At 31.5% G+C, this 72,089-nt stretch overlaps 4 protein-coding genes across 4 annotated transcripts; 2 read left to right on the forward strand and 2 right to left on the reverse strand.

Moving 5' to 3' along the window:
* Nucleotides 1–1,190: 1,190 nt before the first annotated feature.
* Nucleotides 1,191–7,512, forward strand: LOC7485738 (probable phospholipid-transporting ATPase 4). Its single transcript, XM_024586671.2, has 11 exons — nt 1,191–1,532; nt 2,067–4,022; nt 4,125–4,235; nt 4,394–4,670; nt 4,755–4,843; nt 4,936–5,023; nt 5,115–5,324; nt 5,463–5,588; nt 6,005–6,103; nt 6,237–6,428; nt 6,526–7,512. The coding sequence occupies exons 2-11, from the start codon at nt 2,194–2,196 to the stop codon at nt 7,198–7,200; spliced, it is 3,696 nt and encodes a 1,231-aa protein (XP_024442439.2). The 5' UTR covers nt 1,191–1,532; nt 2,067–2,193; the 3' UTR covers nt 7,201–7,512.
* Nucleotides 7,513–23,766: 16,254 nt separating this feature from the next.
* Nucleotides 23,767–27,934, forward strand: LOC7485740 (casein kinase 1-like protein 2). The gene is made up of 14 exons (XM_002299862.4): nt 23,767–24,166; nt 24,279–24,319; nt 24,487–24,556; nt 24,739–24,887; nt 24,973–25,068; nt 25,161–25,231; nt 25,451–25,512; nt 25,635–25,698; nt 25,785–25,869; nt 25,960–26,086; nt 26,216–26,298; nt 26,404–26,470; nt 26,982–27,121; nt 27,567–27,934. The coding sequence occupies exons 1-14, from the start codon at nt 24,091–24,093 to the stop codon at nt 27,846–27,848; spliced, it is 1,413 nt and encodes a 470-aa protein (XP_002299898.4). The 5' UTR covers nt 23,767–24,090; the 3' UTR covers nt 27,849–27,934.
* Nucleotides 27,935–29,423: 1,489 nt separating this feature from the next.
* On the reverse strand, nt 29,424–30,168 carry LOC127905121 (uncharacterized). The gene has a single exon (XM_052451625.1). It carries the CDS (start codon nt 29,994–29,996, stop codon nt 29,646–29,648), a length of 351 nt encoding a protein of 116 aa, XP_052307585.1. The 5' UTR covers nt 29,997–30,168; the 3' UTR covers nt 29,424–29,645.
* A 10,924-nt stretch (nt 30,169–41,092) lies between these two features.
* Nucleotides 41,093–45,163, reverse strand: LOC18094831 (eukaryotic initiation factor 4A-8). Its single transcript, XM_006369202.3, has 5 exons — nt 44,995–45,163; nt 42,981–43,050; nt 42,780–42,886; nt 42,067–42,497; nt 41,093–41,943 (listed from the first exon to the last, which is right to left on the reverse strand). The coding sequence occupies exons 2-5, from the start codon at nt 43,046–43,048 to the stop codon at nt 41,308–41,310; spliced, it is 1,242 nt and encodes a 413-aa protein (XP_006369264.1). The 5' UTR covers nt 43,049–43,050; nt 44,995–45,163; the 3' UTR covers nt 41,093–41,307.
* Nucleotides 45,164–72,089: the final 26,926 nt, after the last annotated feature.

The raw sequence follows: 72,089 nt of genomic DNA on the forward strand, positions 1-72,089 counted from the left end.
GATCCATATCATTAAATGTATTTGAAATATATAATATGTCCTTGGTGTTTGTGAGTTGATCCATATCATTAAATGTAGCATCCGGTAATATGTCATGATATTTTAAATATTAAAAAAATTATATGTGATTTAACTTAATCTTTAATAATTAGTTTCTTAATATAACTAGTATTTTTTTATTTGAAATGTTATGATTTAAATATTTTAGTATATTTTATCAAATTATATTTGCTTAACATGATAATTTTTAGCAATCCACTAAATGACGCACTGTTGTTGTTTTTTCACAGGGACGAGGCAGACAATTTTAAAAGGAAGGAGATGACACCAATATTTTGTGGCACTATAATGCCATCATAAAACGGCAAATATAATTTTAATAAGCTGATAAAGAAAAAAATAATATATTTTTTATAATATTTTTTTAAAAAGTTTTAATTCATGTGCAAATTGTATAAAATTTGGGTGTGTCCGGAGAAGATGCAGTATTATTATTATTATTATGGAAGCATGAAATTAAAATCAGTAATAATCTCTTAAAAATCTCTTCACTAAACTGCTAGTTGAGATAAATGTACAGAACCGAATAGTATCAATTCTCATGACAATAACAATAAAAAGAAAATACTTCAGGGTAGCTTTACTAATCAGATTTTAAGTTTGTTTTTCAATGTTTATAAATTTAAGTTTTTTTATAATTATTAAAGGCTTACATAATTATTAATTTTAGAGTTTATAAGATTAGTCAATGTGTGTATAAGTTGATCCAAATAATCATATTAAAAATAAAAAAATAAAGAGAAAGAATGGTGGATAAAAAAGGATGAAAATTGCTTATAATAAACTTGAAATTAAAATTGCCGGTTCATTTTAATAAAGAAGTTTGTCCATTTGTCAAAAATCAACGAAACATTTCTAGTTTTTTTTTTTTTTACTGCCATTTGACCCCTGCTCTACCGCCAAGGAAGAAGAAGACGGCTACAATTTTGAGGACATGCCACCTTGGAAATTGTGGGTCCCCAGGTTCAAAAGACTCTCTCTCTCTCTCCCTCTCCCTCTCCCTCTCCCTCTCTCTCCCCCGCGTTTGCATTGCCAGGTCATTTTTTAATACCCTATAATAATAATAATAAACCAAACATTAATTTCTGTCCCTCCCTAAAATAAATAAACCAGCGATTAAAAACCAGAGAAAATTAAATTAATACAAGTGATTACTGATTCGTTTCCTGAGAAAAAACAAAGAAAAAAGAGAGAAGAGAGAGAAGTAGCTGCTCTGTCCCTGAATTTATTGGTTTGTTCTTCCTGATTTTCCAAAGGAGAGCCTATTTTCCTTTCCTTTTCTCTCTTTCTTATTTGATAGAAACAACAAATTATTGTTCCTCTCTCTTAAACAACTTTTCTTTTCTCTACCTCTTAACACTCTCTCCCCTTCTTTCTTGATCTGCAACTATTTAGCTCCAGGTTTGCTTATGCACCTGCTCAAATGGGTCATTGTCATTTTTGCTAAAGATGGACCTGCCTCCTGATTCCAGGTACCCTTTTTTTATTTTCCTCTTGGGGTTCTTGATTTCCTTGTTTCTTGTTTATTGGCCTTTTCTTTCTGTAACGTTCTCGAAGATCATTGGCTTCTCTTTTTTGTTTTTGGTTTTCGTTTCTTGTGGAGTTTAAGGTTGTGCCTGTGTCAAAGATTGTTCTTTTTTAACTGGAAGATTTCCTAATAATTGTTCTCTTTTTTGAGTGTTTGTGGTCAATTTTTTAGATCTTCTGTAAATTTCCTAGCTTTAAATGAATGTGGATTAGTTCTTATGTGTATCCTTATGTTTGTGTGAATATTCATTCATTTCCTTTGGGGTTTCAAATTTGCAAAGTCTGGGGATAAAATATTTGACGAATCCATATTTGAATATGAATGCCCTTTATGGGATGTGGTGTTTTTGAATTCTAACGAATGAAGTATGATTCTTTTATATTGGAGCTGAGTTACAACAATGATGTTATGTACTGTTGCAAGTTGTCCAATGCATCTGCTTTGCAGCTGATTTCCTACACTTTTTTTGTTAAATTAGGCCTTAGAAGAAGGAATTGCCTATAAGCAAAGACCAATTGGTATCTGCATTTAATAAAGATTTTGGGGGTTGTTCTTTTTGGTATATTGAATCAACTTTAAGTGTTTTTGAGATCAAGTTTTGAGAGATGACACGGGGAAGGATAAGAGCAAGGCTCCGGCGGAGCCATCTCCACCCATTCTCTTGCTTAAGGCCAAATGCCAACAACAACGAGGGGCCACATCCATTGTCAGGGCCTGGGTTCTCCAGAATTGTTCATTGCAACCGACCTGATAGGCACCTGAAAAAACCCTTGAAATATTGTTCAAATTATATATCTACCACCAAGTATAATATAGTCACATTCTTGCCCAAGGCTCTGTTTGAGCAGTTCCATCGGGTTGCTAATTTCTACTTCCTAGTGGCCGCAGGTCTTTCACTTACAGCTGTTGCCCCATTCTCTCCTGTGAGCATGATTGCACCATTGGCTTTTGTTGTCGGTATTAGTATGTTAAAAGAAGCTCTAGAAGATTGGCATAGGTTTGCGCAGGATATGAAGGTTAATAGTCGGAAAGCTAGTGTTCATAAAGGGGATGGGGTTTTTGGTTATAAGCCATGGCAGAAGATTCAGGTTGGTGATGTGGTGAAAGTGGAAAAAGACCAGTTTTTCCCAGCAGATTTGCTTCTATTGTCAGCAAGTTATGATGATGGGGTATCCTATGTGGAGACTATGAACTTAGATGGTGAGACAAACTTGAAGGTTAAGAGATCGTTGGAGGTAACCTTGCCTTTGGAGGATGATGAGGCTTTCAAGAACTTTACAGGAATAATAAAGTGTGAAGATCCAAACCCCAGTCTTTACACGTTTATTGGTAATTTTGAGTATGAACGACAGGTTTATCCTCTTGATCCTAGTCAGATTCTTCTTAGAGATTCAAAGCTCAGGAATACAGCTTATGTATATGGAGTTGTGATATTCACTGGTTTTGATAGCAAAGTCATGCAGAACTCAACAAAGTCTCCTTCAAAAAGGAGCAAAATAGAGAAAAAAATGGACAAAATTATATACATCCTTCTCAGCCTTCTTTTACTGATTTCATCCATTAGCTCAATTGGCTTTGCTGTGAAGATAAAGCTTCAAATGCCAGACTGGTGGTACATGCAACCCAAGAATCCTGATAATGATAGTCTCTATAACCCTGATCAGCCCAGCAAGTCAGGACTAGCTCATCTCGTCACTGCCCTCATCCTTTATGGGTATTTAATACCCATTTCTCTCTATGTCTCAATTGAGATTGTGAAGGTGTTTCAAGCAAGGTTCATTAACCAAGACATACAGATGTATGATGAAGAATCCGGCAATACTGCTCAAGCACGAACATCAAACTTAAACGAGGAGTTAGGTCAGGTTGACACGATCCTCTCTGATAAGACTGGCACCTTGACCTGTAATCAGATGGATTTTCTGAAATGTTCGATTGCTGGTACTGCATATGGTGTACGTTCAAGTGAAGTTGAACTTGCTGCAGCAAAACAGATGGCTATGGATCTTGAGGAGCAGGATACACAAATAACTAATGGTTCGAGGTATAGAAAAAGTGCACATAATTCATGGGAGGATAGCAGAGGAGGTCCAGAAATTGAACTTGAGAGTGTTATTACTTCTAAAGGTGAAAATGATCAGAAGCCAGCAATAAAGGGATTTAGTTTTGAGGACAACAAGCTCATGAATGGAAATTGGTTGAAAGAGCCCAATACAGAGGTCATTTTGCTATTTTTCAGGATACTAGCAATTTGTCAGACAGCTGTTCCTGAGCTGAATGAAGAGACTGGTATGTTTACATATGAAGCAGAGTCACCTGATGAAGCGGCCTTTCTTGCTGCGGCAAGAGAATTTGGTTTTGAATTTTGTAAACGAACTCAATCAAGTGTGTTTATTCGTGAAAAATATGCACACCCAGGACAATTGATTGAAAGGTGAGGTTGCAAATTGACAATTCCCTGTTTATATATGCCTTTTTTCCATCACTTTAATAAAAGGTATCTTAACATCTTAAATGTATCCTGGGAATCTTGCAGAGAGTTCAAAATTCTCAATTTGTTGGAATTTACAAGCCAAAGGAAGCGAATGTCTGTCATCGTGCGGGATGAGGATGGTCAAATTCTACTCCTGTGCAAAGGTGCTGATAGGTTAGGCCTGCAACTGTCTCTTACTTGGTCTTTTCTAATCTTTAGCAATCGATTGTTAAAGCATCCAGAACCTTCTCCTGTGGCCTTAATAGGAAATTTAGGGGAAAAAAGAAGTAATTTATTGCATTGTAATGCTTTCTCCTGCTTGAATTATGCAGTATAATATTTGATAGATTATCAAAGAATGGAAGAATGTATGAAACAACCACTGCTAAGCATTTGAATGACTACGGAGAAGTTGGGTTGCGGACATTGGCACTTGCTTATAAAAAGCTTGATGAGTCCGAGTATTCAGCATGGAACAATGAGTTTGTCAAAGCCAAAACTTCTATTAGTGCTGACAGAGATGCAATGCTTGAGCGAGTTGCAGATATGATGGAAAAGGATCTGATTCTTGTTGGTGCTACTGCAGTGGAAGACAAATTGCAAAAAGGGGTACATGATAAGATTGTCTTAGAGACATAATTAAGATGTTCCTTTTTGTTTTGTTTCTGCTTATTTCCATTTTTTCCTCTCAAGGTGCCCCAGTGCATAGACAAACTTGCACAAGCTGGTCTCAAGATTTGGGTTTTGACAGGGGATAAGATGGAAACTGCAATAAACATAGGGTTTGCCTCTTAAGATTCTACATACAAGTTTCTTTGTAATCTATGTTTACTTTATTTCAGAAGCTATAAATTTCTGCTTGTGCATGATGCAGATTTTCATGTAGTTTACTCCGTCAGGGCATGAAGCAGATCTTCATAACTGTAATGAACTCAGATGCAGTAGCCCAGGAATCAAAGCAGGTGAAATACTAGGTGAAAGAGTACAGCATTTTCCTTTTAGGGACTTGATTTCCTTTCATGCCTGAGATTTTTGCAATTCATCATCACACAGGCTGTGAAAGAGAACATTTTGATGCAAATCACCAATGCCTCTCAAATGGTCAAGCTGGAAAAGGATCCGCATGCTGCATTTGCATTAATTATTGATGGAAAAACCCTATCCTATGCTCTAGAGGATGATATGAAGCATCAGTTCTTAGCGTTGGCTGTTGTCTGTGCATCTGTCATATGCTGTCGTGTATCTCCCAAGCAGAAGGCACTAGTATGGATTTTTTACCTTAATCAGTGGACTTTCTTCCAGATTGTATTTTCTTGTCTTGAATCATCAAACTGACAATGCCTTTACAAAGAAATACACATCTCTTTGTTGTGTTTTAATTTATTCAATCTGCTGATATAGGTAACAAGATTAGTAAAGGAAGGAACTGGAAAAACCACGTTAGCGATAGGTGATGGTGCAAACGATGTTGGGATGATTCAAGAAGCTGACATTGGAGTTGGTATCAGTGGGGTGGAAGGCATGCAGGTTGGTAACATGTCTAACTGATTCCTTCGGCATGCAGCATCTACATAATGATATTGCCTTTTTCTCTGAGAAGAAAACTTGGAGACATTCTATGTTTGCTTGCTGTTATTTCCAGCTGTTTCTGGGCAGTATCTGTAACTTTTGTTTTTGCAGTTTCCAAATTTCATGTCTTGCAGATTTTGAAATTGGGTTGGACACGTGTGACATAATACTTGTCTTCCATCTTTGGTCTTAAATTGGAACTGAGATCAAAATATTATGCTGAGCTTTTATTTTATTTTCTGCCTTCCAATTTCACCACTTTCTCATAACTTCTTGTGGTTGTCTAGTGAAGAAACAGAGCATCAAGTTTTACTTATACATGCAAGCTTCTTAATATTCCAGTTAAGCTTATGAGTTTTCTAATGGATTTACAGGCTGTGATGGCAAGTGATTTTTCTATTTCCCAGTTTCGTTTTCTTGAAAGACTTTTAGTAGTCCATGGACACTGGTGCTACAAGAGAATTGCTCAGATGGTAATAATCAAGAGACTATCTCATATTTCCCTTTATCATTCGTATTTTTGTATCCACTGCACTGACATGTGTGCGCCACATGCTTAGTTGATCTCTTTTTGTTGTTTCATTAAATGGGTTCTTTTGCTTTCAGATTTGCTATTTTTTCTACAAAAATATAGCATTCGGCCTTACCCTTTTCTACTTTGAGGCATTCACAGCCTTTTCTGGGCAATCAGTTTACAATGACTGGTACATGCTATTGTTCAATGTCATTCTTACCTCATTGCCTGTCATATCACTTGGAGTTTTCGAACAAGATGTGTCTTCTGAGGTCTGCTTACAGGTTTGTCCCATTAATCACTTGGCTATTTTTATGCAACTTTCCCCATTTACCAGTTATCTCTCTGCCATGATAATAATGTTATTTCTTCATTCTGCAGTTCCCAGCATTGTATCAGCAAGGGCCTAAAAATTTGTTTTTTGATTGGTATAGAATACTTGGGTGGATGGGTAACGGTCTCTATACCTCTCTCGTCATTTTCATCCTCAATATCATGATCTTTTATAACCAAGCATTCCGCGCTGAAGGCCAAACTGCTGATATGGCTGCCATGGGTGCTACTATGTTCTCTTGCATAATCTGTGCTGTAAACTGCCAGATTGCGCTCACAATGAGCCACTTTACATGGATACAACACCTCTTTGTCTGGGGAAGCGTCGCCACTTGGTACTTGTTTCTATTACTTTTTGGGATGTTGCCTCCATATTATTCAGAGGATGCCCACAAAATTTTAGTTGAAGCTCTTGGTCCAGCACCTATCTACTGGTGTACCACCCTCTTGGTAACAGTCGCATGTATTCTGCCCTACCTTGCTCACATATCATTCCAAAGATGTTTCAATCCGATGGATCATCATATCATCCAAGAAATCAAGTACTATAAGAAGGATGTTAAGGATCAACACATGTGGAGAAGGGAACGATCCAAGGCAAGACAAGAAACCAAGATTGGGTTCACAGCAAGGGTAGATGCAAAGATCAGACAACTGAAAGGGAAGCTGCAGAAGAAGTCTTCAACCGTGATCTTGCCAAATCGTATGCCTTCCCCGTGTTAATGAAGTCCATTATTTTTTCTGCTTGCTTTTGGAAAATTTGTAGGGTTTTTTGGCCTTCTGCAGTTGCTTCCATAGCCTTTTTTATTAGTTTCTTAGTAATTCTTTATCCAGTTATAGTGGGTTCGTGCAAGTCCCCAGTTCATTACACAAAAAGCAATCTGAGTATTGTATGTACACTAACTGTATGATTTGAGAAGTTAAACTGCTTGTGACAATAGTTGAGAGATTTAACGCTTTTGCTTCCTCGTCTTCACCCTGTAACTTCCGATATAAAGAATATACCAGTAATTATGCTCTGTGAGTTGATTAAAATATTTGAATCTGCTATTTACTTTATATTTTCTTGACATTCTTTCAACTTATAGTAGTTTAGCAATGGAGATGGCTCTTCGTCATGCTGGTTAATAAATTTGTAATTACCACTGACAAATAAGGGAGCAAGAACACGGGGACCATTAATACAGGTGCTCCTTGCAGGCGAAGAAACTGATGAATAAAATTGATTTAAAGACGCGAAAATCTCTTTTTTAAAAGTGTTTGTTTATCCCATAATTCCCATTAAAAAAAAAAAAAAACACCGCCTTTGGATACAATCAAAGGTCATAGACATTCTTTACTACTCGAAAGAAAAGACTGGAACATTTCACTCCTTTACTCACTCTCATACCCTAAAAAGCATGTGGACTGGACTCTCTTGATGACAAAACTTGGGGTTAATGGTTCATGAAGGCATTCCTGTTTGTTTTTGTTTGTTTTTGCGTTTTTGTAAGAAAGAAAACCTCCACACATTGTCTCTCCCCGTCTATGGTCGGTCCATGAAGGCAGATGAAGAGTTAAAATCAAAGAGTCCCACTACGTTGCCATGACAACCTAACTTTTGATAATCAAGTTAAATTTTGAAAAATAAATAAAAATATATTGATCTGGACAAAGCTAAGTTAACACGCGAAATTAATGACTTGAACATGAGATATGTCAAGATTTTATATTTATCGTGCATCTCAAATCATGAGGTCAAGATATTTTGATAGAAAAATAATGACAAAAAATAAAAATAAAATTGCATAAATTAAGAGATAAATATAATTCAAGATATTTAATAACGCAATACAAGTCATTTAACTGATTGTGTTTAATGAATTTGTTTATTAAAATCAATTTGTAATAGAAATTGATAGACACATAAAATATATTGAATAAAAGAAAAGAAAAGAAAATAATATATAAGGTTGTATATATTAAAAATATTATAAAAACAAACTTTTTTAGTTTATAAAAAAAATTAATTTATATGAAATATATATAAAACAATTACAAATAAATTATATTAACCTCATGAAAAATTAAAAATATTCAATATAATTAAAATATAATCGCTATTTAAAAAAGACTAAATAAGCTAAAAAAATGACACAGGAGAGGTATTAACCAAAAAAAATTAAAAATATTTTAAAAACATACATTAAAAAAGGTATTAATTGAAAAACAAATACAAAAAAAAAAAGAGAGAAAAGCCCAGGCCTCGCATTTGATCCTGCTATTGTTTTCCTTTTTGAAAGGGGCCGACGACACGTCGCTTGCTATGGCAAATAACGTGTCGTTTGCTGGCTTATATTCTGGCCACCACTATGGTGGCTGAAAAATCGGGTCTATGGAAAATCTTTTTTCAACTCATTTCAACCACAAAACACCCTATAAACACTCTTGGAACACCAAGAAACCAACCTATCAACCTTTTAAACCTCAAAATACAGTCCAAACCACCAAATCAAACTGAAAAAATATTACATCCTTGACCTAGATTTGGTTTTTTGGGTTACATTAAGGTTTAAAATAACCAAAATAAGACTCCCCTCATCTAGTAGAACTTGTTGGCACCAATTTTAACATGTTTGGTGGTCGGAACCGTTACTAATAAAGAACTTTCTCTCTCTTCGTCAGAATCCGACAACTCCTCTCTCTTTTCTTATGAAAAAAAGACTGAAAAAAAAAATAAAGTTTGATACCAAAATGTATTTTTTAAAGATTAAAGGGACCGGTCACCTTATAGCAAAAAAAGACGAGTGGCTAAAATGTACTTCACAAAAAAATTTGAGAGCGCCCACCTATGTTACCCGTGTTTTTCACTTAAGACCTCTGTTTTTCAATTCAACCTCCCTAAAAATAAAAATACAATTGGATGCTAATTTGGGATAAAAAGGGCTTAATTGTGTAAAGAAAAAGTTCGAGGATCAAGTTGAGAATTTTGAAAAAAAATCATTGCTTCAATCCACAGTGATTTGTGAAAGAGTGAACAATGATTTTATACACATTGAAAAACATCACACACTTTATATTTTGTTAACTAGATTGATGCCCGTGCTTCGCTACAAGTACTCACTATTTTTCTAGTAAAATTTGCCCCCATGACCCTAATCATCATGAATTAAATTGAAAACTCATGAAACCCTATCCCTAGAAAATGAAACGTTGTTGGTTGACTTGAAACAAAATAGACAAAAAAATCCAAAAAACAATAGTAAGTAAAAGAATGAGGGTTAAAATCAAAACAAAAAAAAAATCAAGGGAAAACAACAAATTTTCATTTTCAGAGTTAAATTGAAAATAATAAAAACATTAAAAAAAATTAAAAGAACAAGGACCAAAATAACAATAAAAAAAATACATAATTAACTTTGATTGAAGGGTGAAGTTAAAAACAATAAAACTTTTATAAAAAGATCATAAAAATTAAAATAATAAGGATCAAATTGAAAATACCAATATACGTTATAAAACAAAACTGAACATGTAGAATTTTTCAATGTATTTTTTTACATAAAAAAAATATTAAAAGTAAATCCAAAAACTCATGAACGCATCTAATTACATAAATTATAATCTATTTTGTAAATAAATTAAAAAAATCCATGAACTATAAATAAAAACATAATTGGAAAAATTAAAGGACAAATATAAATCAAGATATTTAATATTACAATATGGCTCATTTACCTGGTTGTGTTTAATGAATTTATTTATGAAAATTAATTTGTAATAGAAATCAATATACATAAAAATTATTGAATAAAATGAAAGGACAGAAATTCTATACAAGGTTGCATATATAAAAAACATTGTAAAAATTATTTTAAAAAATACATCTAAAAAATTAGTAATTTAAAATATATATATATATATATATATATATATATATATATATATATATATATATATATATATAAAGAAAAGAAAGAGGTTAGGCAATGTGGGCTTGGTAAGCCTGATCTAGCACTTGGTCGACAAAGAAAAGCCTTGCGTGGGCCTGCAAGTCCATACCCATGCACCCCCGCCTTTATTTCTTTTTCAAGTTAATGAGGCGGATAATGCGCTGTCTGTAATTGCCTAGAATCAAACCACTATAGTGGCTGGAAAAACAAAGCTCTTGTTTTTTCAATATAAAAATCTATTTTCAACCGATTTTTGACCGAAATACCTAGGAAACACCCTTGAAACCTTGTTTAACCAATCCATAGCCTCCAAAACTGCAAAACATTCCTTAAAATCCATAATTAACATGAAATAAAAAATCTTTCAAAGCTCATATATGTTTTTTAGGTGTTTTCAAGGTAAAAAAAACACCAATCTTAACTCTCCTTATCATATGAAATCATTTAACACAGAAATCGACTGTTTTAGTGGTTAAAATCATCGCTAACGACAACTTTCTCTCTGTAAGCCGAAATCTAGCGACCCCTCTCCCTCCTCTACCAAAAAAGGACTAAAAAAGATCAAATAAAGTATGGTACCAAAATATAATGTTTAAAAATTATAGTGATTGATTACCTAATAACTTAAAAAGATGAGAGACTAAAATGAACTTTTCAAACATATTGTACTTGTGTTATTCACATAAGCCCTCTTTCTATCAATTCAAACCTCACCCTTTAAAAAATATTCAATTGGGCTCTAATTTGGATTCAAAAGGGCTCAATTGTGTTAAAGCAAATTTCGAGGATCAAATTGAAATTTTTCAAAAATTTCACTACTAAAATCAATAATAAAATATGAAAGGGTGAATAGTAAATTAGCTACAGTAAAAAGCCACATGTTTTATAGTTATAATTCAATTTGACGTGACATAAAACTAATATCGTCAATTTTTGAGATAAAAGACTAGAAATTGCATATGAATTAAAAACTAACAAAAAAAAAAAAACTTATTGATGATAACTTCTTTATTGAAAATATAAAAAAACCTTCATTGATAAGAACCAACAACGCACGGTTAAATACAAAAGTTAAATATAGTTTTTAATAAATGTCTATCACTTGGAATGTCTTAGTTGTTGTCACCTTTTTTATGAAATATGTTATTGAGTTTTTGTAACTGTCGAGGGCAGAAAAAGCTAATGCGGTGTAGTTATTGAAATTGCAAATACTTATTCATTTAATTATATAAGGTTGTTAGGTTTCAAGGGGGAAAACTTTTAAATTAAAGCACAATGAAAAAAAAATATAACTATACAAGTAAAACCAAAAAGGGAAAACACATAATTGGATTGAGTTTATAGATGGTTGTAGTAAAAATAAGAAATTCCTCTTTTTTCTATCTACATTCAATGTCCACCTCTTCTTTCCCTTTTCAATTTAGCCATTTTTTTTTATTTCCCTTCTTTTTTCTTATAATATTTTTTTTTTTCATTTTCATCCTCATATTATTTTAAAAAAAACATTTGGGTTGTCTTTGGACCGACCAAGTTAACTAGATCATGTCAGAACAACTTTTACATGGTTTAATTTTGAACCCGAGCTAAGTAAGGAGTCGAATCAAGATGGTTTTTTCCTTTTAATTTCATCTTTTTTTTTCTCAGTTTCGTTCTTAGACTTTTTTTATTAGTTGACTAGGTTTTCTTTGGACTACCCAAGTTGATTGATTCATGTTAGGAAAACTCCCACAAGGTTTAATTTTAAACCTAGGCTAGGCAAGAAGCTGGATCAAGAGTTCTTTTGTGAATTTTATCTCATTTTTTTTTTATCAATTCCATTCTCAAACTTTTTTACTGGTTGGTCGAGTTGCCTTTAGACTTGCCAAGTCAATTGAGTCATTTCGGGTCAACTTCCACACAATTTAATTTTAAACTCAGGTTAGGTAAGAAGTCGGATAAGAGATTTTCAAGGTTGACCCACTAGGCTAGATTTAATAACAATGGCAAATAGTTCTATATGGCCTCTATATATTTTTTATTACGATATAAAAAAAATTGATCCGACCAACAGTGTGGCGCAGGCCTGTGAACTAGTTTTATCTATAAAATGAAGGGAACCCTCAAATTAGTCCTTAATGTATTTATTGTTGGGTACCTGAACATCATACATATAGCGGAAATAATGAAACAAAATTATTTGGGAGTCTTTAGGATCCCATTAGACAGATCTAGAGTTGTCTAGGGACTTATTATATAAAGATCTAATCTTCTTCGGCTTTGAATCATTCTTTCAAGTTAGGTTGTTACAAAATACAAATTGTCAAATTGATCAGCCTCCAATAGTAATCCATACAAACTACCAGTGAGAAATCTTCTAAATTTCTATTTAGAAGAGATGGATTGTTATGCTTGGAGTGCTAGTTCTTTATTCTATGATTTAGTTTTTCTGTTTAACAAACAACAACTCAAAAATAAAAGGCATAGCTTACTATTTATAGGAAAATTTGAAAACCCTATAAATTGATAAAATATCAATTTATCTCTTGAATAATATTCATATATTAATTCAAGATAATTTTAGAAATTAACTTAATCAAGTCCTTACTTGATTTTTCTAGGTCTACAATTATAATCCTTGTGTATTCTACTTTTTAATTTCTAAAATATATTTTATCAAGTCATACTTAATTAAATCATCCCATTTTAATTTCTGATTAATGGTTCTTAATGTGTGTGACCCATTTGGTTTCTAATATGTTGGCTCAAATATAAATTATAATTCTTATTAAATTGATTAAATAATTTAATTTATTATCAATTTAATAATTGATTAATTTATATTTAAAGATCAGATGCTTCACCTAATAATGTGTTATTAGAAAAAATCTTCTCATTCCACCTTGACCAAATATTTCCCAGTCAATACTATTTGAGAATAGATGAAATATTTTTCCTAATTCACCTAAAATGATGAATCCTCTCTTGATCATTCAAGTACATTTATATAGTTTATATCATACTTAATGTATGCCCCTTTGTTACCTCGATTAAGATAACATGTGTAATAAGATCAAAGCATAACATTCTTTATATAAAATATGATATCAAGTCTAAGAAGTACTTACACAACCGTCATGTGAGCCTTTCATAGACATAGGTGATCTCTCTATATGGAATTCTCATGTGGGTCAGTTCAGTGTACATGTCTTATGACAAACACCTACATATTAGTTCCAGGTATCTCTTATACCTCAGCTTTTAAGAACAACTGCTTCTTTTCATAAATGAAATAACATAATATGTATCGGTCTCTACAATTCTAATAAATGTCTAGTATTTAAGAGAGCATTGACCGAGAACTTTTTAGGAACAATGCTTTGATGCAATAAAAATCTCATAATTTTAACAACTTTATAATCTTATTTGCAAAGCATTTCTATCACATGAATTTTATCTTTACTCTAAATTCATAAATCAAATATTAGATTCATTAATCTAATATTATATGAATACTAAAGATAAATTAAGCCTTTATTAATAATAAATATGTATTTAAATGAATATAATAATCCATATGTAACCAACCAATTGAATACAAAGCATATTAAACTAACAATCTCTCACTTGCACTAAAGTAAATCTCTGATGTATCTAATACCATATTGCTCTATGTAGCATTAATGCTTCTGCATGGATAATGACTTAGAGAAATTTCTAAATTCTTTTTGGTGGGTACTCACTCTATCTTTACATCTTTCATTTCATTGATTTATCAAATCAAATTGAATTTTTTAAGTACTTGTTTGGATCATTGATAAGACTTTGGTTTATTTGCTTATACAATGGATCCATTGTTATCACAATACAAGGCAATTGGATTAACAATCCTAAGAACCAACCAAGTTTATTGATGAACTTCTTGATCCAAACAACCTTTTTATTTCCTTAAACGTGGAGGTGTACTCTTATTCAGTTGTAGAATCATTCGTGCTCTCTTTTTCAGGACTCTTCCAACTAAGAGCACTACCATTTAGAGTAAAACATATATTGACTGGTTTTTACTATTTTTCCAACATTTCAATGAAAAATCTTAATTCAAAGAATTTTAAACTTCTAGTTTATTTTCTCAATTGATGGATCCTATAGCCAAGTATAAGATACCATTTTCATCATCTCTCTCTCTCTCTCTCAATATGTGTCTTAAAACACATATCTTTGGAGGGAGGTGTTCCATGTCAAATATATAAAAATATAATCTTAGATTCTTTCATGCTAAGCTATTTTAGCATCTAGTCTATATGCATGGATTGGGATAATCAAAACAACCTTCTAGATCTATCTATATAGATTTCTATATCCAATATATAAGTTGCTTCTCCTAATTTCTTTATGGAGAAATTCTTGGACAACAAAAAATATACTGATTAAAGTAAAGATATGTCGTTTCTTAATAATAATATGTCATCTATATATAATATTAGGAAAATAACATCACTCCTACTAACTTTTTATAAACACAAGGTTTATCCATATTTTTTATGAAATCAAATATGTTGATTATACTATCAAAATTAGATATTCCTAATCCTTAAAGCTTGCATTGTGTATTTGTGCATTGCCTTTCATGTTAGTCTTTTTCTTAAAAACCCACTTAGATCCATTAGGTTTTATACCTTCAGGTGGATCAACCAAGTTAACTTGGTTGATACATGAAGTCCATAGTTTCAAGTCATTTTTTTAGAATAAATATCATATATTACTTTCAAGTAATTGGTAGGCTCATCAATTATGAGCAACATGTCATTCATAGTTTCCATGAGAGGTCCTTATCTAATTGATGCATGACATGTCATATTAAAATTATAAAGATTTTGTGTTTCTTAAGGTTTAAGCTAAACATCTAATGTTTTAGCCTTGAGAATATATTTTATCTTGATATAGTGTTCTAAGAGGTGTAAAGAATCTCATTCTCTTTTAGATAATCATTGAAATATTTGCTCAAATATTAACCACCTCGATCCAATCAAAGTTTCTTAATACTTATTCCAATATGTATTTCAATTTTATTGTAGTTTATATTGAACCTGAGCATATTAAATTCAGATATATACGAACCATTCGTATAATTACCGAGTCCATAAAAACATCATTATTATAAAAGAACAAGCAAAACAAATAACTAGTTCCTACAACTAATGCGGCAACCCTTGCTTCATTACTGAGTTGTAGGTTCACTTTGCCTTCAACTAATCTTCTACTTTTCTTTAGTTCCTACATATAATTGCAAATGTGAAAACCACATTCAATACCTAATACCTAAGAATTACAATGCAAAGTAATAAGATAGTTTCCAATTCTAAACATACCTGAAGTAGAAGCTTCTTTATCGTTATAGTTGCAAGGTATTCATTGCAATTCTTCCTCGAATGTCCTTCCTTACCACAATGATGACAAGTGCCTTTGTCTTTCTTGATGCCCTAGTAGATTTGTTTGCTTTAGAGACAACACCTTTATTCTTCTTATCTTTCTCTTAGACATTCTAGAAAACTGAACTAGAAGAACTAAGCCTTTTTTCTTCTTAAGAGCCCTTCAACAATCTTAAACATATTAAGCAATTCTAACAATGTATTATCCAACTTGTTCATATGATAGTTCATAATGAATTGTGAAATGTCTCGAGTAATGACTTCAAAACCAAGTCAACACTTAACTCATGGTCAATGACAAAACCCAATTGATCTAATTTCTCAATATAGCCAATCATTTACCAAACATGGGTATTCATTGAAAAACTTTCTGTCATCTTACAGCGGAATAATTTCTTAGAGATCTCATACCTCTCAGTCCTACTGGTCTCATCAAACAATTCTTTAAGATGCATAGTCATAGTATAAACATCCATATTCTCATATTGTCTTTGAAGTTCAGGTGACATACTAGCTAACGCCACATATACAATCTGTTCATCATCATCATCAATATGACATTGATGTTTATTCTTAACTTTTTCTTCAGCATTCTTGACAACTATATTTGGAATTGGATTTTTTAAAACATACACCATTTTTTCCTACTTGAGAACAATTCTCACATTTCGATGCCAATCTGATGCGAACTTCTCGATCATATGGTCAAGCAACCCCTAACGAAGATGATACTTCCATAAGAAAGCTAAAAATTAGATTTGAGAAGTGTAACATAATGGAAACTTGTCCCAAGAAACTAGCACTATTGGAATTGAATCAAATAAAACCACAATGTCAGTTATACCTTGATAAGTCAGATTTAATTTTTATCCCATCAAAGATAACATGTTGCATCACGCAAAACACAAGTTTATTTTATAAATTCTTGGCCACTTGTTTTTCATCATACAAAATGCTTATATAATGCTTCAAATAACTATAATAAATCCCTATATGTGGACTGAATTGAGTTCACTTATAAAATTGACTCAAATAAGTAATAATAAATCAAAGACTAAGAAGAAAATAATAAAAATATGAAATTAATATCCTAAATATGTTAGAATCAGATTTGTCATCCCTAAAAAGTCCCAAATAGATTATGAAATCTGATCTTAATGTGGAATTAATTCTGAAGTCTTCTTGCCTTGTTGTTCATGATTTTCTTGTTTTATATGGATAATTAATGAAGGAAATCTCTCTCATTTATACCTGCCAATTTAGTTTCCTTCTTAGATTAGGAGAATCATTAATTAATCCTTCATAACTTAGGAAATCAGATCTAGTAGCCCCCTAGCATCCTTTATTGATAAATATTCTCCTAAATAATAGGAAAAATATTGAACGAAATTTTCTTGAATTTTAGGAGAATATTTTGTTGTTTTGATCAACATCTTAATTAACCCAAGCCAACTTTAGACCCCATGTGACCCAAACCTATATTCATTAATAGGGATAAAATCAGACCCAAAATACACTCTAAATAAACTTTCTTTGTTGCCCAAAAAATCCCATGTATAGTCTATCCTGATCTGATCAATTTACCCACCAAAAGAATTGGGTTGAACCCATCATCCATAAGAATCTCAATCTAACCGAATGCATCCCTAGGTAAAAACCCATCATGAAAAAACCAAGGTTGAACCATATACTAAACCATATCAACAACCAATCTCAAACACATAACCAAATGCTTATTATAAAAAATCCAAGGCTGAACCTGAACCGTATCATTCCTTATTTCTTCAAGAAGATTCACCCTCGAATCTTGAATAGGATTAGTAGTGACTTCATTAGCTTCTTGTTTAAGCCTTCAGAAATCCTTTATTGCTAACATCTTTTTCCAACAACACTATATGAAAGTAATGATTGATAAGAATTTCAAATAAGCACACCGTACTAACCATTTATATACATACTTTTGAATGATAATCATAGCGGCTCTCCTTCATCTTTCATTCTTTTAACGTTGTACCTCCTTTCCCATGAAGCTTGAAGTTCACAGAATAATCTTTTACACTTATCAATTTTCCCTTTTAGAATACAAAACGCTTATATAATGCTTCAAATAACCCTAATGGATCCTCATATAGGATTGATTTGAGTTCACATACGAAATTGACCTAAATAAGTAATAATAAACCAAAGACCAAGAAAAAATAATAAAAATTCAAAATTAATATCCTACATATGCTAGAATCAGATTTATCACCCCTAAGAAGTCCTAAATAGACTAGGAAATCTGATTTGAATGTGGAATTAATTTTGAAGTATTTTTGCCTTATTGTGCTTGGTTTCCTTGTTTTACATGAACAATTAATGAAGCTCTCTTTTATACCTGTCAATTTAGTTCTCTTTCTAGCTTAGAAAATCAGATCTAGTAGCCCTCATAGCATCCTTTGTTGACTAGAAAACTTACTCCTTTGTTGATAAATATTCTCCTAAATAATAGGGAAAATAATGAACGAGATTTCCTTGAATTTTAGGAGAATATTTTGCTAATTTAAGTCCTTTTAGAATTAGAAAATCAACCTCAAATAGATCTGATTTGATCCCAACATCTTAATTAACCCAAGCCAACTTTGGACCTCAAGTGACCCAAAGTCATTCATTAATAGGGACCAAATTAAACCCAAAATACACTCCAAATAAACTTTCTTTGCTGCCCAAAACATCCCATGCATAACTTGTCCTGATCTAGCTGAATTACCCATCAAAAGAATTGGGTCGAACCCATCATCCATAAGAACCTCAATCTGACTGAATGCATCTCTAGGTAAAAACTCATCATAAAAAACCCAAGGTTGAACCATATACGAAACAATATCAACAACCAATCTCAAACACATAACTGAATGCTTACTATATGGAATCCAAGGTTGAATCTGAACTGTATCACAATCCAAGAAATTTGGTCTATACAATATGTTAGCATAAAATATAATTTATAGGGATATGTTACTACTCATTTTGATCTACCAACCTATTTATATAAGATAGAGAGTATTAGTTTCATATATATATATATATATATATATATATATATATATATTTCAAATTTAGATAAGGTCTTTAATTTTTAATTTTGTCTCCAACTATTTTCTTGCAAATTAATATCTCTCGATATTAATTCAGAAAATCTCGCTTAGATTTTTCTAGTGGGCTAGGATCTCATTTAATTCATCCAACCTTGAGTGACTCAACAAATTAAAATAAATTAAATTAGATAATAACATAGTTTATCAATCACGTCTCTATGTGACTCCTAGATCAGTTAGGTGACAACTCTTTATCTAAACATATCTTATATGTTATGCCTAACCCATGCCTCTAACCTCCTTATCTAACTTATGTTGTACCTGGTGAGGCAACAACGATTGCTGCCTTTCCTACAATAGCAAGCACTAGCAACTTTGGCACCGCCGTTGGTGGTGTTGCCACCTTTTGTTTTAGAATTCCAGCCAGAATACTAGATTCAAATTATCTAGGCAGATCTGGCCGAAATAGTAGCCATTCTTTTTTTTTTTTTTTAATTTTGAAAAATCATGAGAGAAAAATTAGTTTTAGGAAAAATAATTTTTACACATAAAATTACTTCGAAATTAACACCAATAACAATTAAAACAAGTAATCAACAACTCTAATTGTCTAATGATGACTCTGTTACCATTGTTAGGTTCTCAAATATCATACACGCAGTGGAAACAATAAAACAAAATTATTTGGGATTTCTTAGGAACCCATTAGACAGATCTAGAGTTGTTTAGGGATTTATTACATGAAGATCTGATCTTCTTTGGCTTAAATAATTTTTTAAATGCTAGGTTGTCGTAAACCACAAACCATCCAATCATCCAACCTCCAATGGTAATCCATACGAACTACTAGTGAGAAATCTTCTAAATCTCTATTTAGGAGAGAGAGATTGCTATGCCTATAAACAACTAGCTCTATATTCTATGACTTATGTAGTTTTTCTATCTAACAACAACTAAAAAATAAGAGGCATAACTTACTATTTATAAGAAAATCCGAAAACCCTATTAATTAGCAAAATATCAATTTGCTCCTTGAATAATATCCATATATTAATTCAGGATAGTTTTAGAAATTAACTCAATCAGGTCCTTAATTGATTTTTCCAGGTCTAGAATTATAATTCATGTATATTTTAGTCCTTAATTTCTAAAATATATTTTAATCAAATCATACTTAATCAAATCATTCTAGTTTAATTTTTAACTAATAGTTCTTAATGTGTGTGACTCATTAGCTTCCTAATATGTTGGCCCAAATATAAATATAAATTCTAATTCTAATTAAATAGAATTAAATAATTTAATTTATTATCAATTCAATAATTGATTAATTTATATTTGAAGATCATGTGTCGTCTAGAAACGTGTCATGATCCTCTAAATATTAAAAAGGTCATTAGTGGTTTGACTTAACCTTTTAGTGACTAGTTTCTCAGTGTAATTAATATCCTTTCATCAATAATGTTCTGATTTAACATTGAAGCATGAAGTTTGTCTGTCATGTTAAATCATGTATGTTCTTTACATAATAGTCATTGATCGTTTGAATAATATTTGAAACTCTTTTCAAGTCTCATTCCATCTTATCCAAGGATTTCTCAGTCAATACTATTTAAAAACAGATGAAATATTTTTTCTAATTCAACTAAGGCTCCGTTTGTTTGCAGGAAAGTTGTTTCCTTTTGGAAAGTGAATTCCGGGGAAAGTGAATTCCGGGAAAATATTTTCCGATGTTTGGTAGTGTTATGGAAAATGAACTGGAAAACACTTTCCAGTGTTTGGTTATGTTATGGAAAATGAACTGGAAAATAATTTATTAATGAATTAAATTTTTTTTTCAAGTTTATCTAATATATATAAAATATTTAATATAAATATTTAATCACTTACAATAAAAGAATGAAATCTAAAAAGTATAATGATGAACTTTTTTTATTATATCTTATATTCATACATAGCTTATTTTATAAAATATAACTATATATGTCATATCATATTATAGAGAAATAAGCTTGTGAAATATTTTTTAAGTTACACCTATTAATATTTTTTTTTTCAATTTTAAAAGCTTAAAATAAGTTTTTTTTTTTCATATGAAGAAAGCCAAATTAGTTTATGGTAAGAGTTATATATTTGGGTTTTTTTTTTGGTATGAAGAATTCTCTCATTCCACTGTCATTCCCCTCTCATTCCGGTTTCTCACAAATTCTCCTCATTCCCCTCATTTGGTTTCCCCTCATTCCCCTGTCATTCCCCTATCATTCCCCAGTTCATTCGGTTTCCCCTCATTTCCCCTCATTCCCCTCTCATTCCACTGTCATTTGGTTTCCCCTCATTCCCCTGTCATTCCCCTCATTCCCCTGGGTTTCCCCTCATTCGGTTTCCCCTCATTCGGTTTCCCCTCCTGCATACCCAGTTCTCTCTCGGCTCTCTTTCTCTTCCCCTGTTCTCTCTCGATTCTCTCTCGCCATTCCCCTGTTCTCTGAAGAAGCAGGACAACATCACAGATTCAAGGGGCAAGGGGCAGGAGGGCTAGACCTCAAGGATCTGCTCCTCATTCCCAGTTCTCATCCCTCTCTCCCCCGGCAGTTTCCCCTCCTGTTTGCGTCTCTCTCTTTGTTCTGGATCCGGTGACGGGGAAACAGGGTAGGGACTGGTTGGGGAAGCTGCCGAATGTGCAAGAAAAATTGTGTTTTTTATGGCTTGCTTGTGATGAATTTGGTTGGGTTTTTCTGTGAGCTTGTTTGAATGTGACGAGGAGATGAAGAAGAAAACTGGGTATGGGAAAAAAATTGATAGGCAGCTTCCCCAACCATGATGGATTGTTTGCACAGCAAATACAAATACAGAGAAATAGTTTTTTTCGGAACAGACAACAAATTAAACAAGATCAAGGATTTTTTGCTATAATTCTTATAGATCTAAAAAATACGAAGAAGATAAAAACATAAAGAGAAATAATAGAGAAATTTGAGGGAAAAAATATCTGAAATGTAAGTGTGATTCTCCAGATCTTCTTTGCTTTTCAACTGTTTTCGAAAAGAGACACAGAGAGGGGAAATATGTGTTTTATCAGTAAAGGAAAGTGTTTTCCTTTTGACAAGGAAAGTAAAACACTTTCCTGCAGGTAAAGGCAGTTTTTTTGTTGACCGTAATTAACTTTTCTTTGATTAACTTTCCGGATGGTTGCCAAACATGAGAAAATGAGGAAAATGAATTCCTGGAATTTGGTTTCCTTGAAACAAACAAGGCATAAAGTGATGAATCCTCTCTTTATCACTCAAGTATTTACATATAGTTTATGTTATACCTAATGTTTGCTCATTTGTTATCTCAATTAAGATAACATATAACAAAATCAAAAGCATACATTCTCTATATAAGATAACTTAGTGATCTCAAGTCTAAGGATCACTTACACAATCGTCACATGAGCCTTTCATAGATATAGGTGCTCTCTCTATATGAAATTCCCATGCGCGTCGGTTCAATGTGTATGTCCTATGACAAGCACATACATATTATTTTTAGGTATCCCTTATACCTCAGATTATAAGAACATTTGCTTTCTTTTATAAAGGAAATAACATAATATGTGCTTGTCTCTACGACTATAATAAATGTTCAGTATTTAAGAGAACATCGACTATGAACATTTTAGGAATAATGCTTTGATGCAATAAGAATCTCATAATTATAACAACTTTATAATTTTCTTTGCAAAATATTTTTGTCCCATGAACTTTATCTTTACTCTAGATTCATAAATCAAATATTAGATTCATTAATCTAATATTATATGAATATTAAAAATAAATTAACTCTTTATTAATAATTAATATATATTTACATAAATAATATAATATCATGTGTAACCCACCAATTAGCCTTATTCTTATTATTGCTATTTATTTTGTTTGGGATAGTTTTTAGAATTGAATTTTTTTCATCCTCCCACAATTTTTTTCCTATCAAATTTGAGCTTTATTTTTTTAATTGCTATTTTTTTTTTACTTTGATAAGTTTATATATTTGAATTTTTTTTTGGTTTCATCTTTCAACATTAAATTGGTTGGGAATAAATTAGTCTCCTAAATCGAATAGGTGAGTCTAGGTCTGAGATTTAATGGATTGCGAGTTTGAGAGATTAACTTAGGTTTAGAATATTCATTCGAGTTTGCTTGTTTTTTTCTTTTTTTTTTAAGCTTATGTTTTTTTTTTCCAATGTTTATTTGATTTTAGATTGGGCTATGTTTTTTTTATTTGCTTTCTATTGAATTTTTTACTGATTTTGAAAATGATTCTGATTATCTCGCCCTCCAATATTAAGTTGTTTGGTGATTAAGCTTTATAGTTTTATTCAATTTGCTTTCACCAAGATTACCCTGGTTTAGCAAAAAATTCTGTTTTTGTCAATTTTTTTTTAATTTTCATTGTAATTTTTATTTTTATTATTAAATTAATTAAACTTATTAAATCTAGTCAAGTCAATGACATGAGTCAATTTCTTTTTGGTTTTTTAGGAATGCGTGCTTCATTTTAATATTTGTTTATGTAGGAAAAAAATGGGTTGTACAACAGTTAGCATTGGTCAACAATCTAGTATATGTGTATAGTTAACGGACTACGAACTCTTTTGACAATGCAATTGACTGCGTGTTTATCAAAATTTAATTTTTTTTAATTTTAAATAATTTCGATGTACTAATATTAAAAATAAATTTTTAAAAATAAAAATTTAATATACTAATATTTTTTTAAAAAAATTTAAAAAATAATTATTAGTATAATACTATATACCCTCGACTACCTAGAATAATAATAAGTTTTGCTTTAAATATAAAGAGCAGCGGTGGTCACACCAGAACTAGCATTATCATACTACATTACTTGAAAACAACTAGTGATCAACAACAATAACAAGAAAAAACAAGAAGAAAAGAGAATGCCTCCTCTCTCTCCCTCTCCGTCTTTCTCTCCCTCTCTCAAAACAAAATTAAGGAGAGAAAAAAATTAAAAAAAAAAAAGAAGAAATTTTCCTTTTTTATTCCCCCCCGATGTTCTATTAGATTTTCCTTACCATCACCGTCACTGTCTCTCTCTCTTAATTTGTTTCTTTGTTTAATTAAAATTAAGGAGGATTAGGGTTTCAATAACTTTTATTGTTAACAACAATAAGAGATTATAGAGAATTTGAACATGGAGCCACGTGTCGGCAACAAGTTTCGTCTCGGTCGCAAGATCGGTAGCGGATCCTTTGGAGAGATCTATCTCGGTATATATTTTTCTTCTTCTTCTTCTTGTTTTTTTTTAAATACTTCTATTAATTCTGTTTTTCTTTTTTGTAAATCATCTATTATTTTGTATTGATTGTTTTTGTTTTACAGGTGCTAATATTCAGACCAACGAAGAGGTTGCAATCAAGCTTGTGAGTTTTATTTTTTAATTAAATTTGGCCTTTTTTTTTAATTATTTCAATCAGTGTGGGTTTTTGTAAGATTAATTGATGATGGTAAATTCATTAATCAGTTTTGAGAAATTTGTGGATTTGATATTTTTAGTTCTGATTATTAATTACGTTTTACTCATACATAGGAAAATGTCAAGACAAGGCATCCTCAATTGCTGTATGAATCCAAGTTGTACAAAATGCTGCAGGGAGGAAGTAAGGACCGACCTCTTCCTCTTATGTATCCATTTCTTTCTTTTTTAAATAAAAAAAAGATTAAATTGGCGCAAAGAGCGCGTATAGCCGACCCCAACTGCTTGGATTAAGGGTTTCTTGTTGCTGTGCCTAGTGTTTCTTTTGATTTTTGATATTTAGCTACTTAATTGTAACTTTTGCAGCTGGAATACCGAATGTTAAATGGTTTGGTGTTGAAGGCGACTATAATGTCCTTGTCATGGATTTACTGGGACCTAGTCTTGAGGATCTGTTCAACTTTTGCAGTAGGAAACTGTCTCTGAAGACTGTACTCATGCTTGCAGATCAGATGGTAGGATTTTATTTCGCTTCTTCTTCTTTGGTATCCTGTGCTCTACGTCGGTCATTTGTACTGAGAGTTTTGATTTTCCTGTCAGATTAATAGAGTTGAATTTGTTCATTCCAAATCCTTTCTTCATCGAGACATCAAACCAGACAACTTTCTGATGGGATTAGGGAGGCGTGCTAATCAGGTCTTGGGTTGGCACCTGTTCTTATGTGGAGTTCTTTTTCTTGGTGGTTGTTCTATGCTTGACCCTGATATTTAATATTTAGTTGTGTTTAGGTCTATGCCATCGACTTTGGTCTAGCCAAGAAGTATAGAGACACTTCAACACATCAACACATTCCTTACAGGTTAATCATTTGCAACTTCAAGTAGATTATTTTAGTGCATATTATCAATTTATTTAGCACTGCAAAAGGTGTAAGTTGTTGTTCTTCATCTGTTTGACCTAGTTTCTATGGTTTTTTATATCGGATGGTTTAGGGGGGCACTTTCTGGTGTATGGTGCTGGAAATCAAATTTTACACAAATAGTCATTAATTTATATTTCAAGTTTTTGTAAATTGCAGAGAGAATAAAAATTTGACTGGAACTGCAAGATATGCTAGCATGAACACTCACCTTGGCATTGGTAAAGATTATGACAACATTTCAATTCCTCACCCCCTTTGTGTTTAAGATGTTAACTTGATCGATGCCAGTTATAAAATTAATGTTTCCTGATTGCTTTACTTGTGTTTTTTTTTTTTCTAGAGCAAAGCCGCAGGGATGATTTAGAATCTCTTGGATATGTTCTTATGTATTTCTTAAGGGGAAGGTGAACAATCCTGTCCCCCAATATTATCTCACTTCACCCTTGTTGTATATATGATTTTGTTGTGACCCGACCCCATGTGGTTATAGTCTTCCATGGCAGGGACTAAAAGCTGGTACAAAGAAGCAAAAATATGAAAAAATCAGTGAAAAGAAAGTTTCAACTTCTATTGAGGTATGCAGATGTTTCATGATAATGTGTTGATTTGTATTGTAAACATTCATCATATGTAACTGGTTTGAAAGGAGACTGAATTCTCATCAGGCCTTGTGTCGGGGTTATCCTACGGAATTTGCATCCTATTTCCATTACTGTCGGTCACTTCGTTTTGATGATAAACCAGATTACGCTTACCTGAAACGACTCTTTCGCGATCTTTTTATTCGTGAAGGTTTGAATTTTTCTGTTCAATGTTTACTTTAAAATATTGTATAGACCCAAGAACTACAATGGTAATACAAATAATTTTTTGAAACCATCTTACGATTTTCCTAATTAGAGATTTTTTTTCTTGCTTTAGGTTTCCAGTTTGACTATGTTTTTGATTGGACGATTTTGAAATATCAGCAATCACAGATTGCTAATCCTACTACTCGTGCACATGTAAGTGACAGCATTGTTGTTATTGTTCTCTTGGCTTAGAGCCTTTGACTGATCATCTGTATAATCCTGCTTTTTTGTTTGACTGGTGTATTTATTCATCTACAGGGCCCTGGTGCTGGACCAAGCTCTGGCATTCCTCCTCCTGGTGCTAATAATGCTGATAGGCAGTCAGGTAGACGTGTTGCTGCTTGATGGCGAACAAACTGAAGATTTTGGATTTATCATATGACTCTTTCATTGGGGATTGTTTGATATTTTTATTTTTTTATTTTTTTAGGTGGGGGTGTTATAGGTATTAGATGTTTTCCCACTTGGCTTTTTTATATAGTTTTAATTGGGATCATGTTTTATTCATACTCAGTATAGTTGAGTTTGGTTTCTACTTGTATTTTTTTTTTTTTTCATTTCTAGGTTTTCTTAGTATATTTGGTGACTATGTGGGAGAACCTATCATGTGTTTTATGGGAGTAGAGTTTTGAAATTGGATATTTAATTAATTTCTCCCCATCTTTTCTTTTTTATTGTTGGTTTGATTGTCCTCTGTTTTCTCTTCCTCGTCTTCTCCTCGCTCAATTTCTTACATCCCATCCTTACTTTTTCATTCAAAGCTTTTCCTTATGATTTTAATTTTGTGCATTCGAATGCATAGGAAAATGTCATTTTGGGTTTTCACTTAACCACAGGTGGGGAAGAAGGTGGACCTGGTTGGCCTTCAATAGATCATGCTCGAAGGCGAAACTCTGGACCTATTGTGAATTCTGGAAATTTATCAAAACAAAAGAGCCCTGTTACAAATGATCTATCTTTATCAAAAGATGCCACGGTATGTTCTGCATTGCATCTGCTCATGATGGCCTGTATTAATCAAATGCAAATGCCATTCTATTGTAGGTAGATGAATAAATCTTCAAATGAAATTGCCAGTATTGCCCTCAGCCTGCATGTTTTTCTTCTATAATTTCTGGATCAAGATTGTTCTTTAGATGAGTATGGACATAAATGCCAGGCATTGATTATTCTGGAAAGAGTTCATTTGAACCTTTTTTCTTTTCAATTGAATACATTCTGTGGTTGGTAACTCAATTCTGTCAAAATGCATGATTGCTGCATGTTGCCAGATGTGTGGGTTTTCAGATGTGCCATACTTGTCGAATCATTTCCACCATGTTTGAACGAACAACTGTTCTGCTTACTGTTTAGAAACTTTTCCAGTGTTTTGATGGTCTGTTATTTGATAGTTGATTTAGTGCGCGCTTGGGCCTGTGCAGTTGTCCAGCTCAAATTTTTTGCGATCTATTGTATCATCAAGGAATCCTGTTGTCTCCAGTAGTCGTGGTGCAGCCTTTGGGAACGATTCTGATCCTTCTCGTCCTCGCACAACAGATGCAAGCTTTGCAGTGCTTCAGAATGGGCAAAGAAGTTCAGCTGCTTTATCTTCAGAGCAGAAGCATTCGTCTTCTGGTAGAAATACCAACATAAAGACTTTGGAGTCGACTCTTAAGGGCATTGAGAGTCTGCACGTCAATATAGAAGGAAGGTTACATCATTAACCGATGTCAATTACAAATGCTTCCTGCTGTAAATTTATAATCGGATACTGTTGTTGCATATTGAGTGATGTGTTTTGTCTTGCTAACCTGTGCAGTGCATGGGGACAGTTCTATTTTTGGTAAAAAAAAAATATATCTCCAATGTGGAAGATATCAAAAGTTTGTGGATCTAAAATATATTTTCCTCCGCTCGTTTGTAATTGATGTGTTCATAAAATTAGAGCACCAAATAATCGTTGGCATAAACTATGCTTTTCTGCTCTATAATCGTGTGAGACATGATTGGTAATGTGGTTGCGGTTGTTTTTTAAAGTGTTTTTTTATTTTAAAATACATTAAAATAATATTTTTTTTTTATTTTTTTAAATTTATTTTTTACATCAGAAAATATAAAAAATATATTAATTTAAAGTAAAAATAAATTTAAATTTTTTTTTAAAATGTTTTTGAAACGAAATAGCAAACAGGAATCTGCTGCCCTCTGTTATCTGTGAATCATTCATAACTTTGCTTATAGTTATTGGATCAAAAAAATTTCATCTAGAAAAAAAAAAGAAAAAAGAGTGGCGTTACCAAGCAGGTTTTCCATATGTAAGTAAATTATTAACTCAAAAGTAGGCTTAGCTAGTCAATGGTTTTCAAATTAAATTATATGGGGTTGAATTTTTTTCTGTAAAAGTAGTAGAGGTGACAACAGTTTTATTTTTTTTGGTTTGAATTTTGGTCTTTCATTTTCAATCTCTTGTAGACAATGTAATTGATTATTTTATTTTTTATATAAAATCAAGCACCAACCTCCGGAAAAGCAATAACTATATAAAAAATAAATAAAAACAATTCATCAATCTCAAATTTTAATTAAAAACAGAAATTTGATGGCTGAAACCAAGAATAGGCCGACATGTGTTATGAGAAAAGAAAAAGGGGAGCAATGAGTTCTGTCTGTACCACCACCCCATTAGTTGTTGTTTTTTAATTTTAATGGAACAAATCATGTTCAGCAGCAAGGCAGCTCCCATTTGGTAGTGGTAAGCAGTAAGTTAATTTAGAGGTCTTATTGAGGATTTCAATTTGTGATTTATTCTAGGTATAAGTTTAAATGAGAATCCAAATTAAAATATCCCTTCTTCACGCGTCAAATGACATAAATAACAGGAGAAAGAAATTCTGGTTCTCTTCATTGTTTCTGCCCCTGGAGAAATAAAACATGACCAGACCAAACATGAAAGGAAAGAACAGAACATGAGAGGATCTTGTTCTTGAAAGATCAGTTAACCCTTTTGTTTTCTGGGCAAATAGGGCTGATGATACATTGTCCTGTGTCGAATACACTAACTAATGACTAATGAAAGAGAGATGACTCCTCCTTCCACGTGCAACCAGAAATCAAGTTCATCGCCCATCTAATAACAAGAATCGGCATCTTTTTGTCCCACTAAACGGATTAGCTTCTGGTTTGAACTAGGAAACAAGCAAATCTGTAATTGCAAAGATGTAGGATAATCAATCAACCACAAACAGTCCACTCTGTTTAGATCTTGCACATAAAGTGCCAATGGAATTCAAGCAAAGGCATACACATAAAACTCAATCCATAGATTTGGCTTCCTTCGAGCAAAAAGAAGAAAGTATACTACTTACGAAAAATAATGGCATTTAAGATTCTCAAAAGAGAAAATACAATAAATATGTTTATGTTCATCTCTCATCATTCAAAATAAAACAGCTCACACACTGAAACAATTTCTTCAGAAAGGCTTATGAGAGAGAAGGGAGGGAGGGAGAAGTAGTCACCCATCACCTCCATCCATAGACCACCTGGGTGCAAGTGTCCTTGATCCATCTAAAGCTCTTCCTTAAGGACCCTTTCATCTTGCCCTCTATCGCATAGACCTTGTAGTTAGCAACCCTTCTTTTCCTTTGTAGCTCGGGATCATTGAAACTCCAGCTTTTTGAAGATGACTCAAGATTACTTTTCCCTTTCTTCATCTTCCCTTCTTTTCCCGATTGATTTGGCTGTACAGAAACCGCGTAGCTGACACTATAAGACCTCAAATCTTGCATGTTTGTCGGTGCTGCTTTGTCTTCATCGTATCCCTCCATCTCTATCCTCCCTTCCCTGCACGATTTAGATCTGAAATGCTCCATCGGAAAGAGGAAAAAAATAAAATTACATGCACACAAATTGACAGATTCAAGAATTGAGATTAGGCGTTGGAGACGAGAGTAAGAAATGGAAAGTATTTTTGCTTTGCTTTACGGTGGTGGGGCTATATGAGTAGTATAATTTATGACCGACAAGGCGACTAATCGCTTGGCGTAATCAGATTTTTTTTAAAATAAATAAATAAATAAATCAAATGTTATAATAAATACTTAGCTAACTTAGAAACTTTTAACATTGTGGTCAAACAATGCTTTCTAAAATTTTTATTTTTTTAAAAAAGTTTTAAATTAATGTTTTATTATTTTCTTAAGGTGTTAATATTAAAAATTTAAAAAATATTATTTTGATGTATTAAAAAAACACTTTTAAAAAAATATTTATCACACTTCTAAATAAGCTGTTACTCACATTTTCACTAAGTAATCAAAATTTTATTTTAAAAACAATATAATTATTGTCAATATTTTTTTAATATCAAGAAAACTTTTAATTGTGAACTCAAAAACCAATGTGTTCATTTAAGCATCAATGAATTTTTTTTAATATACAACTTATTTAATGTATAAAAAAGTTATCATCAAAAACAAGTTTTTCTTTCTTTTTGAATGGATGCCATAGAAAAGAGCAAACCACATTTCACTATTTTTTTTTTTTATTCAAAACACACTCTAAATCAGGAAGTTGAGATATAGATTAAAAAATTTGATATCGGGAGGAGCCATTCAATATTTTATTTATTTAATTATATATCAATAATTTTTTTTAAAAGTAGCAATTTTAATTATATTAAAACAAAATAATTTTCTATCATAATTTCTCCTTTTCTTATCCAGCCTTCTTTTTTTCTCACAAAAAATACAATTTTTTTTTTTATTATATGTTCTTTATTCAATAAAAATAGAAACACATTAAGAAACACATTAAGAAAAATATAAAAAAAATTGAACAAATTTAAGGATAAAAAATGATTATCTCTAATGAGAACTCTTCTTCTTGTTAACGTGTCACCTTTTATTTTGGATCCAAATGCAACTGGATAAAAAGTCAATTCAATCTAAAAAATTGAAGACAATGTCGTTTTGGATTGACCCTTGTCAACCTGAGTAACTCGTCAAACCCACAACTTGTGTCATAGACTTGGTTGAGTTTAATAACCTTTTTTAGAATCTATTTTTTATTTAATAATACGATAATAAAAATAGATATGCACATGAAAATGACCAAGTAATGTTTTTTTTAAAAAAAACTCATAAATTCTATAATTTTATTTAAAAATAAAGTAAAATTCAACGATATTTAATCAGATAATATCTAAAAAATATTTTAAATTAATTTTTTAATGAGAAAACATGAATGGCAAAGTCATGCTAGACGCCTAAGACTAGGGGTGATCATTTTCGGTTCGGTTCGGTTTTTATCAAAAAAAGTAACCAAATTGAATTTTTTTTTTGAAAAAAAAAACTGAAACCGGGTCAAACCGACCGGTTTCGGTTCGGTGCGGTTTTTTTAGGGCAAAAAACGGTTCAAACCGGTTTGGCTCGGTTTTTCCGGTTTTGGCTCGGTTTTCTCGGTTTTGGCTCGGTTTTTTCGGTTTGACTCGGTTTTGCTCGGGTTTTTTTCCAGTTTTTTGTCGGTTTCGGTTCGGTTCGGTTTTTTCGGTTTTTTGTTTATAAAACCGAAACCGAACCGAACCGGCCGATTTTTTCAAAAATTTAATCGGTTTAATTGGTTTTTTTTTCGGTTCGATTTTTTCGGTTATTTTTTTTTCTGGTTTTCTCGGTTTAATCGGTTTTCCGGTTTTTTTGCTCACTTCTATCTAAGACTGCGTGAGCTAGCAAACCTGGCCCATAAAAAGGTTAGGCATGCATGAGTATACAAGGCCAGGCTTGTACGTCTGAGTAGATAACACAATTGTTTTGGGATAAAAAAAGAAAGTAAGAGAAATGCCATCTATTGGTATGACTCTGGTTATCTAAGGTGGCCAAAAAGTCAGCCCCGATCTTTTTTAACTTAAAAATCTAGTTTTCAACTCTTTTTTTCATGTGACAACACCTAGAAAACACCCCCATCAATCTCAATAAACCTATATATAACCTTAAACCAACATTTACTAGGCCAAAAAAATAAAAAAATTACCCCAATTCAAAACATTCTCTTGCCTCAATCTATTTTTTTTTTATGATAATATGAAGGGTAAAAAAACACTTTAATGAAACTCCTTTTATTAAATAAAATTTATTAACACTAAAAAATAACTTTTTTTGTTGTTAGGATATAACCGACCGACTATTTTCTCTTTTTTATCTCATTTGCCGATGACTTTTTATTTGCTCTTTTAAAATCAGGTATAGAAACATTAACAAAGTGAAGTTTTTATTCCAAAATAAAGGGAGCATAAGAGAAGTGAACAAAGAATATGTAGACAAAAGTGAAGTTTTGCCCTCAAATTCTAGAAAAATCATGTTATTTTATTATTTTGTTTTGGTTTTCAGTTTGGTTTTTTTTTTCTTTTAATTGCGTCTTTATCCCACCAATTCAAACATTTTCCCCATCAAATAAAGTTTGAAAATATTATAAAAACCTTTAATTATCAAGAACATGTAAATATAAGAGACAATCACCTAAAACAAACACCACAACCAGAGGATGGAATAAGAAAAAACCTAATTATAAAAGAGAAAAAAAAGGCACAGTGCAGGCGTTATAGTAGAACAAAATTGTATTATATATATATATATATATATGAGGAGGTTGGTTCATGTCATTATATTATATACAGTCGTTGATTTGAACTTGTACTAATTGTCATATCTTCTTCTGATGGAAGTTAGGGGGGATGGTGGATGGTATCATTTTCATTTATTCACAATATTGTCCATTTGCATGGTCTTAGTTGGACAACATCTGATCTGCCACGTGAAACTATGAGATTTGACAGTCAAAAATCAACCATAACGAAGATAAAGACACCGTCTTTTGTTGCCGTGCCGCACTTTTAAAAATCTTGAGCTTTTTGTTTTTTTTTTAATGTTTTATATATATATATATATATATATATATATATATATATATATATATATATATACTGAGGTTAAAAATAGATTTTAAAAAATAAAAAAAATTATTTTAATTTATTTCCAAATAAAAAATATTTTAAAAAAATAACCGCTACTACAATACCAAACTTTACCAAAGATAAGTGCATACAAAACATTCACAATTTAATATTTTAGTTCGAATAATTATTCTGATGACTTATTAGTTATAAGACATATTAACAATTAAAAAAAAACACATGAAAGATGTGTTACTATAATATGCTTTGTAACCAATTGGTTGGTTACAAATAACATTATTATATTCATGTAAATAAATATTTATTATTAATTGTCATAATTTATTTTTAGGTTATTCCCTAAAATTTATCATTTTCTCTTTTAAAATAATAATAAAAAATAGCAAGAATACTAATGATTTGGCAAAAACAAGCTGATGAGGATTTCAAATGTCTAGAAAAATTAAGCTGCAATTTTAGATGGAATAAAGAGCTTAATCTTAACCCATTGTACCCAGGACTGGAAAAACAATGTGGATTCAAGGTCAAATTAAATGATTATTGAACAAATCTGCATAAACATTAAGCCTAGGGACATAATTAGAGTTTTAATAGGTCAATTTGATTTAATCATGGGCCAAATTAAAAGTTTAATTATGTTTAAAAATTAATTTGGATTAAATTAAAGGATTTAATTAAATGCAAGGACTTAATTACACTTTAAATTGGTCAAATTAATTTTATTATGGACTTAATTGGTGAAACAATAAGTTTAGGAGCCCAATTTGAGTTTAATTAAAAAGATTAGAATTTTAGAGGACCAAACTTAATTTTTACAAAGTCAATTGGTTGAAATTAGGGGTAAAATTGTAAGAAAATCAAAGCTTTGGGTTAATTAGGGGTTGAATTGAAGAAATTCACAACCAATGACATTTTTGGAAAATGCGGCAAATTTTGGGGACTCAATTGATTGAAATTAGGGAGACTGATTTTTCCTTTCCACAACTCTATTTTGTTAGGGAGTTCTAGGTGTTGAAAACTCATGGTGGTATCATTTTTCTTTATAAAACATTTCAAACAAATCAATTATAAAATCATCATCGTGATCGCTTTTATGTTTATGATCAAAAAATCTTTTTCATTTTCAACCTTCTATAAAAGCTCTACAAATTCATAAATAGTTTTATTTTTTAATTTAAAAAACAAAACCTATGTATATCTAGTACAATCATAAAAAATCATAAACACATATCTATTACCATTTATACTTCTAGTTCTAGTTGGTCCAAATAGATCTATGTGTAGCAATTCTAAAGGTTTTTCGTTCGAAATGTGGTTTTTGCTCTTAAAAAATGTTTTACTTGTTTATCCATTTGCCATACATCATATAATTTTTCATTTTTGAATACAAAATGAGGTAGACCTCTAACTAGTTCGTTTTTGACAAGTTTTAAAAGGATGTCCATGCTTATATGACCTAGTATTCTATGCCGAAAAAAACTATTATTAATGCTAGTAACAAGACAACTTTCTATACTCATGCATATATTAGTCTTAATCTTATAGTTATTTCCTTTTCTATTTTCAATAAATATAACTTGTCATTTTCAAGGATTAAGTAATATGCATGCTCAAACATAATTTTGTAGCCTTTATTATACAATTGACTAATACTTAGCAAATTATGTTTTCGACCATTTATAAGAAACACCTTTTCTATTGAGGGAGATGACTTACCTCTAATATTACCAACTCTAATGATTTTTCTTTTTGAGTTATCTCCAAATATGACTTTTCCACCATTGATCTTGGTAATGTTTGAGAACAATGAATCATCTCTAGTCACGTGTCTTGAGTAAGCACTATCTAAGAACCACCCCCCATATTCTCTCGATTCCTACACACACAAAATCAAGATGAGGTTTTTGGTACCCATAACTTCTTAGGTCATTTATGGTTAGTGGTGGTTCCTTTTGAAACCCAAGTCATATTACTAACATTGTCCTTCTTCATGGGACATACATAAATCAAGTGACCAATGTTTTTACAATAATTGCATGTTTGGTTTGTGTCATATGATTGTTCGTTTAACTTTAACAAAATAGTTGTTTAAATACTTTTTATTTTTCTTGGGTTGATAGCTTAAGCCATTTTTGTTGAAAACACATCTTTAAGTGGCAAGCATGATTTATAAGATCTTAGAACCTTGAGTGAATTTAGCTAGTATAGTGTTCAACTTATTTTCCTTTAAAGCCTTATTTTTTTCTTCAAGTTGGTTCATCTTATAGCAATCATTAACTACAATGCATGCTTTCTTTTCTAATGTATCTTCTCAACAAGTACACATGCATGACTCTTTTTGAGTAAGCTATAATTAGAACCTAACCTTTTGAATTCATCATGTAATATCTCAAAAGTATTATGCAATTCATTATAAGAAAGGTTAGATTCATCATCCAAAAAAAGTATCTTATTATCGCTCTCAATTGTCATGAAACACATGATTGCAACATGCTTTTCATTATCACTTGGGTTAGAATTCGAGCCATCACTCCATGTTACTTTCATTGCTCGTTTGTGATGATGGTTCTTCTTCTTGTTTTAAAAAAGCAGGCAATCAACCTTTATATGTCCCGTCTTGTTGCACTTATAGCATTTAAGTGTTTCCTTACAAGATTATTTCTTTTTTCCATCCTTCATGAAGTTTGAGAATTTTATATCCATTTTGTTTCTTTCTTAGGAAACTTTAGAATTAACTAATGATTACAACAATATCAGCATCAACTTCTTCATCGTCATCATCACTATCAACAAGATGTATGGTTTTGAATTCCAATTCTTCTTTGACTTCTCTTCTAGCTCATGCTTTTCCATGTTGATTTCATAAGTCATTAATGAATTGATGAGCTCTTCTAATGGAAGTTTGGTGAGGTCTTTAGCTTCTCAGATTGTTGTTACCTTTGCTTCCTGAGTCTTTGGCAAGAACCTAAGAATTTTACTCGTGATATCGATATTACTATAAGTCCTACCAAGAGCATCCAAACTATTAGTTATAGTTGTCATTCTAGTAAACATACTAGTTATTGATTTATTTGGAAGCATTTTGAATAACTTATATTGGTGCACAAGTATGTTTTTTTTGGATTCTTTAACTTGATTAGGACCTTCATGAATTATTTATAAAGCATGCCATATATCTTTAGCATTTTTACAAGATGATATTTTATTGAACTTACTCTTACTCAATGTACCATACAAAGTGTTCATTGCTTTAAAAGTAACTTTTTACCACCATCGATATACTCACCCTTAGCCTTAGAAATCATTATACAATCTTTAATTTTAGTGGGCTTATGAGGTTCATTTTCAATAGATAGCCATAAATCATAATCAATAGATTGAAAATATATAATCATCCTAGCTTTCTAATAAGCATAGTCATTACCATCAAAGAAAGGTGACCTCAAGATGGATGATCCTTCATTTTGTAAATTAAAACTAGTGGTTATCGTTCTATTCAAAATCTAATTAAACTTGTATAAATGAGAACTAGACTCTAATACCAATTATTGTTCTAGGATTAAGGCAACAATAACACCCAAGAACGGGTGAATTAGGTGTTCCACTAATAATAAAAAATATTGTAATTAATTCAATTAAACTTCTTAAAGTAAAAAGTATAGGGATAGAAATCGCAAACTAAATTTTTAACATTGTTTGGCAAGCCTACATCCACACTTCAAACATCAAACCGATCTTGAGTATTGTATTCTTTACTAATCCAAGCCAAAGATTACAATATCCTTGATGAATCCTCACAAAGTCTTTTTTCACCACTTGAAAAAATACACTCCTCAAGATTTTTCACCTTGGTGATGTATCTCACTAATAACTAATAATTTTTCACTTAAACTCTTGAAAGATTACAATTGTTGGAAATGTAACAACACTTTCTCAAATAGGATATCATATAATTTAAAGTTCTTGTCTTTCTATATCTCACAAGATAACACTTAAAGAATTGAAAAGTATTTAAGTGTTGTGAGAATGAGAATGTATATTCTCGTGCAAGATTATAAAGGTTTTAATGCACATATATGAGTATAATTAGAGATTAATGATTCTGAAGTGTTTTTTTCTCTTAAGATAACTTGCATATGATATATGTTTTGATTATCTAAGTAATTCTGCAATTATATATATATATATATATATATATATATATAGAGAGAGAGAGAGAGAGAGAAAAATGGTTGTTTTATAGTTGTTATTGTTCTTCTGATAGATAAAATGGTCGACTAGTTCATATTGTTCAGGACAATCGGTTGACCGATTCATGCAAAATACTAGTTTTGGCAATTTTAAACCTGATGAAACTTGAACTGACTAATCTGGATTTTATCAAATAATGCATCAGTTCTATAATGCATGCAATGTGTAGTGTATGTGTTAATTTTAATTGTAATACCAAGTAAGATATAAAAGTTTATACATTTATAACTAAAATAAATACTTAAAAACCTTACATCTTGGACTTGATTGATTTCTTTATTTAATTCTTTATACTTGTTGATGTGATCTTCATATAAACCTGTTTAAATTGATTTTCAACCAAGCATATCATTAATATATTTTTTATTTAATTGTTATTATTAAAATATATAAAATATTAATATATGACCCAAAGATCAACAACTCGATAGTCATATGAATATAAAAATACCATTGCAACCTATATAACCTTGATAGTCATAAGAATATAAAAATACCACTGCAACCTATATAACTTGAAAATGAAGAGCCAGCCAAATGTTAGATCCTTGGTTTGCCTATTTTTTTTGTAGATATTTTAAGGAATGCAACTATTAAGTATTGACAACTAATTATACAGACATAGCAATACCAAAACCAACAATACATGAAGAATGCCTACATCAGAAAGTTAATTAATTAGGAAGAAAAGGAAAATTAAGAAGGAATCTCATGAGATGTGCTTGAGATAACTGCTGAAGTAGAGAAAATGAATGATTTATTTATTAACTTATCAAAATATCAAAGTACGTTGAAAAAAAAAATCCAATATTTTTTTTATAAGAAAAAAAACAAGTGTGCAAGTCTCCCTTTACAAGTACAGTTACATTCGGACCTTTTCTTTTAGTCTTGTCGGGTGAACTTGATCTTTCAAGCATAGCAACACCTAGCCTTTTAATTTAATTTAATTCAATTTTAATTTAGTTTTCAATTAATATCCTCTCTTTTTTAATTGGTTAGTTTAATTATTTTTTAAATAGTAATTAATTTTTTAGATAGTTTTTAAAATTTCATAATACTTTAAAGAGATTATTGTAATTTGATTAAAATTTTTTTCTCTATTAAATTTTTGATAGATAAGATATATTAGTATGATGTATTCATAATAATAGAAATCAAAATGTGATAAACAACCAGGATAAAACCTCCAAGATAAATAGATAAAAATGTATAGAAAAAAAAAAGGACAATTGAAGTAAAAAATTTGCATGCATATTATCTTTTGCTTCTTATAATAAGCTTTAGCTAAAAATTATATTCAAAATGCTTTTTTTTTCTCTCTCTTAGAGCATCTCCAATGCAAAATGCTATTTTGAAAAGCTAAATTGATAAAATAGCATTTTGAATAGTGTAAATATAGCTTTTTTTACCATATCTATTCCAATGAAAAAAAGTCATTTGAAGAGTCATTTATATTGGAGTGGAAGAAACAAGTGTCTTATTATTTCTTAATAAATTTGATGTTACTTTTTTTTCCACATGTCTACATTTAATTGGTTTATTTTTTTAGTGGCCCCACTTTGTTGGTTTTGGCTTTTTGAAGAGATATGTAGGAATAACATTTGTGGGAGAGAAAAGCCATTTAGAGCATCTCCAATGGAGAAGCCAAATGGATAGCCAAAAATAAAAAACTAATATTTTAGCTTTTCTTTGCTTATTTTGCACACTCCAAGGGGAAAGCCAAACAAAATGCTAAAATGGCTTTTCTCTCCTACAAATGCTATTCCTACATATCTCTTCAAAGAGCCAAAACCAACAAAGTGGGGCCACTAAAAAAATAAACCAATTAAATGTAGACATGTGGAAAAAAAAGTAACATCAAATTTATTAAAAAATAATAAGACACTTGTTTCTTCCACTCCAATATAAATGACTCTTCAAATGGCTTTTTTTCATTGGAATAGATATGGTAAAAAAAGTTATATTTACACTATTCAAAGTGCTATTTTATCAATATAGCTTTTCAAAATAGCATTTTGCATTGGAGATGCTCTAACATTTTGTTTGGCTTTCCCTTTGGAGTGTGCAAAACAAGCAAAGAAAAGCTAAAATATTAGTTTTTTATTTTTGGCTATCCATTTGGCTTCTCCATTGGAGATGCTCTTATAGTATAAATTAACTTAAAATCTGGTCTGCAATAATGTAGCGTGGGAATACTAACTAGTTATTATTACTAAAAAGAAACATGATTTTACTTCTTTTAATTCCATATGCAATATGTAGATATCATAATTTCATTTTGTGTATTGATGACCAGATATTGTAATCACACTACACACAAAAAAACAACATTTTTTTAGTTTATATTAATTATGTAACTTGCTTAATGTTGAGGATATTTTTTTCAAATTGATTTTTTTTTAATGATTAAAGTAAATATTTGTATGCAAGGTTACAGTTTAAACTTTGTTTTTTTTTAACAAAAACAAATACATTATTAAACAAATTATTCTTTTTTAATTGATGATTTTTTATTTTACAAAAATATTTATTTTTAGCAATACCATGTTTTTTTTAATTAAAAATAAAGACAATTAAAATATTATTTTTTGCAAAAACTTCAATAATTTAAAATAATCAGAATATATATATATATATATATATATATATATATATTCAATCTAAAATACATTCCTTATTAATGCATTTCTTTTTTTAAAAAATAATTTTTTATTAAAAAAATATTTTTTAAATAAAAAAACTTATCATTATATAAAAAGAAAGTTTAATTAAAAAAAAATGAAAATCATGCCTGAAGTAATCAAAGAAAAAAGAATAATTAATATGGGAAAATTATTTAAAAAATTATAATTAAAACATAACATAATATAAATTTTATTTTCATAGATTATTCATGACCAAAAATATAAAATAAATATGAATAGTAAATTTATATATAATAGTTAACCAAAGGATTGATAATACTATTAAAAAATATTATAATTTTATTTGAAAATAAAATCCAAATTGATTGTTATTTAATGGAACAACGTCTTAAATATAATTTTAATTATTTTATTATAATTAATTTTAATTAAGATTTAATTAAACATTTTAAAAAACACTCATGGGCATAGATCGGCCAAGCATCCAACCCAACAAAAAGAAGGTCAGATGCGTGTTTTCCTACAAGGGTAGGGGTAGGCAATAGGCATGCACATCTACCTAGCTTTTGTTTTGTTTTTTTTCCTTTTATTTAAGAAAATAAAATAGGCAACTCGTTGTCTATAATGGAAAATGAAGCATGTCTATCGACAAAGATTTCAATTACATGATTGGTCAAAGATTTGAGGATTCACTTCCTGGATCCTAAAATATTATTCTCAATTCTTTTCCGTAAAACACCTAAAAAAACACCTTAAAAACCTAAAAAAAACTCATTTCTAACTCTACATCACCATTTAATCAATCAAAAAACCTAAAATTCAACTCCAAAATAAAAAATAAAAAAAAATACCTTAACACTCCTCTGGTCAATTTAACCGGATTGAGACCGTGATTGGTTTATATGTTGTGAAATATAGTCAACCAACCATTTTATCTCACCTTTTCTTTTTTTCGGTCAATTCTCTCTCTTTAAATACAGTGGACTGAAACATAAATAAAATAAGATTTTAACTACAACAAAATCTTAAAACCAAAATGATTTAAAAAAAAAAAAAGAAGAAAAGAAGAAAGAAAATGGTGCAGAACATGTAGAAAAACACAACATGCAAACAAGGCTTTAAAATAACAAGGCGACCTGACAATCCTTTCATAACAAGTGGAACCTGTAATAATGGAGGACCCACGTGAGATTAAACTGTCAGAGATGTCTCTGAACATAAAATTTAACGACCCTAAACAGGAATGAAAAGAAATCAATACGTTAAATAGTACAAGCAAAATAAGATACCATTTTCCTCGACCATCACAAAAAAATCTCATCAAAGGAGATCGGCCACATTCGATGGCAGCTCCTCGACGACCACATTATAGAACTTCTGGATATCAAACAGCATTCTGTCATCATCACTTGTCACAAAGTTAATAGCAACACCCTTTCTTCCAAACCGTCCACTTCGTCCAATACGGTGAAGATAGTTTTCAGGTTGAGTCGGCAGATCATAATTTATGACAAGGGAAACTTGCTGAACATCAATACCACGAGCCAAGAGGTCGGTAGTGATGAGAACACGAGAAGAGCCGGACCTGAATTCTCGCATAATGATATCACGAGTGTTCTGGTCCATATCTCCATGAGTAGCCGAGACTGTGTGATCACGGCCTCGCATCTTGTCTGTCAGCCAGTCAACCTTGCGCCGGGTGTTAACAAAAATGACACTCTGAGTGATGGCTAGGGTCTCATATAGATCACATAGTGTTTCGAGCTTCCACTCCTCCTTATCGACATTAACATAAAATTGCTTGATACCTTCAAGAGTAAGCTCATCACGCTTAACCAAGATCCTCACAGGCTTGTTCATGAACTTCCTTGTGATCTCAAGAGCTTCAGGTGGCATAGTAGCGGAGAACACACCAACTTGAACTTTTGATGGCAGCAACTGGAAAATATCATAGATCTGACAGCCAGGAAAAAAAATTATTAGAAAAAGAAATTTTAAAAACAAAAAAAGCGAACTTAGAGCTCTCAAGTCTCTGAACAGGCAAAGAAAAGAAACTTGGAAGCCAGCATGGATGCAAACCTGATCCTTAAAACCACGTGAAAGCATTTCATCAGCCTCATCCAAGACAAACATTTTAATGTAATCTTGTCGAAGTGACTGCCTTCTCAACATGTCAAACACACGACCAGGTGTGCCAACAACAACATGAACACCAGCTTGAAGAATGCGTTGGTCCTCACGAACACTTGTGCCACCAACACAAGCATGAACTTTGACACCAAGATAATCACCAAGTGCTCGCATAACCTTTTCAATCTGTTGTGCTAGTTCCCTGGTGGGAGCCAGGACCAATGCTTGACATTGCACCAGACCATAATCAAGTTGCTGGAGAATGCCAGAACAGAAAGTTGCTGTTTTCCCAGTTCCAGATTGTGCCTGCTGAATCACATCAAGGCCTTTACAAAATGGAACAATTCCTCTTTGCTGGATTGCAGATGGCTTCTCAAAACCTTGAAAGAAAAATTACAATGCATCAATCAGAACAAGAAAGAAAGAGATGGAACCAAACAGAATCTAAACATAGTAAAAGAAGGGTAAGAAGTTCTCCAATAAGCAAACGGTAATCATAGGTCAAATATCATGATTCCAGCAGACCTGGATTTTTAAAATGCAAAACAAAAGAACCTAAAGAATAGGGAGCTACTGCAACTAGAACAGTCATACCTTAACATCAACTGATTAAGATGCCAAATGAATGAACATGTGAAGATATGAAGCCAGTCAATACCTACCATAGGCATAGATGCCCCTCAGAAGGTTCTCTTGCAATCCCATCGAATCAAAGGTTTCAAAAACCTCCTCATACATTGTGAAGAAATCTTGCCCATCATTTGCAAGCCTGCATCGTTGTCAACACATACATGAAAGTCAATTATATATTCCAATCAAAATAACTATTGCTATACAGCCAGAGTTTCAAATAAGGAACTCACAGATCATTCATTTTGGCATCATATTGCTTAGCATCATATTGCGATCCTTCTGGTGCCAGACCTGCCATGACTGCACAGAGGAAACCATTTGTCACTTGTCGATTAAGGTTAATGACATGATGCTGAACAGGTAAAACATATCCTGCTGACAGCACCTATCAGATGCTTCCATCAGATGAGTAAAAAGGAAACAATTGAGAGCATTCAATCCATAGCATGAAGTTGAGGTGGGGGCACAACCATATTGGAAAGCAAAAATATTCATTAATATCACCACTAAAGATAATGAATATTTCACTTGTGGATTAAGGATAATGACATGCATGCTGAACAAGTAAAACATGTCCTGCTGACAGCACCTATCAGATGCTTCCATAATTGTAGATGAGTAAAAAGGAAACAATGGAGAGCATTCAAGCATAGCATGAAGTTATTGAGGTGGGGGCACAACCATATTGAAAAGCAAAAATATTTGTTAATATCAGCACTAAAGATAATGAATATTTCACTTGTCACAGAAGAGCCAAACTTGCAAACCAAACAAAAAAGAGGAGTACAAGCATTAAACTTCTGTTTTTAATGTCTGGAGGAGACATGCAAGGGGCAAACAACAAACTGATATTTTAGACATAAATCCTTACAATCAGACACTGTTTCACCCGCCCCTCCAAAAAATCAGATTAAGGCAAGAGTCCAGAAGGGCTTCAACTTTTGTTAGATAGGCATGTCAATACAGCACAGACACAAGCTCTATAATAAGTTGAATTCACATGTTTGGAAGAGAAAATTCAATTCATTTTGTTTCTTATATTACTCTCATCAACTTCATCTTATTTCTTCAATGTTAAAAGAAAGAGAGAGAGAGACAGATGTGTGTTTTGAGAAAGTTTTAATATTAAATTTCTCCACTTTGGAATTATAAATTAGAATTGTAAATTAGAGAGGTTGATCTGTTCATTTTTGTAGCATTTTTAAATATTAAATTCCATTTGAAATTCAATTCTTAACACTCAAAATGATTCCAAACATGAGATTTTATTAAAACCTCTAAATTGCATTCAATGAAGAGGGTTACAAACATGATGTAATGCGTTTTTTGGGACCAATCTACTGTAGTTGAATTCAATTATAGTGTTTGACTTGAATTTAATTGATAAATAAGTTGAGTTCACATGATTGGAAGGGATAAAATTCAATTCATTTTGTTTCCTATATTACTCTCATCACCTTTATCTTATTTCTTCAAAGTTTTTTTTTTAACATTAATTTTAGAGAGAGTTAATTTTAACATTAAATTTCTCTACTTTAAAATTGTAAATTGATTTTAAACTCTGATTTACTTTTGTAGAATTTTTAGAGATTAAATTTCATTTGAAATTCAATTCTTAACACTCAAAAGGGTTTTAAACATGAGATTTTATTAAAACCTCCGAATTGAATTCAATTTATAAAGTTACAAACATGCAGCAAGGCATCATTATAAATCATACGTGTGGTATTATAGCAGTGTGGGACTTGCTCGACAAGTTAAAAATCCGTTAAATTAAATTATTATGTTTTAACATAAGGAGCCACAATAATATAATAAAACAGCATAAAAAGGTTTATCAGACAATCTCATAAGAACTGTGATCAAAAGCATACGAACACACTGAAACACTAAACTTCCAATGATACAAAGCTCTGAATCTATTTCCAAACTAAAAAAAAGAATACTTTATGTTGAACTTATTTCCAACAAGATCAGACCCAGATTAAAAACAACTGTAATTTCCAGTTAAACAGACCCTAAAAGCTCCCAAAAAAAATATAACGAAAAGGGTCAAAACTTCACCAGCAAAAGAAAAAACAGATCAATACCAGATCTCAAAAAGAAAATCCCAGATAGCCTAGCTAAAAAAAATACAAGAAATCGACCAATCAAAACACCCATGACAGCGGGCAATACATACCAGCATCACAGACACACGCAAAAGTACCTATACTTTTTGCATAGAGAAAGAAAGGGAAATACCTGGTAGTAAGCGAGTGATTGATAGCTAGAAAGAAATGTGGAGAGATTGTATGAAGTTGAAGTATGTAGTGAGATATCAGAAATCCCAAACTCCTCGGATCTGCGCCGTGGAGTTTGAAAGAGGCTTTGTTCACGTGTCTGCGTGATTATTTATAGGTCGGTATAGTGTGTTGTTAGGTTAAGGTTACCCTTATTTACAAACCCTTTCTGCTTCAATTTTTTGTCTTTCCACTTTTGCCCCTTTCTCTTTCTCTTTTTATTTTTATTATTATTCATTCCTATAACAAATACTCTTATGAGTGACCAGACCGCTTTTGAAAGGATGGACGATTACAAGTCTATTTAAGCATGAAATATAATATGATATATGTTATTTTTTAAAAATGTTTTTTATTTAAAATATATTAAAATAATTTTTTTATTTTTTTATTTTATTTTTAATATTAATATATCTAAACAATTTAAAATAAAATTAAAATAAAAAATTCAAAAACTTTCAAATATATAATTAGACTGTAATGTCTAACAGGACCATGTATATTCTCTAATTTAAAAATTTTTAAAGATAGGATGCATTAAAATTATGTATTAAATTTAAAATTCAATCTAAAAAATAAAGAATCTTAAGTATAACAATAAACTATAACACAAAACATATAATTGATGAATAAAAATAAATTTATCATGTTTTCTTCGATATAAGATAGGTTTAATAAAACCTTAAATAAGATAAAATAAATTCTCTAACTATGTTAAACCGGTACAAAACCACCTGATGAGATTATTTTAAAACACTTAAAATAAGCTAATAAAATAAAAGGTGAAAGAATGCAAAAATAATAATATACATAGTATGTTATTTCATGTGATATCCATTAGTCTAAGCCTAGATCATAAAATGATTTAAAAATTATTTATATTAACCCTATATGTAAAACCTTAAAAAAATTTATATATATATTTTTCAATTTGATATGAGTTGAAGAATTTTTATTGGAGGATTAACTTCTAGAATTTATTCAATAGTTTCGATACAATTATCATCTATCTATTGAAAATACCAATTTTATAATAATTTTTGTACTTGAATGTTTTTAAAATTTTTTCAATTTGATCTAACTAGATGAGAACCTTAACTTGAGGATTAACTTGTAGAATTTATTTCATAATTTCGATGGAATAATCCATTTATCTATCAAAAGTATCAATTTGATAATATTTTCCTTTAATTCTTTTGGAATATTTCAAATTTGAAGATGTTTGATTGAAGCAATTTGATATTCTTCACCATTAAAATCTTGAATAATTAATATCATAATCAAATGAATATAAATGCGTTGAGGATGAAGGGCTATTCCTGTGTGAGGATTTTTATCTAGACAAAGATCTATATAATCTAAACATGATAATATAGAACTTGATACAATCCTAAACCATAATAATAGTCGAAGCTTAGAAAAAGTAAACAATAAAAATCAAGAAGGTATACCTATTATCTGGATAACCATACAAGACCACTAAAACACCTCTTTATAGCTACAAATAGTTGATCAATGGATGCATACTAACTAACCAATGTCTAGAGGTATACAATGTCTAGAGAAAGAGCATGTCTAAATTAAAAACTTGATATTTTTATTAAGATTTTGATAAGTTTGAGAAACTAATACAATCAGCTAAGAATTCGTTTTGCCTTAGTAGTTACATTGAACATATATTATTACATAACTAGTTGAATTGTTTGGACTTGAAATATCTTGAATTTGTGATATCATGGCTGATGTTTCTTGAATTATTGTTCTAAATTAACATGTGCGGACTTGAAATGTTTTGAGTTTGTGACATCATGACTAACACTTCTTGAATTATTGTTCTAAATTGACATGTACGAACTTGAAATGTTTTGAATATGTGACATCATGGTTGACACTCCTTGAATTATTAAAGAGTTATATTCATACAACTAATCCTTAATTAGAAGTTCTCTAACTCATCTAATTAGATATGTCGTAACTCAATTTTGACCTCCATTCAATTATTTTTATCTACTTTGTTTTAAAATATAAAAAATACAAAAAATTCCAAGAAAAATGTTTTTTTTTACACAATTCGACAATTCTTGGTCATTTTGTGATTTTCAACATTTTCATTTATCATTTTCATATTAGGGGATTTTTAAAGATTGAAATATTGAAAAATTTAAAAGAAGTGGAACCATAAAAAACAACAACGGTATTTTTCTTTCTCATAACAATAATAGAATATAAAAACCCTTCAATTTGCTTTCTCGTGTTTTTTTTCTCTCATCAAAACAAGCCAAAAAGACACCATTTCAAGCTATTTTTCATGTTGCAAACTTCGTACAAAATATAGCCCCTTGTACCCTTTGTTAGTGTTGTAAAACCAAGTCGAAATGTTTTCTTTCCATCCCATTTTTCTTGCTGCAAACTATGTACAATCTACCATAAAAATACATCCCCCTAGATACCCTTTGTTAGTTCTATAAAATCAAGCTGAAATGTCCCTCTTCAAACTATTTTTCTCACTATAGACCTTGTGATCTATTTTTCTCACTATAGACATTGTGTAGATATAAAGATCTAGAAACCTACAGTCAAACCGATCCTTCCCAATAAAGCTAAATTAATATTTGTGATTGAGCTTTATACAATGATAACCTATATTAAGGCACCAAGACTATAGATATTGAACCCCCACCTAATGCTTATGAAGAGAAGTAAATGAGAAGTATAGATGACGTTACGAAACCTGGTTAATTCTTTGATAAGTCAAGATGAATGTCACAAAAATAATTGATCTTTGATAAGTTCTTGAAAAAATCCTATGAGAAACCAAGAGTAAGAGCAAACTCTCTCACACAATTTTTCTTTTTCTGAATAATCAATCCATCTCTTATTAATTTTTTAAAATTTAAATACAAGCTAAATAACATTATTTATACTAGGCAAAAATGTTTTAAATGATGTTGAAAAAATAATAAAAGAGTTCTAAATAAAATACGAAAAAATATCATAAATCAACTAGAAAACTAATACAATTCTCGCACAATAGCTTATAGACCTTATTGCAAGGCCTTTTCAATGTCCAATTGACATGAAATTCTAACCTAATATAAAATAAGATTTCTAAAAACTTCTGGTAAAATTTTAGTCAAATCCAACGATTAGATTAAAAAGTTATTCTTGATTTTATGAAACTATGCATGAGAAAAGAATAAGCTCAATTTGCATACAAGTAGGAAAATAAGTTGAATTTGGAAGTCTTGTAGGAAATAAGGCCAAAATATCATGAATTAACCCATTGAATGTCTATTTAACCTTTTTAGCTATTGACCTTGTAATAGACCCAATTGACACATGCAATGGATCGTATGGTGTTGTTTGGATCATATTATCCTCACTCTCTTCAAAAGGATTCATCAATGAATTGTTGCCTACATCAAACAAAGAGAGATCCGAAACACTGAAAGTAGCAGTAACATCATATTCACATGGTAGATCCACCTTATATGCATTATCATTAATTCTTTTAAGGAAATGGAATGATCTATCTCCTTTCAGCATCAACTTAGATTTTCTTTGTTCAAGAAATCTTTTTTTTTTCATATATGCACTTAAACTCAACTATCTGGCTAAAAAATAACCCTATTTCACCCTTTATTAGCTTTGAATGCAAATTGCTTATTTTTTTAATTTGTTACCTCATATTCTCATAGAGAGTTTTTACTACCTGTGTTTTTTTATTGCTTTCAAGACTAATCATGTTATCAATAGGTAACAGAAACAAATCTAAAGAAGTCAAAAGATTAAAGCCATACAATATTCCAAAAAAAAAAGAATAATCAGTAGTACACACACTTCTATTATAAGCAAATTTAATAAATAATAGACAATCTTCCTATTTTTTCAAAAAAATTGAATAATAGTTCTTAATAATATAATTAATGTCCAATTATCTATTTTAGTTTGACCATCTGTTTGTGGAAGACAAGTAGTAGAAAATAATAATTTTATTTTTAATTTCCCCATAAAACCTTCCAAAAGTAGTTAAGAAATTTAACATAACAATTAAATACAATGCTTCTAGGTACCCCCATGAAGCCAAACTATCTCCCTAAAGAATAAGTCTGTTATGTTTGTTGCATCATCGATTTTATGACAAGATAAGAAATGTATCATCTTAGAAAACATATCCATAACTATAAAAATAGAATCTCTATCCTTTTTTTACCTAAGCAAACCTAGCATAAAGTAATAGATATATCAACTCAAAGTTTCTTAGACACTAGCAAAAAAGTATATAAACCATAAGGTAAAACTCTAGATTTAGCTTGTCTACATGCTATACATCTATCACAAATTATTTGCATATCACTTTTCATCTTAGGCCAATAAAAGTACTCATATAAAACATCTAAAGTCTTAATAACCTCAAATTGTCCCATTAATCCGCCCCTATGAGCATAATGAACAAGCAATTCAAACATGGAACAATTAGGCACACCTAATCTTTTTCTATAAATAAATATTCATAACCCTATAAAACTTATCAAAAACCGAATGTTCACACGCAACATATACTTGACAAAAATCAATATCCTCAACATATAAATCTTTCACATATTCAAATTCTAATAATTTAGTATTTAAGTTGAAAGAAGTACATATATTCACGATAGTGCATAAACCATTATATTTTTCTTACCTTATTTGTACTTAATCGCATATGGGAAACTTTCAATGAACTCTACCCATTTGACATGATGACGGTTCAACTTTTCTTGGCCTTTAAGATGTTTCAATGACTCATGATTGGTATGGAACACAATTTCTTAGGCCACAAGTAATGTTGTCAACTTTTCAAAGTTCTTACCAAAGCGTAAAGCTCCTTATCATAAGTAGGATAATTCAATATTGAACCATTAAGATTTTCGCTAAAATAAGTTATGGGTTTTTTTTGCTGCTATAAAATAACTTTAATATCTAGTTTTGAGGTATCACATTCAATCTCAAAAGTTTTTGTAAAATTAGGCAATGATAATAATGGAGCCGAAATTAATTTTGCCTTTAATAAACTAAAAGCTTGCACTTGTTCTTTACCTCATTTAAAATCCATAGATTTCTTAACTATCTTAGTTAAAGGTGCAACTAGAGTACTTAAATCCTTAACAAATCTCTTATAAAAACTAGTTAAACCATAAAAACTTATTACCTTGGTTATTGACTTAGGTGTAGGATATTTTTGGATAGCCCTAATCTTTTTATCATTCATCTCAATACCTTTTTCATTAACAATATATCCAAGAAATACAATCTTTTCCATGCAAAAGTTACACCTTTTCAAATTAGCATATAAATATTCTTTTCGCAAAACAATTAATACTTTCCTTAAATGTTATACATGCTCCTCTAAATTCTTATTATAAATCAAAATATCATCAAAATGAACTACAACAAACTTACCTATAAAATTACACAAAACATGGTTTATTAATCTCATAAGAGTACTGGTGCAATAGTAAGTCTAAAAGGCATAACTAACCACTCCTATAAATCATATTTAGTTTTAAAAGTAGTTTTTCATTTATCTCTTTCTTTCATTCTTATTTGATTATATCCATTTTCAAATCAATCTTAGAAAACATGCAAGACCCATGCAATTCATCTAAAATATCATTAATTCTAGTAATTGGGTGTTTATATTTTACCGTAATATCATTGATAACTTGACAATCAACACACATCCTCCAAGTCCCATTATTTTTTGATACTAACAACACTAGAACTGCACATGAACTCATATTCTCTCTTATATACCCTTGTATCATCAGTTCTTCCACTTGCCTTTAAATTTCCTTGTGTCATCGAGATTACTTTTATAGACTAACTGGTTAGGTATGGATGCTCCAGATGTAAGATCAATTAGGTGCTCAATTCCTCTTATAGATGACAACCCATTAGGAGTCTCACAAGAAAGATACCCTTAAAATCCTATAATAAAAAAACACAAACACTAGAAATACAAAGATCAAGGTCATTAGTGTTAAAATATATCTTCTTATACATAAGTAAAATCATAGGTATGTTAGAAAAATAAGCACTCTTAATCTCACTCTTTATGCATAAAAATTAACATGTTTCTTATTTTTTTTCATACCCTTTTCTTCTCTCACCATTCCTTTCTTCTCTCATCTCTCGGCTGAATCCACCCCAATTCCTATTTTAATTGAATCTAACCCTTTTTTTTCTTGACTCATTTTATTTTCACTCTTCATCACATCCTCACATGGTTGATCTTTTTTTTCAACTTCGCTTTCTCCTTTCAATTTTAAATAGTCTTAACACATTTGTTTAGGGAAAAAAGTACTATTGTGAATGTCATACACTTGTCTAGGGGATAATGGTACAAACGTGAATGTCTTTTCATCATTCTCAAGAGAATACATGTTCTTAAGCCCATCATGTTTGGCTTGTTTTGGTCAAATTATCAAGGTCTCCCCATCAATAAATAAGTAGCATGCATAGATACAACATCACACGACATCTCATCCTTATATTTTTTTTTTAAAAAAAGCTATTTAGTAACTCTTACTTCTCCATGATTATTGAACCATTGAAGTCTATAAGGCTTTTCATGTTTAATAGTGTCCAGACTTAATCTTCTAGCAAGTGTAGTACTAGCAACATTGACATAATTTCCACTATCAATAATCACACTACATACCTTATTATTTATGTGAAATCTAATATGAAATATGTTCTCCCTTTATTACTCTACATTATCCTCCTCAATCTAAATATTAAGTGTTATCATAATCACCAAAACCTCCCTATCAATTACATACTTAACATAACTACAGTGTTTAAGTGGTGACATCTCATCTTCCTTAAATTTTTCACTTTTAGATTTAATCCCCTCATGCTCCCTCATAATTATAATCCTTTTGTTTGGACATCGTGAAACTATATGTCCACTCCCCGAACATTTGAAACACTTAATATCAAGGTTATGATTAGATGAGATCTCGACTTTATCTTTTATTTTAGTGGCCGAATCTTTCTCTCAAGCCTTAGATGTTTTAGCTTTATTGCCTACAGTATTCGGCCTTGATTTGACAACCCCCTATCTCTTATAATTTGGCCTATAAACTGAAAAAGGACTCGAACTACCTTCTTAACATGTACTACTACCCTTTCTCTTTAATTACCTATCTATCTTGATAGCTGATTAGTACTTAAAAGTGCATTTTTATCAAGGTTTTATATCATCATTTTGCACTTGAAGTATCAATAACTCCTTAACTAAAGCATGTTTTATAATAACATATCTAATAATATAAGATACCTTTAATTTATGGTAAATGTTCATCTTAAATGCAGGCCTATCACATAAATGAAAGAATTGATTGATGAGTTGAAGTACTGAAATTGAAAGGACAAAGAGATGGCCAAACTTAGAAAAGAGATGTTGGTGCAGTCCAAACTGGAATACTGTTCGGTAATCGGGTCATATCTGAAGCTGTAGATCTCAGATTTAGGTCTGTCTTATATGGATGGAAAGCTAAGACATAGGCCTACAAATTTTATGAGGAGCCCAAGATTTAAAAAGGCCGTTTTCAAGTCCAAATTGTAGCAACAACAAAGAAGTCCGAATCTGTCCTGCAGCCCAGACACTGTTCAGTGTTCAGCCCATATCTTGAGTTTTAGAAGTCCAAATGATCTCAAATTTTTACCCTGGAAAGCTGAGACAATTGCCTAGAACTTTCATGATTTAAGTCTGTTCAAATTATGACGTTATCAATGACGGTTTTGGCAGACAAGAAGATAAGAATTGTCACCAAGTCAAGATGTGGCCACTCACTCATCAATTAGTCAACAAATCAATAGTTCCGAATTTTGGCCTATAAAAGGAGGCATTTGCCATGTATTTAGGCATCTTGGTGTTCAGATCAAGATCATCCTCTTGCTCTCTCTCTTTATATTTTGTAATGCTTAAGTTTTGTTTATATTAATTTCTTGCTTATGCTTTTCATTTCCTTTCCTTGTTTATTTATGTTTCTCTCTTTCATTATGTTTAGCTAAGTTAATTATGTCAAGGTGAAAAGGGTACACTAATGGTGTAAGAATAAGTATAATATAAACTTAACATGGACCTTAATGTTGGATACTAACATGCTTTATATTTGTTATCTTGTTCACTTTTAATACTTTGCTTGTTAAACGGTTAATCTAGATTTATGTTGTATAACACTTGGTACAACAAATACTTGGCACTTTCATAGCCCATACTGTATGGTATAACCGACACCTGAGCTATGAAAGGAACTTGATTTGTTGTTAACATAAGTTATAATCATGAATGCCTGACAACATTTACAAGTGTTAGCATTATTCGAATAAGATAACTAATGTAATCATGTTAACAATTTATAATCTGATTGGAACCTCCTTTGTGTGTGGTTTCCAATTGAATAAAAAGAGTTTATACTATACTTGTTTGAAATACCATTAGTGGATCCTCTAACCTTGACATTTGTTGTTATCATTGTTTAATCCTTACGTTAATCTTTCATCTCAAAGTTCTCATCAACTTCTTCTTCTTCTTCATCTTTATTATTATCATTATTAATAGTATTATTGGTATTATTATTATTATTATTATTATTACTACTATTACTATTACTATTACTATTATTATTATTGTTGTTGTTATTGTTACTACTGTTGTTGTATTATTGTTGTTTATAATTTATACAATTAACCTCCCTGTGGTTCGACCCTGGTCTTGCTGGGTTATTTATTACTTCGACACTCCTGCACTTGGGAGAAGATATCAATCTTTTGGTCGTGTCAAGTTTTTGACGCCGTTGCCGGGGAGGTAAATTCTTGTACAAATTATAGTATTTATTTTATTTTCTCTTTTCACTTTTCATTTTATCTAACTTTTGTTTCTTTTCTTTTGTTTTGGTTATTTTTCTTTCTTTTCTTCTTTTTATTCTCTTCCTACACGAGCATGAGAGTTTGGTCACGTACATTAAGTGGTAGACTTTGTAGGGTATCCTCATCATTTTCAGAAAATATGGCCGAAGAAGATAACCAATCGCTTCATAATGAGAATAATGAGAATTCGGGTTAGAACACTTAGAGACCACATGAATCCCACAAGAACAAGTGCACCCTCATGCATAGTTTTTCCTCCTGATGCATCTCATTTTAATTTTAAGCCAGACATTATTCAACTTTTACCTTCTTTTCATGGCTTAGATTTAGAAAATCCATACTTGCATTTAAGGGAATTTGAGGAGGTCTGTAACACCTATAATGACTCAAATTATAACATGAACACCATTAGGTTAAAGCTTTTTCCTTTGTCATTAAAAGATAAAGCTAAAACATGGCTACAAAATTTGAGACTAGGATCTATTCATGCTTGGGATGAAATGCAACAACAATTTTTAAAGAAGTTTTTTCCGTCCCACAGAACAAACTCTTTCAAAAGACAAATCATCACTTTCACTCAAAAACCAGGAGAAACATTTTACCAATGTTGGGATAGGTATCGAGACTTGCTTAATACTTGCCCTCATCATGGTTTTGAAACATGGAGATTGGTTTCACATTTTTATGAAGGGTTAACTCCTAGAGATAGGCAAATGGTTGAATTGATGTGCAATTGAACTTTTGAGGATAAAGACCCTAATGAAGCCATGGAATACCTAGACTTGCTAGCTGAAAATGCGCAAAATTGGGACATTACAGGAACTTATGAGGCACCAAGTAAAACTCAACCTCATACATCTAGTGGAGGTATGTACAACCTTAGGGAAGATCATGACCTCCAAGCCAAGTTTGCATCATTAGCTAGAAAAGTTGAGGCACTAGAATTAAAAAAGAGTGGTCAACTAAAATCTGTTCAAGACATTGTGTGTCAAATCTGTGAAACCAATGAACATTCAACCAATGACTGTCCAACTTTGCCTTCTTTTAAGGAATGTCTCCATGAACAAGCCCATGCTTTAAACAGTTTCCAAAGGCCCAATCATAACCCATACTCGCAAACATACAACCCTAGTTGGAGAAATCACCCAAATTTCAATTGGAAGAGTGATAACAATAATGCATAAACTTCACAGCCACCGTTTCAAGCACACCATAATTTCCAAAATTCTCATGGATATACACCTCCTTATGCTCCACTACCTAGAAGAAATCTTGAGGAAACATTGCATGCATTCATTGAAAAGCAAGAGACAATCAACACTCAACTTGCTCAAAGCATGACAGATTTTAAAGATACTCTTGCAAAATTGACATCTGCTCTCAGTTTTCAAGAGAAAGGTAAGTTTCCATCTCAACCACAGCAAAATCCAAAGGGGCAATACAATGCAAATGCAAGTAGTTTTGGAAGCCAACACATGGATCAAGCCAAATCAGTCATCACTCTTCGCAGTGGAAAAGTTATTGAAAAACCCATTCTTGAACCTTGTGAGAAAGATGATGAGTCAATCTCTGAGGGTAAGGAAGGGGTTGAATCTGAACATTGTAAAGAAAAGACTGATTCCTCGCCAGCACTTCCATTTCCTCATGCCATGATGAAACAAAGGAAAGTCAATCACAACTCTGAAATCTTTGAAACTTTCAAACAGGTAAGGATCAATATACCTTTGTTGGATGCTATTAAACAGGTACCTTCTTATGCTAAATTTTTGAAAGATCTGTGCATTGTGAAGAGAAAACTAAATGTGAAAAAGAAAGTCTTTTTAGCCGAACAAGTAAGTGCTATTCTTCAGAACAATAATGCTTTGAAATATAAAGACCCTGGTTATCCTACAATTTCATGCTTTATTGGAGAACATAAAATTAAAAGAGCTTTACTTGATCTTGGAGCTAGTGTGAATTTACTTCCATTTTCAGTTTTTCAAAGTCTCAATCTAGGTGAGTTAAAACCAACTTCTATAACTCTTTTACTTGCCGATAGATCTGTAAAAGTGCCTAGAGGAATAGTTGAAGATGTGTTAGTACAAGTCGATAAGTTCATTTATCCTGTGGATTTTATTGTCTTGGACACACAACCTGTTGAAGCATGTAATTCATTTCCTGTTATTTTAGGACGTCCGTTTCTTGCAACTTTTAATGCATTGATTAATTGTAGGAATAGACTGATGAAGCTATCATTTGAGAACATGACATTGGAGATGAATATTTTCAACATTTGCAAGCAACCTGGAGATGATAATGATTTACAAGAAGTAGATTCTATTGAAGAATTAGTTTATGATCAACTTGAATCTACTTTAAGTAAAATTGAGTTGGATGAATCTGAAGATTTGCAAATGATTTATTCTCAGGAAGAAATCACGGATGAAAAAGACACCAAAAATGTTGATGCGGATCTTTTGTCAAGAGTGACAACAGATTCTACATCCGACATCACACCAATCGATGATTACTTTCCTGATGAATCCTTACTTTCTCTTAGTTCAATGCCTTGGTTTGCTAAAAATATCAATTTTCTTGCTACAGGAGATTTGCCAACTCACTGGAGTACCGAAGACAAAGGTAAGTTTTTGAACGAAGTAAAGCAATTTTATTGGGATGACCCTTACTTATTCGAATATTGTCCTGATCAAATATTTTGAAGATGCATTCCTGACAATGAGGTAAGTAATGTCATTAAACTTTGTCATTCTGAAGCATGTGGGAGTCATTTCTCGTCAAAAAAGACAGCTGCGAAAATCTTATAAAATGGATTTTATTGGCCCACCATGTTCAAGGACACACATGCATTCTGCAAAACTTGTGAAAATTGTCAAAAAGTTGATACTGGTCAAAAAGTTTTGCTTTATAATTCTCGACTCCATTTATTTCTTGGAAAGCTAAGATCAAGATGGAGCGGTCCATTTATTGAGAAACATGTGTATCCTTATGGGGCCTTTGATATTGAGAATCCAAAGAATGACAATGTTTCTAAGGGAAATGGACATCGTTTGAAAGCTTACTTTGATAATTTTCCTAGTGAAAATGAATCCATTGGTTTGAATGATCCTGTAGATAAAGGTTGATTATTTTGTTTTTCTCACATTGTTTTTGTGTTTCCTTTTGGTGTGACTCTTGTTTTGCTAGTCTCTCATCCCGGTCAAATGGCGGATAACGGTACTCCGTGACTTAAGTCGGTTCTTTCAGTTTCCCATAATAACTGATATCTGTATATATTTGTGCAATTCTTGGCTCTTTCTCCCTTCTCTAAATCTCTTCTCCAATTCTCATTTGAAAATGGACACCACTCTTGAAAAATTGAAAAAGTACTTTCCCGCTCTGCCTCAGAATGCGATTACAAAAATTTACCGTGCTAGGTGTGCAAGATTGAGGTTGTTAATGAATCATGGAATTCCTGAAGATATTCGATGGCTGATTGAAGCAAAGGTTCGATTATCAGGTGAGTCCTCCAATTCTTTCATCTCATACATGTCTGGAACAGGTAAAAGCACTTTTGCAAAGAAACGTCGTGCAAAACGATTGAAAGTCTGTCACCGATGTGCCAAATGGACTTGTAATGCAACATGTCGTTCTTTAGGAATGATATCTATAAACCGTGAAGATAAAATACAATTCATTAAGGATGGCCTGAGTAAGGGGTCTTTAGATAATCTTCTATTGACCCTTGAGACGCATCCTAGTGGAGATGTGCATCGTGCAATTCATGATTTATGGCCACAATTCCATAAAGAACATGATCGACTTAGTCTTGGGAATCTGACTATAAAAGACCCTGTTTGCCAGTTTTTAAGAAAACTGGATGAGAAGCCTATCCCCGACCCATAGAGGGCGTTTAAGCCGTTCTTGGACGAAAAACCAAGGGAAGATGTGAGCCACAATCACAACTACCTATACATACACATGCCTTTTCAAAATAAATAAATAAATAAATAAAGAGAGAGTGTGTGTGAGACTCCAGCTGGCCTACATATAGGTGGTATGATTGCATCTTCAATTTCTCATCTATAAAATCTTCTCTTCCTTCCCTTCATTTCTACTCAACCAATACATTTAACAAATATAGAAGTGTGTAGAAATGGCAGGTTCCTCAAGTCATCACATCAGAAATATTTGTGTTTTCGGTGGATCCAGTCCTGGGAAAGAAAAAGAGTTTTTAGAAATGAAGGGAAGGCATCTTGGTCAAGTACTAGCTGAGAGAAAGATTCATTTAGTGTATGGAGGAGGCAGCCTTGGGTTAATGGGGGGGGTGTGTCAATAGCTGCATTTTTAGGAGGTAGTCAAGTTTTGGGGGTCGTCCCCAAAGCTTTAGCAAAGGGGGACATCATTGGAAAAACAATTGGAGAGGAACTACAGGTCTCCACAATGTCTGATCGATTGAATACAATGTTTAACCATGCTGATGCCTTCATTGCCTTACCAGGTGTTCTGGGCACATTGGAAGAGATCTTTCATATTTCCTCTTGGGCCCAGCTGCACATTCACCATAAACCTATAGGTCTGTTAAATGTTAATGGTTTTTATGATAATTTGTTGTCTTTTCTTGATCAAGTTGTGGAACAGGAATTTCTAACATCTTCGGCACGACAAATCATAATCTCTGCTACTACTGCTGAACAATTGATTGACCAACTACAATCTTCCATCCCTGTAATTGATCCCTCCATGAGTCGCATAAATTGGTCAACTAAGAAAAGCCGTAAAAAGCTTAGATTGGATTTGAGCCTTCGTTTGTGAAACCTTATGTCTTTTGGTTTTATTAATAGCTTATTATTTTGTGTTGTTATTTCTTATATTTGTTTAAGTGTGTTTCAGGTTTGTCAGTGTTCGCTGTCTCAGGTGATGTCTTCTATACTCTATCTTTCTACCTTATGACATTGAGGACAATGTCTCGTTCTGGTTGGGGGGAGAGGGTAGTAGTTGACAAAAAAAAACTAACTTACTAACTGTTTTTGCTATTATTAAAACCATTTGACAAAACTGTTATTAGGATGGCAGAGTAAAGAGGAATATTATTGACTCTTGAGACGCATCTTAGTAAATAGTCTTATCAAGGTCCATCACAATACTTCTTGAAATATTCAGGTTTACAAACTCTCGCATTGTTATCACTTGATTATGCTCATATACTCATTTAACAAATATTCTTAAACCTTCATTTTCACACACACACTTTAACATATGATTGTGGGTTGCACTTTGGATTATTACATTATTTATGTTCTTTTGTTAAAGGTAACAACTAAGGGAAAGGGATAGTATATAATTTTTAAAAAAAAAACAAAAACAAAACAAAAAAAAACAAATCGATAATATTGATGATAATAAAAACATAGATAAGTTTGGTTTCGTAGCCTCCTTAACCTAAGCAATTAAGCCCGAAGGGGTGTTTTAACACCTAATACCCTAAAGTCAACTGACTTGGGAGCTATTGGCCCAAAGCTTGTTACATGGGTTAAGGAGAAAAGCTTAAGGGAATCAAACATTGTACTATCTACGTATCAGTATCTGCAACCCGAGTTACTAAGCTCGTAGGGGTGTCTCAACACCTAATGCCCTAAGACCAACTGGTCTGGGAGTCATTAGCCGAAAGCTCGTTACATGGGTTAAAGATGCATTGTGTTTTAAGTATATGTATATATATTGGAAAAAAAAGACAAAAAAAAAGAAAAAGAAAAAAAGAAAAAAAGAAGAAGATAATAATCCCAACCCAAGGAAGTTAACCTTAAACATTAGAACAAAATATTGTTTTCTTCCAATAAAAGCCCCATCATCTATGTTTTCATACATTGAGCACATAAAAAGGAAGGTTTATTAATATTTTGTTTAAGAGGTATTGAGCAGATATATAAATTTAATGAGAGTTTGTTTATCTAGATAGATTAATGGAAGTTGAATGATGAATGCCTTGCTTTGTGGAATTTGCAAATTATTTTTTTATTTTAACGCTTTGATTACTAGGGACCAGTAATAAGCTGGTTGGGGGGTGTGATTAGTACTTAAAAGTGCATTTTTATCAAGGTTTTATATCATCATTTTGCACTTGAAGTATCAATAACTTCTTAACTAAAGCATGTTTTATAATAACAAGTCTGATACGATAAGATACCTTTAATTTATGGTAAATGTTCATCTTAAATGCAGGCCTATCACATAAATGAAAGAATTGATTGATGAGTTGAAGTACTGAAATTGAAAGGACAAAGAGATGGCCAAACTTAGAAAAGAGATGTTGGTGCAGTCCAAACTGGAACACTGTTCTGTAATCGGGTCATATCTGGAGCTGTAGATCTCAGATTTAGGTCTGCCTTATATGGATGGAAAGCTAAGACATAGGCCTACAACTTTTATAAGGAGCCCAAGATTTAAAAAGGCCTTTTTGAAGTCCAAATTGTAGCAACAACGAAGAAGTCCGAATCTGTCTTGCAGCCCAGACACTGTTCAGTGTTCAACCCATATCTTGAGTTTTAGAAGTCCAAATGATCTCAAATTTTTACCCTGGAAAGCTGAGACAATTGCCTAGAACTTTCATGATTTAAGTCTGTTCAAATTATGACGTTATCAATGACGTTTTTGGCAGACAAGATTTTGGCAGACAAGAAGATAAGAATTGTCACCAAGTCAAGATGTGGCCACTCACTCATCAATTAGTCAACAAATCAATAGTTCTGAATTTTGGCCTATAAAAGGAGGCATTTGCCATGTATTTAGGCATCTTGGTGTTCAGATCAAGATCATCCTCTTGCTCTCTCTCTTTATATTTTGTAATGCTTAAGTTTTGTTTATATTAATTTCTTGCTTATGCTTTTCATTTCCTTTCCTTGTTTATTTATGTTTCTCTCTTTCATTATGTTTAGCTAAGTTAATTATGTCAAGGTGAAAAGGGTACACTAATGGTGTAAGAATAAGTATAATATAAACTTAACATGGACCTTAATGTTGGATACTAACATGCTTTATATTTGTTATCTTGTTCACTTTTAATACTTTGCTTGTTAAACGGTTAATCTAGATTTATGTTGTATAACACTTGGTACAACAAATACTTGGCACTTTCATAGCCCATACTGTATGGTATAACCGACACCTGAGCTATGAAAGGAACTTGATTTGTTGTTAACATAAGTTATAATCATGAATGCCTGACAACATTTACAAGTGTTAGCATTATTCGAATAAGATAACTAATGTAATCATGTTAACAATTTATAATCTGATTGGAACCTCCTTTGTGTGTGGTTTCCAATTGAATAAAAAGAGTTTATACTATACTTGTTTGAAATACCATTAGTGGATCCTCTAACCTTGACATTTGTTGTTATCATTGTTTAATCCTTACGTTAATCTTTCATCTCAAAGTTCTCATCAACTTCTTCTTCTTCTTCATCTTTATTATTATCATTATTAATAGTATTATTGGTATTATTATTATTATTATTATTATTATTATTATTATTATTATTATTATTATTGTTACTATTGTTATTGTATTATTGTTGTTTATAATTTATACAATTAACCTCCCTGTGGTTCGACCCCGGTCTTGCCGGGTTATTTATTACTTCGACACTCCTGCACTTGGGAGAAGACATCAATCTTTTGGTCGTGTCAATAGCTATATGAACCATTTCTTCAAGATTAATATAGTGTTGTAACTTAACTACATTAGCTTTTTTTTTACTCAATCCATTCAAGAACCTTGCCATTATAGCTTCTTCTTTTTTTTTATCATCCACAACATTAGCTCTAATCACGGACATCTCCATTTCCATGTGGTAATCCTTCACACTCCTAGAACCCTTAAACAAAGTCTACAATCTTCGATATGATTCCTTAAAATAATGACTAAAATAAACCTCTTTCTCATTATTGCTTTCATCACATCCGAAGTCTTCATGAGTCTCTCTCAATTCCTCCTACAAGTTGATCCCACCAAATAATAACATAGTATGTAAACTCAATAACAACAAGTTTTACCTTCTTGATCTCCGAGAAATGGTAATAGTAAAAAATCAACTCCGCTTTCTTTTCCAACTTTAAATAAGCTTCTGAATTGTTTTTGCCTTAGAAAGCTAAAATCTTCATCTTAATACTACCCAAATCTATAACCAAATCATCCTAAAATCCATCCTCCATATCTACCTTTCTATGGTCGAACGACTTAGGCGGTCGAGCTCTCTTGGTCCAAAACCTACTACCATGGTTATCATCGAAATTCTTTACCTCCTTATCTGTATATTTGGTTATAGATACTTTCCGATGTGAATTAGCTTATCTCGCAATTCCTTCCAAACCTCTATAGTCTAGCCCATCTCGAAGACTAGCCATTTCAGTTTTTAAACTAGCCATTTTACTCATTACTTTGGTAAACCTTAAATTCATTAACTCCAATTGTTATTACATGGCCAAATAACTCTATTCAGGATTATTTATATCTTTTGGTGGTGATGATCCACTCTTAGTTGACATTGTCAAGAGCTAAAATTAAATTAGTAGTAGTAGTAGTTTTACACACACACACACACAATTAATTTATATATAGTGGCCGAAATTATAAGAAAAAAAATGATACAAAAACTACAATTTTTATTTTGTAATTTTCAAGAAAACCTAACCAAGTAAACCTAAAATATCCCAAATCAAGATTTATCTCCAAAAAACCCTAAGAATTAAGATTTTTTTTCTATATTTAAAATAAGTGGTTGAATCTTATATTTCTTGAATCGAAATCTGTGCCAAACCCTAAATGTTTTTTTCCTTAAGATTTTTCTTTGTTTTTTATATATGAGATTTTATTTAATAAAAATAATTTCTTTATTATTCTTTTTTTAACATGATGTCATAACTATATTTTAGTGAAGATAAAGAACTCGACAATAATAGAGTATGTGAAAACTTGAAGATAAAAAGGATGCAACTTAATTAGAGCCTTGCTCTGATGCTAATTAATACAAACCTTATGGATATAAAGATCTAGAAACATACAGTCAAATTAGCCTTTTCCAAGAAAGCTAAATTCAGGCTTGTGATTGAGCTTGACACAATGATAACTTGTATCAAAGCACCAAGACTATAGAAAACAAACTCCTACTCAACACCTATAAATGGACATGAACGAGAAGTATAGAAGATGCCATGAAGTTTAGTTGATTATTTGATAAGTCAGGATGGATTCCACAAAGATAGTTGATCTTTGATAAGTTCTTGAAAATGTTCCACGGGGAATTAATAAAAAAACAAACTCTCTCACATAAGTTTTATTTCTGAAGAATCAATCCATTTCTTATTAAATATTTTTTAAAACTTAAATACAAGTTAAATAACCTTATTTATACTAGGTTAAAAGATCCCAGACAATGTCGGAAAAATAAAAAAAAAGGTCTCAATAAAATAGGAAAAATAATTATAAATCAACTAGGAAACTAATACAATTCTTGTATAATATCTTCTAGACCTCATCACAAGGCATTTTCAATGTTTGATTGACATGGAATTTTAACATAATATAAAATAAGACCTCTAAAAACTTTTGGTGAAATTTCAACTTGATCCAATGGTTGTATTGAAAATTATACTTGTTATTGTAAGACTATACATTAGAAAAAATAAGCCCAATCCGCTTGTAAGTATGAAAATAAGTTGAATCTGTAAGTCTTGTAAGAATAAGGCCAAAATATCTTAAATTAACCCATTGAATTCCTCTTTTACCTTCTTAGGTCTTGAATTTGTAATAAGTCCAATTGACATATGTAATGAATCATTTGGTGTAGTTTAGATCGCATTACCTTGTACAAACATGCAAAAAAAAATGCATCATGTCGTCCTTTGTTTTGTTGAACATTCATCCAAAAAAATATAGATTCCACATCCTTTTATTTTTTTACAATAAAAACATGCCAAAAATACACCCTAAATACCCATGCAATTGTTATACAAAACCATAAAAGGACTCCTCTCTACTCAACCATTGTCATTGTTGCAACTTTATACATTTAACCACCACAAAAACATAGTCACTACTCCTTAACAATATCTATAGGTTGAAGCCAAAAACACCATTATTTGTCGTTTGTTATACAATATACTAAAGGAGATCAATATTTCACTATTTACCCTTTTACTATTCACCAAGACACAGACCACTGTAGATTGGAGTAGTGTAATGATGTAATTGTTGTTGCCAAAGAAACTTGTTAGGCATGCAGTTAGGGGTGGGATTGTCTTTTTCATGAGATACATTTGACATTGAAAGAATGATTGGGGACCTGTGGTATAGATATTGATTAGCCCTTCAGGGTACAAAATTTTAACCTTTGGGTTGGGGGCTTCTTTTTTCTTTTCAAGAAAAATAAACAGTGAAGATACATTCATACCCCAAAAGGAAGGGAAATTATATGTCTATGTTGAGGGGCTTCATTATCTTTTTATTTTATTGAAAGAGTTCAAATACGAAATTACCCTTGGGTTTCAACAAAAACAAAGTTGCATGTAGGGGTGTTTTTATTGTTTCTGCATGGTTGCCCCACCCAAGCGCCTTAGGTTAGCAGCAGATGTTGAGGCATGACAAAGCTGCCAGACCCAGGTGCCAGGGCAAGACATTGTTACCCGACCCCAGGCATTGGGAAATGACATGGCTGCCAGACACATGACATGGGGGTCATGTATGTCTGTCAGACCTTAGGTGCTCGGGTCTAGCAAAACAGCTAGAGCCTAAGCATTCGGGTCAAGCATGGCTGCTAGACCCTTGTGCCTTGGGTCTGGAAAGGCTAGCAGACCTAGACGTCATAGGTATGGTAGGGGCGCTAGATCCATGTTAATTGGGTCTGGCAGGGGATGTTATACCCAAAGAAGTTGGGTCTAGTAGGGGCGCCAGACCCAAGTTACTTGGATCTAGAAGGTGATGTCAGATCTAAAGAACTTAGGTTTGGCTCAGCTAGACCCCAAGAACTTGGATATGGCACGGCTGAACCCTAGGAGCTAGGGTCTGGCAGGGGCGCTAGATCTAAGTTAATTGAGTCTGGAAGGGGATGTTATACCCACATAGTGAGTCTTATTATTATTATTGTTGTTGTTGTTGTTGTTGTAAAAACTTGGGTCAAACATGTTTAATATTATTATTAATATTATAAATATTATTATTTTCATTATTATTAATAAATTTGAAAAAATATTATTACTATTGAAGAGAAACCATAAATTTGATTTGAATGGTAAAATTAAAAATTATTATTGTTGTTGTTGTTGTTATTCTTTTTATTATTGTTAATTTTATTTATATAATTATTAATAAATTTGAAAAAAATATATTATTTGTAACATCCCTACCGGGATAAAAATAACAATTTCATGTCAACCGAAAAACAGAGAAATTAATTTTTTTTTCTATATATATATACACATGATGTTCATATTAAAGTTTACCGAAATTTCGACGAAGTCTCCCTTATACCGAAGGTCCCAAGTTATTGACATTTAACCTGTTTACACTTCTAATAATAAGCATCTCCTAACTCAATTACGACCCAATCATCCTAGGTCTCAATCCCACAAACATCATCATACATATCAACCACAATATTTGTGATATACATTATATAACAAATATCATTATGGATGGATAAAAAAAATATAAATACACATACATGGAACATGATTATATGAACTATAGAGTTAAGTTCATCTAATCAAGTTTAAATATTAATTATACAAATTAAGTTATACAAATGGTTCCGTGTTTACAAAATACAAGGGTATACTCCCAGAACCTAGATTATAAAAAGTGAACATAAGCTAGGATCTACTCCTGTCGTGCATGCGATGGTCCTGAAACAAAATACATATTATTGAAACATGAATATCACAATAAATATAACAACACAAATATCTAACAATTTAAAAGGGCAACATGCATTCATATTTTGTTCACTTCTCCCTTCTGGTTTTCATTAGAAACTCCTTCTCATTCAACTACTAAAAACTGTTTCCTCTTCCATTATCAGCCTCCATTCAAGATTTCATAAGATCAACCATGATTACTTCTGCTTAACACATTACTGACACCAATTTCACTAGTATCATCATCACGCCGTAGGAGTCGATGCAAGGTGATCCCCTTACCCGGGATCCTAACATACACTAAATGTATGCTAGCCAATACATGGTGATCCCCTTACCCGGGATCATAACATACACTTAATGTATGCTAGTCAAAACATAGTGATCCCCTTACCCGGGGTCCTAACATACACTAAATGTATGCTAGTCCAAACATGGCGATCCGCTTACCCGGGATCCTAACATACACTAAATGTATGCTAGTCCACACACTATATCACACTTCTCATATTTCTTTTGTCAGCGATAATTTCATCACTTAGCAATTCACACAACAACCTTTCACCTTGAATACATATACATTCAGATAACTATCTAAAATATCGACATCATTACGCAAACTTTCCTCCTTTCACATAATATCCAACATTCGGTAGTTCATATTTCACATCTATAACATATTAAATCATGAAGTTTAACTAGAAAGTATAGGTGCGGATCACCTACCTGCAGTAAAAGCTCTACTCGTGCTCTCATGCTGCTGCCGCTGCCGCTGCACAACGCCTGTGGTCCCTCCTGGTAATCACATGCATAATCTCATAAGTTATCCTCATTCAATGATACATTTCATAATAACCATATTAACAGCCAATACAGGTCTTTCTTTCAATTATTCCTTTCCTTATATTTTTTGTTCTCTCATTTCATCTATTAATATCGTCATTCTTTATCCAACCATGGTTATCATTCTTTTCTTTATATTTGAACTGTTACTGTATTGAACCGTTACTGTTTTGAACCGTTACTGTCTTGAACTGTTACTATATTGAACTGTTACTGTTTTTGTTTTTAAATCGTTACTGTCTTGGACTGTTACTGTATTGAACTGTTACTGTTTTGTTTTTGAACAGTTATTGTCTTCAGAGGTCGCATTCCGACCTTTTTTTAGATTTTTAACTATATATAGAGTTCTAGAACTCCATTTCAAGCGAGATTGATCTAATTGAAAAGCTAACACACGAGGCTACAAGTCCTCTGAAGGAAGGAGAACTCATTTTTGCCTCTAAGATAGTTAAAATTGCTCATTAACTAATCAGTCCTACTGCCCTGAAGAGTCAGTCACGACTCAGTCTCGGTTGGTGACCCATAACTAGAGTTCTACAGCTCCAAATTGAGCAAGACCAATTTTCTTAGTTAACTAACATCCAAAACTACAATTTCTATAGGGAACTCGATTCTAATTCCCTCATCCTTCTTCCCAAAATCTTACCTAAAGTCAGAAGACGAGCCTGTCCAGATTCGTCACCCCCTTCTATTCACACATAACATTCACAAACTACATTTTTTTGGTAAATTATCATGGTTTCACGCCTCCAATCACATAACATACATGAATTAACTTAATTTTAACAACTAATATTTTTTCCTCAATTCAAGTCTAAGAACCCTAATCTATAATTTAATATCAAGGCATCAATTCATAATCGAATTTGAAATGAATTATAAGATCATGTTAGAACACCTACCCGGTAAGAATTAAAGTTTCGATCTTCAAACAGTTGAAGATTTTCGACTCCCTCCTTCCTTTTTTTATAATGACAGCCAACCCTCCTCATTCTCTTCTTGTTCAAATTTTCTTGTTAATCCCTTGCCCACAAGTGTTTACGCCATCTATAAACCCTTACTATTGGATGAGTTCTTGAAATTTTGGTGTTTCTCTCTTGATTTTGCAAGAATGGATACAAAAACACCCTCTTTCCTTTCCTTTTGGTTGCTGCAGATTTTTGGTGAGGAGAGGAGTATTTATACTCTATAATTACTCTTATTTGTACTTAGGCCCCATTTCCTTTAAGTGTATTATTTTTGCCCTCACATCTTTTTATTTTCTTCTTATAATCAAGCTATACCGCTTTTTATTTCTTATAACTCCACCCCAGAACTTTTAGTTTAGCTTATTTTTCTTAATTTTTATCCAATCCTCAACATTCTGAGTTAATTTATAATGTCTCGAAATATTTCACCCGGAAATTTATATCCCAAAAATTCTTGATTTCCTATTTTATTTAACATCGTGCATGAATTTCTTCCCTTTATTTCCATTTAGTTAGTTTGCAATTTACGCAACCTTATTTTCCCGGGGTTTACATAAACTATTGGAAAAAAAAATAGTAATATGATCTAGGTTTGGCACAATCACACCCCAGAAACTAGGGTTTGGCAGGGGATGCCATACTCGAGAAACTTGGGTTTGGTAAGGGCGCTAGACCTAAGTTACTTAGGTCTGGAAAGGGATGCTATACCCAAGAAACTTGGGTTTGATAGGGGCACCAGACCCAAGAAACTTGGGTGTGGCATGGCCAAACCTTAGGAGCTAGGGTCTGCCAGGGGCGCTAGATCCAAGTTACTTGGGTCTAGAAAGGGATGTCATACCCAAGAAGTGAGTTTTATTATTATTATTCTTATTTATACAATTATTAATAAATTTGTTAAACAATATTATTACTATTGGAAAAAATACTAATAAGGTTACACATGGGTTTGACACGGCCACACCTAAGAAACTTGGGTCTGGCAGGGGCGTCAGACTCAAGTTACTTGGGTTTGAAAGGGGATGTCATACCTAAGGAACTTGGATCTAGTAGTGACGTTAGACCCAAGTCTCTTAGGTCTGGCATTTCGGCCAGACCCAAGGATCTTGGGTCTGCCATGACTGTCAGACCCAAGGAACTTAAAATATTCTCTATACTTTTAATATTTTTTAACATTTAAAAAAAATTATATTGACCCGCTACGGAGCACAATCCAATATACTAGTACCAACCATATCAAATCCATAAAAAAAACACACCTTGAATCTTGTTACACACATAAGACATAAATAACTAGCTAACATGAAATATATGGAAAGTTGGATGACCAAGATTGTTGTTAAAGAATAAAGAGTCATAATCTTACAAAGAGAAGGAGTTCTAGGTCCTTCATTCAGATCTATAAAAGAAGGCCAGATTTAGAGAGGATGGATAGATGAAGGCATAAGAAAATGATGCTAAAAAATAAATAAAAAATATACACTAAGAAAGACTTGATTTGAAAGAGGAAGTCTAATCTGGTCAAACTAGAATACTATTTGGTTTTTAGCTTGTTGGAAAGTTAAGATGTAGACCTAAAAAATTTATAAAGAGTTCAAAACCCCATTTTGCCATTTTAAAGTTCAAAACATGGTAGAAATGGAGAAGTTCAAATATGTTCAAAAACTCATTGCAGTCCAAACCCTGTTTCGGTTTCTATCCTATATTCGGAGTTATATAAATCTAAATACAACAAGTTTAGGTTATTTGAAAGATAAGAATTAGATATAAAATTTTAGTGAACCCAACTCCATAATGTGTTGTTTTGAGGCTTTAAATCTAGAAACAAGAGTATCCTTTTTTTCGTAGCAACAACATGCTTAAAGTGATCAAGAAGTATTTGACATAACTATTTATAATACAATTGTTTGTACCTGACCTTATAAATAAATAATAAATGACATGACATAAGAAAAACATTTAATATTAAAGTTATTGATTAAATTTAAGATCTTGAAATCAAGCAAGTATATTTATTCGAACTAAAATATTTGGTTTTAAATGAAAAAAAGTAAAAAGAGGTTAAACCTTTCAACCTATAACAAATACTCAATCAATTTCTCAACAATAGAACCCAACAACAATTCAAGTTTTGCAACATGAAATAAAAAAATCAAAGAAGAATTAATATAACTGAAAAATGATCATACTGAGATTCAACTTAGATTATCTCATAGAAAACTAAGACTTCTCATCCTAAGCTGATTTTGCAACCCAAGATCTACCACCGACATCTTAAGATAATGTTGTTACACATATTTCATATCAAAAATTTACAAATACTATAATAAAGATAGAATTTAAAAAATTGTATATTGAAATAACCTTAGTCATTAATGATACATACAAAGTCAAAACAATCGTCCTAGTAGACTCTAAAGCTGATCAAAATTGTATTTAAGAAAGATTAGTGCCAATAATGTTTTTTGAAAAATAACATAAACCCTAAATGGCTCTTGTGGTAAAAGACTTCAAATTATCTAAAATAAATATATGCAATCAAAGGGTTTATTTTAAAAATATATTTATGCTTGTTACAGATATGATTCAACAAGTCATTTTAGAAATCCTCATTTTAACTCAAATCTATCCTTTCAAGGTAGATAGTCAAAGAATTAAAAAAAAATATTTGACCAAGAGATAATCTTCAGATTTGTTATGACCCCAAGACCAATATAAACAAAATTTTTTTTAAATAAATCAATTTACAAATATATTTTTATAATACAAAAAGATATTTACATTCATTAAATCAAGAAGTATACTATAAAAAAAATAGAAAAAGATACTAAAATCTTACAAAATCATGAGAAAATTAACAAATTTCAAGAATTATTTTTAAAAAACATTTGTTAAGGCCTACCTAATGGATTTTGGAATAAAAAAGGCATAAAGTTTAATTACCCTACAAAAAAGATTTTGATGGAAGAAAAATTCGAACAAAATCAAGCTCAACTTAAATGAATCAAGAACAAGTCAAGTATTGTAAAAAGAAAATCGATGAATTACTTAAAAAAAGGTTAGGTCACCTTGGTCTTGTACAACCATTTATGTTCAAAACCAAATGGAAATAGAACAAGATGAACAAAGACTTGTCATAAATTACAAACCTCTTAATAAGGTATTTTAATTTATCAGATATTCAATACCTAATAAACAAGATTTAATCAAAAGACTTTACAACACATTTTTTGTCTTCAAAATTTGACATGAATACATGATTTTGGCAAAGTTAAATAGACAAAAAAGATCGATATAAAACAACATTCATTGTTCTATTTGGACATTATGAATAGAATGTGACGTCTTTTAGACTAAAATTCTTCTTTGAAATTTCAAATAAAATAATCAATGACATCTTTAATCTTTATTATAAATTTTTTAATAATATAGATAAATGACATATTAATATTTTCAAAATCATTTCCTGAACACTTTAATCATTTACAAAAAATTCTTTTATATAATTAAAAAAAATGATTAGTTATTTTAGCATCAAAGATGAAATCATGTCCAATAAAGATAAGATTTGTAGGATATGAGATACATCAAAGATTAATAACTCCTATCAGTAGGTCAATTGAATTTGCTGATAAATCTCCAAATAAAATCAATGATAAAACTCAACTTCAAAGGCTTGGATGCCTCAACAATGTTGTAAACTTTTTCCCTAATCTTAGGTCAATATGTTAACCCTTATACAAACATCTTAGGAAGAATCCTCTTGTGTGGACCTTTCAAATGACTGAAATTGTTAGATTTCTTAAAAATAGAGTTAAGAGCCTCCTACGTTTCGGAATTCCTTACTCAAATGCCTTTCTCATTATAGAAATTGATGCCTCTAACATTGGTTACATAGGTATTCTCAGGACAAAAAAGCCTAGGACCTTGAATAAATAGTAATATATATATATAAAAAGAGGTTTTGTCAATTGTTTTATATATTTCCTCTTTTTAATATGATTTATTTCTCAAAAGATTTCTTTTATGAATAGACTATCAGTCTATAAAATATAAAATAATGTTTAAAGTATTGTTTTAAAATAAATATTTGCTAGATTACAAGCCATCCTGGAAATTGAATATATAAAAGAAGAAACTAGTTTATTACCATAATTTCTTTCCATATAATTTAGGAAGAAATAAGTACTATTGTAAAGAAATCTAAAGAGTTTTATGCTCTTACCCCATAAAAAACACTTCAAATTGCAACTTTTAATAATCAAGAAATTTCAAGAAGGGTTAGACTTCCATATGTAAGGCTAGCTTTTACATTTGCCAATCAATTTTCTATCTTTTCAAAATCATCTTGTTTAGAAACATCGCCAAAAAATTATTACTAGGCCTTTCAAACACCCTTACCAATTCAACCTCGAAGGACACCTTCAACTCTTAATTT

This window comes from Populus trichocarpa, chromosome 1 (genome assembly GCF_000002775.5).
Source record: "Populus trichocarpa isolate Nisqually-1 chromosome 1, P.trichocarpa_v4.1, whole genome shotgun sequence".
NCBI classification, from domain to species: Eukaryota; Viridiplantae; Streptophyta; class Magnoliopsida; order Malpighiales; family Salicaceae; genus Populus; species Populus trichocarpa.

Bases quoted from the DNA above. Each gene is read 5' to 3' on its own strand.
- LOC7485738 (XM_024586671.2), top strand. From the start codon at position 2,194: ATGACACGGGGAAGGATAAGAGCAAGGCTCCGGCGGAGCCATCTCCAC. The intron at 4,236-4,393 runs GTTAGGCCTGCA...TGAATTATGCAG, and splicing joins CTGTGCAAAGGTGCTGATAG to TATAATATTTGATAGATTAT. The intron at 5,024-5,114 runs GTGAAATACTAG...ATCATCACACAG, and splicing joins TAGCCCAGGAATCAAAGCAG to GCTGTGAAAGAGAACATTTT.
- LOC7485740 (XM_002299862.4), top strand. From the start codon at position 24,091: ATGGAGCCACGTGTCGGCAACAAGTTTCGTCTCGGTCGCAAGATCGGT. The intron at 24,320-24,486 runs GTGAGTTTTATT...ACTCATACATAG, and splicing joins AAGAGGTTGCAATCAAGCTT to GAAAATGTCAAGACAAGGCA. The intron at 25,069-25,160 runs GTCTTGGGTTGG...AGTTGTGTTTAG, and splicing joins TAGGGAGGCGTGCTAATCAG to GTCTATGCCATCGACTTTGG.
- LOC127905121 (XM_052451625.1), bottom strand. From the start codon at position 29,996: ATGGAGCATTTCAGATCTAAATCGTGCAGGGAAGGGAGGATAGAGATG.
- LOC18094831 (XM_006369202.3), bottom strand. From the start codon at position 43,048: ATGGCAGGTCTGGCACCAGAAGGATCGCAATATGATGCTAAGCAATAT. The intron at 42,887-42,980 runs GTGAGTTCCTTA...ACAACGATGCAG, and splicing joins GATGCCAAAATGAATGATCT to GCTTGCAAATGATGGGCAAG. The intron at 42,498-42,779 runs GTAGGTATTGAC...TTTTCTTTCAAG, and splicing joins GAGGGGCATCTATGCCTATG to GTTTTGAGAAGCCATCTGCA.